Source organism: Anoplopoma fimbria, chromosome 22 (assembly GCF_027596085.1).
Source record: "Anoplopoma fimbria isolate UVic2021 breed Golden Eagle Sablefish chromosome 22, Afim_UVic_2022, whole genome shotgun sequence".
NCBI classification, from domain to species: domain Eukaryota; kingdom Metazoa; phylum Chordata; class Actinopteri; order Perciformes; family Anoplopomatidae; genus Anoplopoma; species Anoplopoma fimbria.
In genome coordinates, this window is record NC_072470.1 from 1,302,534 (window position 1) to 1,365,247 (window position 62,714).

The 62,714-nt window shown below is 41.1% G+C and overlaps 7 protein-coding genes across 9 annotated transcripts in view; 2 read left to right on the top strand and 5 right to left on the bottom strand.

Moving 5' to 3' along the window:
- The first annotated feature begins 1,846 nt into the window (after positions 1–1,846).
- LOC129111528 (high affinity cGMP-specific 3',5'-cyclic phosphodiesterase 9A-like) lies at positions 1,847–3,427 on the top strand. The gene is made up of 5 exons (XM_054623507.1): positions 1,847–2,028; positions 2,111–2,203; positions 2,784–2,851; positions 2,933–3,035; positions 3,153–3,427. The coding sequence occupies exons 1-5, from the start codon at positions 1,906–1,908 to the stop codon at positions 3,297–3,299; spliced, it is 534 nt and encodes a 177-aa protein (XP_054479482.1). The 5' UTR covers positions 1,847–1,905; the 3' UTR covers positions 3,300–3,427.
- Positions 3,428–4,534: 1,107 nt separating this feature from the next.
- LOC129111507 (H(+)/Cl(-) exchange transporter 4) lies at positions 4,535–12,150 on the bottom strand. The gene is made up of 12 exons (XM_054623477.1): positions 11,988–12,150; positions 10,427–10,581; positions 10,217–10,316; positions 9,583–9,770; positions 9,383–9,505; positions 9,105–9,311; positions 8,829–8,909; positions 8,177–8,722; positions 7,893–8,079; positions 7,339–7,737; positions 7,053–7,269; positions 4,535–6,457 (listed from the first exon to the last, which is right to left on the bottom strand). Exons 1-12 carry the CDS (start codon positions 12,001–12,003, stop codon positions 6,367–6,369), a joined length of 2,310 nt encoding a protein of 769 aa, XP_054479452.1. The 5' UTR covers positions 12,004–12,150; the 3' UTR covers positions 4,535–6,366.
- Positions 12,151–15,562: 3,412 nt separating this feature from the next.
- Positions 15,563–22,454, top strand: ephx2 (epoxide hydrolase 2, cytoplasmic). Its single transcript, XM_054623481.1, has 18 exons — positions 15,563–15,737; positions 16,503–16,581; positions 17,379–17,541; positions 17,927–18,117; positions 18,187–18,309; positions 18,387–18,458; positions 19,008–19,103; positions 19,188–19,266; positions 19,374–19,408; positions 19,721–19,747; positions 19,887–19,972; positions 20,056–20,167; positions 20,393–20,467; positions 20,566–20,608; positions 20,776–20,872; positions 21,067–21,136; positions 21,902–21,982; positions 22,071–22,454. The coding sequence occupies exons 1-18, from the start codon at positions 15,634–15,636 to the stop codon at positions 22,215–22,217; spliced, it is 1,680 nt and encodes a 559-aa protein (XP_054479456.1). The 5' UTR covers positions 15,563–15,633; the 3' UTR covers positions 22,218–22,454.
- Positions 22,455–22,550: 96 nt separating this feature from the next.
- Positions 22,551–26,175, bottom strand: plaat1l (phospholipase A and acyltransferase 1-like). The gene is made up of 5 exons (XM_054623506.1): positions 26,087–26,175; positions 24,834–24,963; positions 24,135–24,223; positions 23,886–24,050; positions 22,551–23,430 (listed from the first exon to the last, which is right to left on the bottom strand). The coding sequence occupies exons 1-5, from the start codon at positions 26,093–26,095 to the stop codon at positions 23,365–23,367; spliced, it is 459 nt and encodes a 152-aa protein (XP_054479481.1). The 5' UTR covers positions 26,096–26,175; the 3' UTR covers positions 22,551–23,364.
- Positions 26,176–26,553: 378 nt separating this feature from the next.
- On the bottom strand, positions 26,554–36,045 carry LOC129111513 (zinc finger protein 513). 3 transcript variants are annotated; one of them, XM_054623485.1, is made up of 7 exons: positions 35,942–36,045; positions 35,674–35,812; positions 32,487–32,609; positions 31,409–31,546; positions 30,589–31,062; positions 29,173–29,360; positions 26,554–28,311 (listed from the first exon to the last, which is right to left on the bottom strand). In XM_054623485.1, exons 2-7 carry the CDS (start codon positions 35,711–35,713, stop codon positions 27,703–27,705), a joined length of 1,572 nt encoding a protein of 523 aa, XP_054479460.1. In that variant the 5' UTR covers positions 35,714–35,812; positions 35,942–36,045; the 3' UTR covers positions 26,554–27,702. The 3 variants fall into 3 exon arrangements, with proteins under 3 accessions (XP_054479460.1, XP_054479459.1, XP_054479458.1); XM_054623484.1 differs by having other exon boundaries at positions 35,674–35,857; XM_054623483.1 differs by having other exon boundaries at positions 35,674–36,045.
- Positions 36,046–42,945: 6,900 nt separating this feature from the next.
- On the bottom strand, positions 42,946–48,122 carry dusp27 (dual specificity phosphatase 27). Its single transcript, XM_054623475.1, has 5 exons — positions 47,983–48,122; positions 47,645–47,763; positions 46,314–46,545; positions 45,850–46,067; positions 42,946–45,677 (listed from the first exon to the last, which is right to left on the bottom strand). The coding sequence occupies exons 1-5, from the start codon at positions 48,120–48,122 to the stop codon at positions 42,946–42,948; spliced, it is 3,441 nt and encodes a 1,146-aa protein (XP_054479450.1).
- Positions 48,123–51,986: 3,864 nt separating this feature from the next.
- Positions 51,987–62,714, bottom strand: part of LOC129112001 (growth hormone receptor-like) — a 15,914-nt gene continuing 5,186 nt past the window's right edge. The window contains exons 3-10 of the mRNA XM_054624173.1: positions 58,382–58,520; positions 56,725–56,882; positions 55,542–55,720; positions 54,734–54,887; positions 54,551–54,638; positions 54,080–54,149; positions 52,594–52,676; positions 51,987–52,014 (exon numbers count right to left, since the gene is read on the bottom strand). Coding sequence (XP_054480148.1) covers positions 51,987–52,014; positions 52,594–52,676; positions 54,080–54,149; positions 54,551–54,638; positions 54,734–54,887; positions 55,542–55,720; positions 56,725–56,882; positions 58,382–58,520 — 899 coding nt within the window. The remainder of the gene's footprint in view (positions 52,015–52,593; positions 52,677–54,079; positions 54,150–54,550; positions 54,639–54,733; positions 54,888–55,541; positions 55,721–56,724; positions 56,883–58,381; positions 58,521–62,714) is intronic.

The following is a 62,714-nucleotide window of genomic DNA, read 5'->3' on the forward strand; positions in this document are numbered from 1 at the left end:
GCTTAATAAATCAATATAATGTGAAAGAAAGTATTTTTATATAATTAAATAGAATTATTTGATTTTAGTTCTGACAATGCAAACAAATTCTAATTACTGAAGGATAACGGTTCACAACCTGAGGTCCGGATCCCACAATGGGTCGCAATATGAATCTTATTGGCTCTTATTTTGACACCATTTAATTTTTTTTCTGGATATTTTCAGCAGTTCAGGCCTCTCAAAATCCTTTAAATGCAACTATCTAATGAGAATAAATCTATTTTGTTCAACCTTTAATTTGAAAGGGCCACAGGCTTTATTTTGGTAACCTCCATTGTAGGAACGATCTCAAAGAGATTATTTATCTCGATGAAAACACGAATAAGTTGGATTTCTGAAACATGATGATTGTGATTTCATTCTTTATTTCGTCCATGTTCAGGTGTGGCGAACGCGAAGGAGCTGGACACCATGGAGCACCGGTGAGTGTGTCCATCAAGGTGATTTTATCGAAGTGTCTGAAAAGGGACTCACTGCTGCTTCCTGTCTGCGTCTCCAGGCTGCAACATCTGGAGAGCAAAGTCATCGAAGACATGGGGAAGACTCCGGATGTCGTCTGTGACCTGAAGAGCCAAGTGGAGTCGTTCAAGAAGAAGCTGGAGGTCCGTAGACCTGAACCTACGAGGACCCACTCATAACACACATACATATAAAACATGAATTCAATTAAACAGAGACTAAATGCTTTTAATGTGAAGGAGCAGCATCAAAGATGACAACATGTGTGCATTTCCTGTGGTTGTTTCACAGACTAAATTATTTTATTGTGAAGGAGCAGCATCAGGAACGCGAAACAAAAAGTCCATAAAAATCAGAAAAACTCCTCAAAAATACTAGAAATAAAAAGCAGATCCACTTGATCCTTCAAAATAAAGCAAACACCTTTTTTTTGCAGAATGAGGTGTCAGGCTGCTTAAAGAGGAGCATAAAGTCCATTTATGTCTTCATGCAGGTCCTCCATTGTTAATAAAGTTTTATTGTCCTGTCAGAGTGTGGGTCACCTGAGCTGGATGGGTCTCTTCAAGGACAGCGACCACCAGCTCTCCAAGTTATCCCCCAAACTCAGAAGCTCCCAGCTGAGCACGCAGGAGGAGCGCCAGCAGGTCCGCAGGAAGTTCCTCAACATGAGGTGACCAAAGAGATTTTTATTTTTTATAATCAGGTGTATTAAAGAGGAGGAGAAGGCGTCACTTTGAGTTTTGTGTGTCCCTTCTGAGTTGCCATAGCTCGCTGCAGGTGACAGAAGAAGTGAGGGAGCATCTGAAAACTCCCATTTTTGACAACTGGTGAGTGAAAACACAGTCAAAACAAACACACACACACACACACACTCTCTGCTCACCTGTGTGTGTGTGTGTGTGTGTGTGTGTGTGTGTGTGTGTGTGTGTGTGTGTGTGTGTGTGTGTGTGTGTGTGTGTGTGTGTGTGTGTGTGTGTTGCTCACAGGCAGTGGGAGGAGGCGGAGATGCTGGTGCTCCTCCAGGTGATGTTCACAGACCTGGACTTCCTGACGGCGTTCCACATCCAGCTGGATGTTCTGCAGAACTTCCTGTTCGAGGTCTTCTGCCACTACAACAACATCCCCTTCCACAACTTCAGGCACTGCTTCTGCGTCACCCAGATGGTACGGACATCTTCATCTTCATCACGATGCTGATGAAACTGAGCATCAAACAAGATTATTCTATTATTTAAGATCTACTTTAAACACAAACCCCCCCAAACAATCAATGAATATATAGAGGAAATACAAATATTTGAAAGGAGAAAAAAACATAAATTATATAAATATAATATATAAAGGTCAAAAACATGTGTGGATAATACCAGCTCTCAGTGGTGTCACTGGTTTCTCGTCCTGCAGATGTACGGGCTCATCTGGCTGACTGACCTCCGGAGTAAAATAGCCAGAATCGACCTGTTGATCATGTTGACCTCGGCTCTGTGCCACGACCTCGACCACCCGGGCTACAGCAACGTCTACCAGGTCACCTCCCCGCCGCTCTGCCCTCCTCGCCATCGCCCCGTTGGTTTATCGCTCATCCTTTTGTTTTTTGACTTTCACACAGATCAACGCTCGGACCGACCTGGCTCTTCGCTACAACGACATCTCGCCGCTGGAGAACCACCACTGTGCCGTCGCCTTCGGCATCATGTCCAAGGTACGAAAACCCGATGCTCTCAGAAAGAAACTCTGGTATGATTGGAAAAACGCAGAATACTATTTCCAATTAAAGGGCAAGAAATAGATTAACTATAACTATTGTTTTCAGCAGTAAATATCACAAAAACAGAAACATAAATGAGATCTGTTAATGTTTTATGAGGAATAAAAGGGGATCCAGACAGGATCCCTGTGGGACACCAACAGTAACGACTACCAGTTGTTTCCCTTTAGTGAAATGATTTTAGATCATAGAGACCCTAAAAAAAATTATTTAGAGGTTATATATGTTGCCAGAGGATTTACAGAAGAATACTTTATCTGTTTGGACAATTATACATTATCATTCATGTTTAAATCAATGTGTGTGTACCGTTTTACAAGTGTTCATCAGGAGATCAGTTATTGATTATTATTCTCTTGATGACTAAGTTTTAACTTGTTTTTTATCAATAACAATAATACAATGCCTGTTAATAAATCCCCCCCTTGCAAACAGTCAAACATTAACTAGACTTTCCTGTTTTATATTTGATGTAAAACATTTAAATGTGGTAAATGTGACCTTCTCTTTGCAGCCAGAGTGCAACATCCTGAAGAACCTGAGCAGCGATCAGTACAAAAACATCCGAGGAGGAATGATCAGGTGAGACTTCAGCCGGCAGCCTCGCTCACTTTCCCGCACGCTGATCTGACATTTTTGGTCACCACTCAAATATTGTTTCAGATGCATTCTGGCCACCGACATGGCGAGACACAACGAAATCCTCAACAAGTTCAAAAGCATTCAGCCGGTGTTCAACTTCACCAACAAGGAGCACAAGGAAGTGGTAAAGAGATACACAAAGAGGCTCAGCTTTGGTCTCCAAATAACAGAAATGTTAACCATTCCTGTTAAAACTAAGATCAGACAGGTGTGTAAAAGGACTTATTGTGCTTGATTCCAGCTGATGAAGATCATGGTGAAGGTGAGCGACATCTCCAACGAGGCGAGGCCGATGGCGGTGGCCGAGCCCTGGCTGGACTGTCTGCTGCAGGAGTTCTTCAACCAGGTTCTCTACTCTCCCTTTACTGATCAATACACAAAGAATTAAAGAAACGTTCTTCTACAATACAACCTGTTGTTGTTGTTGTTGTTGTGCAGAGCGACTCAGAGAAACTCAAAGGGCTCCCGGTGACTCCCTTCATGGACCGAGACAAAGTGTCCAAACCGTCCTCTCAGACCAACTTCATCCGGTTCGTCCTCCTGCCGCTCTTCTCGGAGCTCACCAAGCTGTTCCCCTGTCTGGAGGTAAAATAGCTCTCTGCCTTTCAGCTCCTCAGGAAAGAACAGATTCTGATCATTTGAATCAATGGGAAGATGAGCAGAATCTGTTCTTTCTTAAGGAGCTGAAAAATCACGGGTTGATAATACGGGCAAAAGTGAGCAAGCAAACAAGCAAGTAAGTGACCAAGTAAGCAAGGGAGCAAACAAGCAAGCAAGTCAGCAAGTGAGTCAGCAAGTTAGCAAATAAGTAAGCATGTAAGTGAGCAAGTAAGCAAGTAAATAATCAAGTGACCGAGTAAGCAAACAAGTAAGTCAGCAAAAAAGTTAGAAAGCATGTAAGTAAGCAAGTAAGCAAGTGAGCAAGAAAATAAGCAAATAAGTAAGCACGAAAGTGAGCATGTAAGTAAGTCAGTGAGCGAGGAAGCAGGATCCATGTTGAAGAGTGATCATGTGACCTCGGTGTTTGAAGCTGCTGTCGTGTTGTCGCACAGAAACATATTCTGGAGCCGGTGAGACGAGCTCTGGACTATTACTCTGACCTGGAGAAAGCCAGCCAGCAGGAGGAAGAGGAGGAGGAGGGGAGGACCGCAGGAGGAGGAGGAGGAGGAGCGGGAGTCTAGTCCAGAATGCTTCCAATTGAAGGATGATAGCTGACAGACATCTTCTTCAGAATAAAATACTTTATGACTTTTATAATTAGCCCAGATTTCCTGAATATCTTCAGTTTTAAAAAGAAAACATTTTATATATTTTTTGTGTAGTCGGAAGTTTCTTTGTGGTTTTTAATTGTCAACATATTATCTTTTAAATGACCTAAATTTAAATTACACAAAAATGTAGCGGACAATTATTTTGATTGATGTGAATCTGAGACAAGAAGATGAATATTTATAAAACAAAAGTCTTTTACTTTGATTTACTTTATAAATGAAGACGTTGGTATTTGATGTTCATACTTTGTGACTGTCGATAAAGTTTTTCTTTCCGGTTTGCTTTTAAGTTTATGTATCCGAGTGTCTTTTTAATTGTGTTTACTAAATAAAAAACAAGAAAACCCAACTGTGTTTTTTCAACATGATTTATTTTCTGTCACCTCATTTACAATTAAAAAAAAGAAAAAAAGTGCAAATATGTGTTTTCTTTTAGAGTAATGCAATAAATATTTAGAGCTAAACATAAAAAACAAGCAGGGATCAACGTTAGTGTTTTAAATAAAATGAAACAATGACACAATAACTCTATATACACAACCCTTATGATCTCAGTACATTCTCTTGGCATTTAGAGACAAGAAGTTGATCTTCTGCTTCAACAACACAGAGTGTTTTTCTTTAAAGTGAATTCCCCAAAAGTTTCCAGTTTTAATGAACCGTTAGCAACAAATACCACGACACAGAAAAATAAAAACGCTGAACGTGCAGAAGAGGAGTTTTTGTGCAATCTTGCTTTTTTTTTTTTAAGTGCTGGAAATGTGAACGTTTTCCAGAAATGTTAGCGACATTTAGGACTCTTATGACCTATTTAGTTATTATCCTTCACTTCCTGTCTGCAGGTCTCATGAATGAAGGAATATTAACAGCAGAGCTACAGTGTTAGTTCATGTAATTACTTTATAAAGCCTCATAACAAACAGTGGATGTGCATGTTCCTCCTGAAACAATCAGTGTGCAGACCATAAACAGAGCAGCTGTCAGAGGAACCACTGGATTATATCACCATGGTAACAAACACACTGTACTTCCTGCACACTGCTCACATCTGGATGACACGGGATCATCTTCAAGGAACAGCTTAGAAGTGTGGTTGTATGAGGTTTTCTGATCCAGAGTCAGTGTTTTACTACAGTAGATGGACATATTTAGACGTCTATAGAATCATTATCTGTTACATTTAGATTATTTATTTAGAATCGTTATCTTTGCTCTCTTTAAAGCCACCAGACTCCATTGATAAAAACAGTGATTTAACCTCTCAGAAGGATGGAGCTGCTGGTCCATCTGTTAGTGAGTTAGTGGTGTAAAGGGTTAATTCAGATTAACCACAGTGGAAACCTCATAACTCCACGAGTAAACATCCCAACCGCCCCTTTAACGAGGTCTGTAGTGGCACCGATCCACATCAACAGGTCTGCTGTTAAGCTCTCACGTTTTAAGGCTCTTTGAAACCTTTTGACACATTTAATCAACACGAGACTCCAAAGAAACAAACGTCTGACACAGGAACAGTCTCAGTTTGTGCCTTCGGGTCAAAGCGACAGAAACAGGTTTGAACACGAACACATAGATATAAATATGGCAGCAACAAAAACAAACACAAAGAGCAGCAGTCTCCTTCAGATGAGATCAGAGTCACAGATCTGGGTTCAGTTGGTTTCCTCTCACAGACCGTCCCTTTTGTACCACAGCTAACATTAAACCACACAGATTTAAGGATTCCAACATAACATTTCTCTCAATAAACCCATTTCATTTTGTTTTTCAGCGTTCGGTTCATCGTCACAGAGAATGACATCATCAAAAGGTTCCCTTAAAATGTAGTTTTGTGGATTTGAGAGACAGAGAACAGGACATTTTAATTCTGACCAATCAGGTTTCTCTTCTCATTTGTAAGTTAAACACTGTTTTCAAACCTTTTTTTGGCTGAGATGATTCTTCTATTGAGTGATTATAGATTATAGATTATCAGGATCAAATGACAGACACACCTCCTCTCACTGGACCTCAACGCTGTGTTCAGTCTCTGGAGCACTGAAGGAGCCGGAGAGTTGAACGTGATAAAAACATGTGACGGCACGTGTTTCCAGAAAAAGAAGAGCGATCACCTGATCAGCTGATGATTGGTCTTTCCGTTACCTTGACAACACGCGGATGGAGCATCTCTCTCTGTCTCTCGGTCTAATTGAACATGATGGACTCTGGATCCTGGTTCATCATCTGGGCCATGTGTCGCAGAACGTCCTTCTTGGTGATGATGCCCAGAAGACGCCTGAGGAGAAAAGGTCAGAGGTCAGAGGTCACGTCTTTCTACTCGATGCTCATACAAGAAAATAAATGACCTTTATGGGTGTGATGATGTTATCTTTTTTGATATTTAATCAATTAATCATCAGCTGGAGCACAAAAATCATCCCATTTCTCTCATTTTCATTTAATTTCACCAGATGGCGCTGTTACACCTCAAAAGTAAATGATTTTCATAATCAATACAATCATTAAAGTCATAAATCGGATTCTGGATGTGAGGATTTGTTGCTTTTCTCTGTTGAAGAACTGAATATCTTTAGAGTCCAGGAGGTTTGATGGACGTCGTTTTTCTGACATTTTAAAGACTCCTTTGAGCTACAACTGTATTCTGTTATGATTTACATTAAATATTCATCATATTTTACTTTGTTTTATGGATTAAAACATGCATGAAATGCTTTTTGCATTTCAAAATGCAGTTATCACATTTAGAAAAGCTTTTTTTTGTGGTTTATTGAGTCCTTGTTTTTGATATTTTCTAAACTTTTATTCCCTGAAATGTTTTGCTTTTGGACAGATGATTAAAAAACTAAAATGAACGTGAGTGCTGGTCCTACCCGCTCCTGGTGACCAGACACTGGCGGAGGCCCAGCTTGCGGAAGATGTCGACCACGGTCTCCATGGGCGTGTGGTCGGTGACGGTGAACGGGCTGAGGTTCAGGATGCGGCGCAGCTTCAGCGGCTGAGGGTTGCTGGCCGGCAGCTGCGGCGCGTCCTCTGTGAAGTAGACCACGGAGCTGCTCACCACGCCGTCCTGCTTCTGACGGGCGGTTTCTGTCGGGGGGGAGAAGTCCGTTAGAACACCATCAGGCCTCCTTGAAGACTGTGAGGAAGTGAACTTACTGATGGCGAGGGTGAGATCCCGGCGCTGCACGAAGCCGATGAGCCGCTCTGACTCTCTGGACACGACCACCGGGAAGCCGTTGTAGTCGGTGTCTTTGATCAGCGCCTCCACGTCCTCCACCGTGGTGGAGTCCTGCGTGAGGACGGCCAGCGGCGGGTCGTTCCTGCGGGGCCGCATCACGTCGGTGGCCAGCGTGCGGTGGGTGAACTCGTCCCGGACGTCCAGGTACGGGTAGCCGTTGAGCTGGATGTGAGACTCGTAGATGCCCTCCTTCCCGAAGGCGTCCGCCACCCACTTACTGGTGACGGCCGCCGCCATCAGGGGGACGATGTACTCCAGACCGCCGGTGAGCTCGAACATGATGACCACCAGGGAGACGGTCATCCGGGTCACTCCGCCTGACGGGACCAGATAACAGCTGGTTCTTTAAAAGGTTTGCATCTGGTTTATAACATTCTATAATCGTCGTGCTAGACTTTACTCTTTTCCTCATTCTCCCTTTAAAGCTCATCTGTGGACGTCATCACAGTGAACCAGTGAACAGTCTGCTCACCCAGACAGGCGGCGGCGCCCACCATGGCGTAGAGTCCCGGTGTGACACAGTCGGCGCCGGGCCGGCACCAGTTCTTGAAGATGATCCAGTCGTGGTGGTGGTAGGCCATCTGCTCCACGGCGATCCCCACGATGCGGCCTGCGATGGCGCCGACCGCCATGCTGGGAATGAAGAGACCCGACGGGATCTGGAGAGGAAACAGAAGAGTTCATTCAGTATGAAAACATTTGTTTCCTAAATGTTCTCCTCATCATCATCGTCCTCCTCCTCCTCCTCGCACTGACCTTCATGCCGAAGGTGAAGATGGTGATGACGATCTTGAAGACGAGAGCGAGGGCGAGCTGCCAGAGGGCGTTGTAGACCCCCGGTCCCGCGGGCCGGTCCGGGATGTCGTCCACGGGCCGGCTCATGTTGGGGTTGTTGATGTAGTCACACAGCTGAGAGGACTCCAGAGCGCCGCAGTCGTTGAACAGCTCCGAGATGAGCTCGCTGGTGCTGCGGCGGGTGTACGGGTTGGGGAACGCCAGCACGGCGGTGATGCCCGTCACGGCGATGACCTCCAGGACCGGGTACTTCCCCAGCTGGGTGGTCTTCCTCCGCCGGCACCAGGCGATGTTGGCGCGGATGAAGAGGGTCCCCCAGAGGCCTCCGAACACGCCCAGCAGGATGAACGGGACCAGCTCGGCCATGTACCACGGCGTGTGGTACTCCACGTAGAACAGCACCAGGCGGCTGTTTCCAAACGGGTTGATGGAGCGCAGCGTGAAGGCGGCGACCAGCGCGGCGAAGAAGGAACGCCACAGAGTCTTCAGAGGGAAGTAGTAGCTGACCTGCAGGAGAGACGGAGGACGGGACACCTTTAGACACCTGAACCGCTGTGGACCCGGAGGAGGGCTGGACCGGGTCCCTCACAGACTACTGGGGTTTTTAACGAACCTCTTCCAGGCTGAACAGAACTCCTCCGATGGGCGCTCCAAACGCCACCGACACTCCAGCCGCTGCTGCAGCCGATAACACCTGGAAGGTCAAAGGTCAGGGTCAGAAACTTCAGCATCTTAAACTCTCAAAGGTCATTCCTCAACGCCTGGTAGTGAAACCTCTCAACATATATTTAAGTACATATAAAATGTAATTACATTTCTGTAATAAATATTTGAAAAAGATGTTTGAAATGCAAATCTTTTTTTGGGTTTCATCGGTTTGGCGGCGTACCTCTCGGCGCTTGCCCTCGTTCTTGCTGTACTTGGAGAAGAGGCTGCAGAAGAGGTTTCCACAGCAGCAGGCCACGTGGACCAGCGGGCCCTCCTTCCCCAGGCTGAGACCCGACGACACCGCCAGAACCAGGGTGACCGTCTTGATCAGCAGGGTCCATTTCCCCAGGTAGCCCCGGATGATGAAGCCGCTGAGGATCGTCTTGATCTAGAAAGAGAAAACACAAATATTAGAACCTGCTGGAGACGTGTGTGTCTCCTCGTTAGTGTGATTCTCACCTCTGGGATTCCTGAACCGCAGGCGTACGGAGCAAACACTCGCACCAGTGACACCGCCAGGAAGGAGAACAGCAGAGCCCACATGACGTACAGGAAGTAGTTCAACACGTACGCTCCGGCGCCCTGAAAGAGAGTCAGACATACTCAGAAGATATTCAGAATGACTGGACACATGTCTGGAGCTACAAATGTGTTCTGACCTCAGCGTGTCCCGTCATCAGCTCCGCCCACTTCTGCCACTGAGGACACTTGTCCCGGTCGTCGAAGGTGGTCTCGTTGGACGTCCAGCAGCACTGCTCGTGGCTGTACCAGAAGGCCGACAGACACACGCCTTCCTTCAGGTCCGTCATCCAGTCCACCGCCAGGTCGATCACTCCGGCCAGCGTACCTGCAGAACACGGGACACCTCGAGGCCGTGAGAAGGTTTTCTAATATCGGATGATGTTTCATGAGCTTCCAGATCCACTTTCATCCCCCTGTGATGACTGGAAACATCCAAAAGTGAAGCGAAGGAAGGTCTTAAAATGACAGAATGTGCTCTGAAGTTAAACTGAAAGAAACCACTTTGTCTTGAGCTATATATATTTGTTTTGTCTTATACACAAATCCATCCATTAATAGATTAATTTATGTATTTTTATAGCACATGGTGTGGGGAAGTTAAGCTTTTACAGGGAGACGATGTGAGATTACCTTCAGTTCACTCTTAAACGGACAGTTCTGAATGTGGCCAGGGAATAAAGCGCTCGGTGAACAATAAACACAGATTTGACGTGGCTTTTCAGTGGGACCTGTTGGGGGAAACGAGACGAGTCGCTGTCCCTCCTGACTGACCTGAGAGCAGTCCGATGAGCAGCATCACCACCCATCCTGACCAGGCGTCCAGCAGGCTCTTGATCAGCTCCCAGAAGGACTCTTTACTCTTACTGGTGATCTGGGAGACACACGACACAAACAAATGAGTTTGCTTTGACATCAACAGACTACCTCAACATGAGTGTATATATATATATATATATATATATCTAGGAAACCTGGTCAAACCTTGCGGTGGCGGTCCGTGTCTCTGGATTTCTCCCTCAGCCAGTCGATGGTGTGGAAGTCTTCATACGTTCCCACGTCAGGAAAAGGCTCGTCCAGGAAATCCATCAGGTTTCCAGTTCCGTTCATCTCCTCCGTGGGCGTGGAACTGCTGACACCTGGAAGAAGAGGCAGACGGTCAAACTCTGAACATCAGTATCGACTTGTTTAAAGGGATGCACGGTCAAATGACGCCGCGGAGGAGAAGACTTCTGTCTTAAAGTAGCGTTAATGAGTCCAGATGCTGCTGTTATAAACACCTCCACCTCTCTGTGGAGGGGCGGTGTTTCTCCATCAGTCTAACCCCTCCTCCATCATCAGATGTGGACAGAAACTGGAAGATTTGACTCAGTTTATTATTGTTAATTTATTGTATGAAGCAGAAATTAAAGCAGAATGATTTTAAGAAACTAAACGACTCTTTTTATCGAAAACTTTAATTCTACCTGTTAACCTGATTATGTTGTTTGATAAAACCTGATTTTGTCCTTTAATATATTGTAAATACCTAATTATCATTATTCCCTTTGACCTCGTGATAAATTCTTGTCTTTTAAATATAAAATACTTTTAAACCCAGATTGATTCATTTAAAACCACAATAAATCTGCAAATTCTCCCATTTAAGAGGCTGTAAATATGAATATTATTATTGCAGGAAATAAATAAATGCAATAAATACCAGATGAATAAACTGATCTTATTGATCACATGATGCACATTCAGCATTAGCATCCTGCAGCATTAGCATTAGCTTCCTGCAGCATTAGCTTCCTGCAGCATCCTGCAGCATTAGCTTCCTGCAGCATTAGCATTAGCATCCTGCAGCATTAGCTTCCTGCAGCATTAGCATTAGCTTCCTGCAGCATTAGCTTCCTGCAGCATTAGCTTCCTGCGGCATTAGCATCCTGCAGCATTAGCATCCTGCAGCATTAGCTTCCTGCAGCATTAGCATTAGCATCCTGCAGCATTAGCTTCCTGCAGCAGCTTCCTGCAGCATTAGCTTCCTGCAGCATTAGCTTCCTGCAGCATTAGCATTAGCTTCCTGCAGCATTAGCATTAGCTTCCTGTAGCATTAGCTTCCTGCAGCATTAGCTTCCTGCAGCATTAGCTTCCTGCAGCATTAGCATTAGCATCCTGCAGCAGCATTAGCTTCCTGTAGCATTAGCTTCCTGCAGCATTAGCTTCCTGCAGCATTAGCTTCCTGCAGCATTAGCATTCTGCAGCATTAGCATTAGCTTCCTGCAGCATTAGCTTCCTGCAGCATTAGCTTCCTGCAGCATTAGCTTCCTGCAGCATTAGCTTCCTGCAGCATTAGCATTAGCTTCCTGCAGCATTAGCTTCCTGCAGCATTAGCTTCCTGCAGCATTAGCATCCTGCAGCATTAGCTTCCTGCAGCATTAGCTTCCTGCAGCATTAGCATTAGCTTCCTGCAGCATTAGCTTCCTGCAGCATTAGCTTCCTGCAGCATTAGCTTCCCCTAGGCTAGCTGTTAGCTTCGTTAGCTCCTCGCAGACGTCTTTACCGTCTCCGGCCTCCATGTCTCCTGTCACGTGGTCGGCGTCTCTTCAGGGATCGATGAACGTGATCGGCTGAAGGAATAAACAACACGACGTCACAGACCGACTCCCACAATGCACCTGTCCGGCAGCGCGCTGACGTCACAGGGCCGCGTCACAGATCGTCTATTGTCGAGATGGAGGCGGACAAAAGGTTCAGATAAATAACAGATAAATAACAGTATAAATAACAGATAAATAACAGATAAATAACAGATAAATAACAGATAAATAACAGTATAAATGACAGATAAATAACAGATAAATAACAGATAAATAACAGATAAATAATAGATAAATAACAGATAAATAACAGATAAATAACAGATAAATAACAGATAAATAACAGATAAATAACAGATAAATGACAGATAAATAACAGATAAATGATAAATAACAGATAAATAACAGATAAATAACAGATAAATAACAGATAAATAACAGATAAATGACAGTATAAATAACAGATAAATAACAGATAAATAACAGATAAATAACAGATAAATAACAGATAAATAAATAACAGATAAATAACAGATAAATAACAGTATAAATAACAGATAACAGATAAATAACAGATAAATAACAGATAAATAAATAACAGATAAATAACAGATAAATAACAGATAAATAACAGATAAATAACAGATAAATAAATAAATAACAGATAAATAACAGATAAATAACAGATAAATAACAGATAAATAACAGATAAATAACAGATAAATAACAGATAAATAACAGATAAAAATATAAAGATAAATAACAGATAAATAACATATAAATAACAGATAAATAACAGATAAATAACAGATAAATAACAGATAAATAACAGATAAATAGATAAATAACAGATAAATAACAGATAAATAACAGATAATAATAGATAAATAACAGATAAATAAAATAAAACAGATAAATAACAGATAAATAACAGATAAATAACAGTATAAATAAAAGATAAATAACAGTATAAATAACAGATAAATAACAGATAAATAACAGATAAATAACAGATAAATAACAGATAAATAACAGATAAATAACAGATAAATAACAGATAAATAACAGATAAATAACAGATAAATAACAGATAAATAACAGATAAATAACAGATAAATAACAGATAAATAACAGATAAATAACAGATAAATAACAGATAAATACAGATAAATAACAGATAAATAAATAACAGATAAATAACAGATAAATAACAGTATAAATAACAGATAAATAACAGATAAATAACAGATAAATAACAGATAAATAACAGATAAATAAATAAATGACAGATAAATAACAGATAAATAACAGATAAATAACAGATAAATAACAGATAAATAACAGATAAATAACAGATAAATAACAGATAAATAACAGTATAAATAACAGATAAATAACAGATAAATAACAGATAAATAACAGATAAATAACAGTATAAATAACAGATAAATAATAGATAAATAACAATAAATAATAATAAATAATAATAAATAACAATAATAATAATAATAAAATAAAAAAGTAAAATAACAGATATATATAACAGATAAATAACAGATAAATAACAGTATAAATAACAGATAAATAACAGTATGAGTACAGTATAGATAGATAGATATTTTTTTATTTTAGTGTCATGCATAAAAACGTGCATAACCCTCATGGGTTTACAAGACACCAACAGTACAGCTGCAGTGGATCCACATCTCATCAGGTCACATTTGAAGAAACAGTTTGGTCCTAATATCCTGAATATTACAAAGTAACCTGTTCTGAAAAATGAAAGACAGGTCAATCATATTAAACAGAGATTTCAAACCCTTAGCCCATGGATGGCCATGCAAAATGTCCCAATGAAATATCTTTTTTGTCTCTGATCTGACATGTTCACAAGTCTATTCCAAAGTCGAAGCATTTGACATTTATGTCGGATCTTTGGTGATTCCCAACCCATATCCCCAGTAATGGCCAAAACTGATGTTGATTTTTGATCTAATCGCTCTGTGGTGCACAGTGTTGCAACTTGTGTGCTCACCAAAACCCCAAACACCAGAAACATAGTCAGACACAGGACATACACATGAGTTATGTAGTTGTGTATATGTATGAAATCCTAAATCACCACAGTGTTTGACTTTGTTCAGTACAGATCCCAGTGCTCTTCCCTCTGACTGAGCTAGAACATTGACAGCTTCTTTAAATGTCATGTGCTCATCGAGAGTAATCGAGGTGTTTATACTGTTCAGAGTGAGACAGTACTGTTGAACCAAAGCTAAAAACAACTGAACTTCTCTGTAATGATTTGTGTCTAAAATGTACTGTTCGTGTTTTGTCTTGGTTTATCACTAGCCTCCATCTCCAGCACCACTCCACAACAATGTTCAGCATAATCTGCAGATCTTCTTCCTGTTCAGCAAGTAAAACCACATCATCAGCATATAATAATATGCCCACTGTCTGATCATCTCCTTGCTTCACACCAAATTGTTGGGAAACCCATCCAGTTGTGTATTCATTCACTTGAACATGAGCAACAGGTGCTTGATAAAGGGACTTTAAGGCAAAATAAAACTTCCCGTTTACACCAGAATCTAATAACTTATATTCAAGAAGTTCCCTATTAATCCAGTCAAATGCCTTCTGGAAATCAATAAAGCAAACAAACGTCGACCTCTTCTCCTTAATCCTTGCACGTATAATGGAAGTGACTCCATATATATGATCAACACATGCTCTGGCTTTTCTAAATCCATTTTGCTCGTCCGCAAGAAAACCTGTCCTGTCAAGGTGATTTAAAAGTCTGCCATGTAAAAGTGAGGAATATAATTTACATACACAGCTAATAAGGCTTATACCCCTAAAGCTGAGAGGAAGCTTTGGGTCATTTTTTAAGATTGAAGAATAGGTTTAATAACAGCACTTTCAACAGCCTAGGAGACTTCAACAGTAGCTCCAGTAGCTTTTTTCAATTTACATTTACCTATTACCTTTTTTACCTCTTCAAGAGAAAAATTTGCATTCAAAAACATATTACGATTATTAACGTCTGCTTTCATTTCAGATTCCATTACCTCTTTTAAACTTGTTTTTTCCTTTAGGAAGACGTCATCAAATGAATTGTTGCAGCCAGAAAACAGTATAAACCGTATGAACTCTGCCCTGTATTAATAATAATAAAAATAGACACTAATGTGTATTCATGTTTTCTCACTGACTCTTTCCTGTTATATAAATGACATAAATGTTCCTTTCGTGTTCTGTGAGAGGAAACAGAGGAGCCTTTATATTATGTACTCTGTCTTCACTGCCTGGATATGTTTTATATCCACTTAAAGAAAACCACCAGACCTCTAGAGATAAATGATAAATGCTGAGTCACTTTGAAACATTACAGAGGCTCTTTTTGTTGTCAGAACATTCATCGTTATAGTGACTGGATAAAGACCTTCAGGCATTTGACCTTTGCCCTGATTCTGGGTTGACTAGGCGTGTGCACGAGACGTGGGCGGACCTTCCTTTGACAGTTCACAGGACAAAGTCTCCCCTCGTGCACGCGCCTCCTGCAGCAGCAGAGCAAACATTCACATACTGAACACATTGAATGTCAAGATGTCTCAGAAGAAAGCAGTTCTACTCAACTTCTGGGGGGTCACCGTCTCCTGCACACCTCGTGAGGTCTTTCAGAAGCTGGAGGAGTCTCACAAGCTGCCAAGGTGAGGAGAGAGAGAGGTGTTGAGCAACACTGGAGGAGAAACATGTGATTTATTCAGAATTAATGTCATTCAGCCTTAAAACGCTGGAGCTGATGGTTTAGTTTTGTGTTTTTAATAATCTTTATTAGAAATAGTTCTTCAGTCTGAACACAGTTTAGAGAATACTTGGCCAAAAGTTAATGGACACAGGAGTGTTGGTTTATATTACCATGATGTTTATTAGGTCTCCATGATTTACACTTTTCTTTTGTTGATTTACAATAAACACACTTTCTTCTTAAATGATTAGTGATCAATTTTGCATATTTAGGAGCTTAAAATGCAAAATTAATTAAGTTCAGTTCAATAATATTGTGGAACTTCTTCCATGTGAAAAAAAAAGTAGTTTGCAGCCTTTGTTTTGGAGAATTGTTCAGGTTTTTAATTGTTTTTTATTTAACCCCTACATTTCATGTTTTTCTCAGATTCTTATTGAAAATATATATTTTATTATATCTCAGCTAAACAAACAAACTCTGTCTTATATTATAATAAGATTTCTTTATATTGGAACTAAGAAAAACCTGCCACTAATCTATTGATTTATTGCTTATTCTCCTAATTCATTATTTTAAATCTATCTATTTATATTAAATCTTTAAATGTCCACTATGTTTCTGGATGCAGGTTTTTCTATTTTAAATAATAATGGTGTCACCATTGAGTCTCCTTTTACAGAAGTGTTCATGTTCTTTGAAACGTCTTTGATCTCTTTGTGGCTTCCAGTGGTTTCCTGTCCGGCGTGGCGTCCCTGAAGGATGGCGCCATGAGCCGGGCGGAGCGAGGTCAGCTGACACTCTCTCAGGTGGGTGTCAGGTTCCTAGGTGTTTTTCAACTCTTGCCCAACTTGAAATGGCCTGGTACATGAACCCCAAAGGACGCACGGGACAACTCTTTCCAACACAGCTCAATTTTTATTTTATTTTTCCTTATTTGTTTCTTGTTGATGAGTGGTTGGTCTATCAGGTTGAAAACCTTCAAAACACAAAAAGCATAAGTTATCCAAACATGCAAATAAATTTTAAACAATTCTCAGTACCAAAATTCCAAGGCTTACAACAAGTGGACTTTCTGAAACAATCCCAACTAATGACTAAGAGACTGTTGAAATGCAAACAGTATGCAGCATTGGTGTTTTTAAGGAAAGCTCATCAAACATTAACCTAAGTTGAACAATCAACAAAATACACTCAACCAAAAAGCCAAACTCATATGCATGCAGCAAACTGATATGCATGCTGTCTGTATAAATGATTACTAAGCAATCATCACAATAAAAAGTCTTGTTACCGTACCAGTGGCTCCTTTGGTTGTACCACGAGTTGAATCCTTTGTTTGTTGCTCTCTCTGCTGATATGTTTGCTGAGAGACCTTCCATTCACAGGTGTTCCAACTTAAAAGGGTAATGAGCAGCCTGCACTGGCCTGCCGGTGGTGCATTGTGGGACTTGTAGTTTTTAAGGCAAAGTCATGTGAGCTGATATGAGCTGAAATGAATCTTTACCTCAACAGTGGGTGAATCCTTTAGATCCACTGATGCTGACTGCAGATCAGCGCCTCCTTCATCTTTTTAAAACTGTGTTTGTGTGTTTGTGTGTTTTAGATGATCCCGGCCTTCGAGGCGGAGTGTGTGAAGGAGGCCAAGGTCAAGGGTGTGACTCTGCCGTCTGATTGGTCAGCGAGACCTCTGCTGGAGGAGCTCAGAGAGGCCATGATGGAGGTCCAACCGGCCGTACTGAAGACAGCTGCCAGTCTGCGTCAAAGCGGTACAAACATCAGTAGATGTGTTCAGGGACAAGTGTCTTAAAGCTGCATTCTCTCTACTGTCCATCAGGGGGCGACTCCTCTGGTTGTATAGAAGTCTATGAGAAAATGACTCTACTTCTCTCTTGATTTATTCCCTCAGTAAACATTGTAAACATGAGTTTATGGTCTCAATCTCTAGTTTCAAGTCTTCTTCAATACAGCATGATGTTCATTTAGTAAATGATGCTCCATTTAGAGTCAAACAGACCATAAAGCAGGGGATGCTTTAGGGCGGGGCTACACACTGACTGACAGGTCGACACCAGAGAAGTGAAGTTTATTCTTGGCTTCATAAAGGTGTGTTTTCTTATTCCTGGTCTGGTTCCTTTCCATCCATCCCATCAGGGTTACTGACAGCCGTCCTGGCCAATCACTGGCTCGATGACGGCGTTGACGGAGGCGGTCCGGCCCGCCTTCTCTCTCTGCTTGGCGCCCACTTTGACCTTGTCCTCCAGTCCTGTCGTACAGGTCACAAGGTCCCAGAACCCGCCATGTTCAGCTCTGCTCTGCAGCACCTGGGAGTGACATCACAACAGGTAGACTCTTTACGCATAAATTAGTGGTGTCCAGAAGAAAAGCTGAGCATCTGGTTGGTGTGGTTCCAGGCTCTGTGGTTGGATGAGGATGAGGAGGGGGTGAAGGCCGCAAAGGGAGTCGGGATGGACACCATCTTGGTGAAAAACCTGGACGACGCTCTGAACAAACTGGTCAACTTCACTGGAGTTCAGGTGTGGACCAGAGCAGTTATATCTCACACTTCTAACATTAGCCTGCTAGCATTCCCATGTCCATCCTTGTGTTTCAGGCGGTTGGAGCAGACGGTCCTCCTCCACCCTGCAGACCTGATGACGTGGCTCATGGATACGTCACCATCAGGGTAACAAGAACCCGCACTAGCATACTATATAGTACACAGACACAAAAGAAGACAAAATACATCTTTACTTATTCATTCTTTCATCTATTTCTCCACATTTTCAAAGTACTTCTTATTTTATTTAATCTCTCTTATGTTTCCACATTTTTTATTTTACTTATTCATTATTTTTTTTTATTTTTTTTTTTTATTTCCAGATTTATTTTATCTATTTCTCTATATATTTCCACACTTCTAAAATTTGCTTATGTATTCTTTAAATGTTTTCCTCTTTATGTTTCAACATTTTTCTATTTACTTATTCATTATTTTATTTATTCCTTTTTATGTTTCTACATTTTTTTTAATTTACTTATTAATTATTCAAATTATTCCACTTTATATTTCTACATTTATTTTCTATTTATTTTGTTTGCAGATTTATTTTATTTGTTTTGTGACATTCAGCATAATAATTCCTCTGTATTCATATATATATGTGTGTGTGTGTGTGTGTGTGTGTGCGTGTGCGTGTGTGTGTGCGTGTGCGTGTGTGTGTGTGTGTGTCAGCCTGGTGTGAGGACTCACTATGTGGAGATGGGTTCAGGTCCTCCAGTTGTTCTGTGTCACGGCTTCCCTGAGAGCTGGTTCTCCTGGAGGTACCAGGTAACACAACCCCCCCATTAAAACCAGTACAGTGTTCATGCTCACTGGGTTGATGAGTGACCCCCCCCTCTCTCTCTCTGGTAGATCCCAGCCTTGGCAGCAGCAGGGTTCAGGGTGTTGGCTCTGGACATGAAGGGATACGGAGACTCCACAGCGCCTCCAGGTCAACGTCCAATCAAAGAGCTCCTTTTAATTTAATAATGAAACATTTATTACATAAAGCGTTTTATATTGTTTCCTCATTTAAGGTCGTTTCTTTTCCTCTGACAGACATCGAAGAATATTCTCAGGAGCAGCTTTGCAAGGTACAACACACAGTACATGAAATACAAGTATTTAAAGAAACACGAGGAGGATACGTTCTACGTTATCGTTAAGTATGAGAAAACATTTTTCAGGTTAATAAAGATAATAAATTAAATTCTGAGGAAAAAGACTCAGAATTTCAAAGTCGTAAATATACAAGAATATCTTTTTTATAAGTCGTACATTTCTAAGAAAAAAAAAACCCAAAACATTTGCACTCCACTATTTTACAATTTATTTTTTTTACTTTATAATACGCCGTTATAATTAAATACTTATGTTAGAATAATAATACACATGTTTTCCTCCAGGATTTAATCACATTTCTGGACAAAATGGTGAGTATCTAAACTCTGCACACACTCTCTAATGAATGTACAAGTATCACCTTCTAGTATACAATACCATATTGAAGTTTCTATGTGTGTGAAGGTGGTAATCTCTCGTGTACTTGTACTCCATGTTGTCTCTGTGCAGGCGATACCTCAGGTCACCCTGGTGGGTCACGACTGGGGCGGCGCCGTGGTGTGGACCATGGCTCAGTGCTTCCCTGAGAGAGTCAGGTACACACACACACACAGAATACTTTATATATATATATATATATATATATATACTGTAGTATAATGTGTTCTTGTGTGTGCAGGGCTGTAGCATCTCTGAACACCCCTCTGTTCCCCGTGGACCCGTCAGTGAATCCTGAAGAGAAACTCAAGGCTATTCCCATCTTTGATTACCAGATCTACTTCCAGAAACCAGTAAGTCTGCAGCATGTACTTCTACTACATCAGGTATTTATTGTACTTCCTACTACTACATCTAAGAGGTATTTATTGTACTTCCTACTGTACTACATCTAAGAGGTATTTATTGTACTTCCTACTGTACTACATCTAAGAGGTATTTATTGTACTTCCTACTGTACTACATCTCAGAGGTATATAGTGTACATATATATATATATTTGTGTGTGTGTGTTTCAGGGCGTAGCGGAGGCCGAGCTGGAGAAAGACCTGGAGAGAACGTTCAAGATTTTCTTTTTCAGCAGTGATGAAGTGGTGAGCAGACACACACACACACACACACACACACACACACACACACACACACACACACACACGTTTAATGTTTAATGTTTTGTGTGTTTCTCTCTCAGGTGAAGCGTCCGGCTCTCAGCACTGCAGGAGTCTGTGATCGAGGTGAAGAAAGTTCATCAAAAGTTCAGACAGAAAACACCGGAGAACACTGACGAGTCCTGACTCGTGTGTGTGTGTGTGTGTGTGTGTGTGTGTGTGTGTGTGTGTGTGTGTGTGTGTGTGTGTGTGTGTGTGTGTGTGTGACTGCAGGTGGTCTGTTGGTGGGTCAGGTGGTCTGTTGGTGGGTCAGCAGATCCCCCGCAGCTGCATGCTGACGGAGGCCGACCTGCAGTTCTACGTCAGCCAGTACAAAGAGAGAGGCTTCAGGTCAGCTTCCTGTGTGTGTGTGTGTGTGTGTGTGTGTGTGTGTGTGTGTGTGTGTGTGTGTGTGTGTGTGTGTGTGCGTGTGTGTGTGTGGTGTTATTGATAAAGAATATAACCGTCGTTTGTGCAGGAACAGTTGAGAAGCTTTACCTCCAGTGAGTCACTCTTCATTCTTCATGCCTGGTCTTGTTCCTCAGGAGGCCGTTGAACTGGTATCGTAACAGCGAGGCCAACTGGAGGTGGATGTGCTCTCGTCCTACTGGAAAGGTTTCAGAAGAATGCATTCACTAGACATTGAAACTACGGGACGCCATTTAAGTCAATATTAAGTCAATTGAAAAAATTTAAAATAAATGCCTATGAAAAAATCCTGACATAAAGAAATGAATATATAAATACATGGAAATATAAACATATATTTCAAGAAAATAGTGCATTTTTTGGGAACTAAATCATTTTTATTTCTGTGTGAAAATTGGATTTTGAAAATGCTCACAAAAAGATTAGTTTTCTTGTTTTAAGGGCAAATTTCCCTTTTTAAAAATTGAATTAGAAAGAGGACTTTTTTTTGCTATGATCAATAATACCAGCAGGTTAATAACTTTCATCCCCGAGGCTAAAATATATTTATTTAAACATTGTCCAACGAATGTAAATATCTAAAATCTCATTAGAAAGTAGAGGTTGGTTCTTATTTTCTTAGAAAACGTGTGAAGAAACCGACATTTGCATATTTTATTTGTTTTTGGGATATAAATTTAACTGTCTTGACTTATTTTTACATTATATTAATTCAAAAATATCATTAAACAGGAAGTTTTTATCAAGCAAACAGGAGAAAAAGTGCATTTGTTGGGGACTATTTTCAGTGGCGTATTAATCCACGTGTGTGTGTGTGTGTGTGTGTGTGTGTGTGTGTGTGTGTGTGTGTGTGTGTGTGTGTGTGTGTGTGTGTGTGTGTGTGTGTGTGTGTGTGTGTGTGTGTGTGTGTGTGTGTGTGTGTGTGTGTGTGTGTGTGTGTGTGTGTGTTAGCTGCTGATGCCGGCTCTGATGGTGACGGCCGGTAAAGACCAGGTTCTGCTGCCGGCCTTCTCCAAGGGGATGGAGGACCAGGTGAGGAGAAAACAAACTTTAGAAATACAAAAGTGATTATAGATTATTGGAAATGAATCTGACTCCTCCCTCGTTTTACGAACTGCAGATCCCGAACCTGAGCAGAGGACACGTGGAGGACTGTGGACACTGGACTCAGATGGAGAGGCCGGCGGAGACGAACCGCATCCTGATCTCATGGCTCAAAGAAACGCTGAAGAGGGCTGGAGGCGTTACCATGGCACCCAAGCTGTGAGGGGGGGCAGAGTCAGAGAAAACCATGACATTAAAGATTTATGAAATTAATAATAGTCCATCAGAAGAAGAAAAAATCATTCTACATGTTGTATTTTTCTGTTTAAAACGATTAATTTGAATTCATAATGGACATATTTCATCGTTTTCTAATGTTTCTATTCAATAAAACAATAATCAATAAGTCAGATATCTTATTTCAGGGTTACTTATAATAAAAATGACAGTTTGCTCTTAAGGAATGTTGTTGAAGCTCTTCTTCAGGAGGCGTTTTGACAAACAAAATGCAAAAAACACTTTCAGAAAACCCAAAAAGAAGACAGAGGATTCTACGACGGCTTCAAATATCTTTATTCGTAAAGTGGGGATTTGACAAAGCCTTAAAACGCCGCTCTAGCTTTCTGGTATTCTGGTGTTTGTGTGGATCATTTAGTCATTTTTCATGAGAATATGGTTTCCTTTAATGTCACAGATGCATCTGATTGGTCTTAAAATGAAGATAAAGGTTTATGTGAGAGGAGCCAACTTCAACTAAAACAATTTACAAAAAGAAATAACGACAAAACAAAAAATGAAATCATTAGAACAGGAAAACAATTATTATTCAAACGCAAATGAATGAAACCAAAAAGTTTAGCAGGAAGCATTTATCTTTAGTTGAAAACATGTTGGTTAAATATTCAGCATACATATAAAAGTTATACATATAAAATAAAATCCTGAAAACGGACTGAGATGTGAATATGTTTGATTTAAAGCATAAGGTCTACATATTTGGAGAAAAAAATAATAATTTTATGACAATATAAACAGAGATAATCTTGTAAAGTGTGACTTTTTCCTTGAATCTTTTAAAATTAATTTATGTAAAATATTATGAGCTTTTCTCTAAAAAAATACAATTAAATGTCTATTTGTTTCTCAATATATTACAACTTTATGCTTAAAATTGTTAAAAAAAAATATAAATAAAAAAATGTCACATTTAGATGAGCCAAAATGTCTACAATATTAGCATTCAATATTTCAAGAAAAAAAACCATAACAAATATTATATTTTTCCCTTAATCTCATAACCTTCTTCTTGAAATCTGGAGAACAATGTCTCCCTCCTGTGGTCAAACCGAGAAGTGAACAAAAAGCAGGTTTCACAGTTTTTTCTCTTCAAACAGCTTCTTCCAGGCCGGCATGATGTGTTCATAAACTTTCTCTATCTGAAACACACAGACATCAGTTTTATAGAACGGCATGTGGTCAACGCTCGTTAAAACAAAAAGTCCTGCAGAAGTTTAAGTCTCTGGTGTTTCTCAAGGACTTTTTTTTCGAGTTTTGTCAAAATGTTTGTTAAATGTTAGATATAAATTTTCCTCCAAAGCTGCTGCAGTTTCATCTGCATGTTCAGTTGCTCTAAAAACAAAGATCACTATTATATTATTATCTAAAATGGCTCTTCTTGCAAGTTATTTCTATATGAACTGAAGAAAAGTGGACCCAGGAAAGATCCATGTGGAACTCCTGTTTAACAGATTATGAAGCAGAAACATTTCTTTAAGCTTTTACTTGATTTTTCTTTCATATTGCTCATGCAAAATGTTTGGAAAGCTAAAAGGTAAATATGGTTTTATGAATGAAATATGAAAAAGAGGGAAAAAACCCTCCGTCCACCCACCTGCTCCGACTTCTTGACTCCGTATCTGAAGAGCGTCGCCTGGTGCTCGCTGTTATGAAACAGGATGTCGAACGTCACCTCGCGCCCCATCATGTCGTCGATGGCGGGCTTCACCACGGTGTGGAAGTCTCTGGCTGGGAACGAGTGGTCCAGCATGTTGTTGACCTGCAAAGCATTGAAGTTGGATTTCATAACAATAATTCAGGATATGTGATCATATCGTTACCACAAGTTCTTCATGTGCATCACCTTGTAATTGGTCCCCAGCATCTCCAGTGGATCCAGTTTGACCTCTGACCTCAGGGCTCGGCCAAAGCGCGGCAGCTTGGAGTCTGAATCTGAAAAAACAAATAAAAAGTGTTTTTATAAAAATAATAAGAGGAAGAGAATCAACATATATATTTTTTAGAAATAAGAGTTTGTTATTTTTAAATTTATAATTCACCTTTTTAAAAAGGACATAAAACTTGAAGTAAATTAGAAAGAAATTTGGTTTTTTTATGTAAAAAAGATATAGTCCATTCCTTCCTGCCGACATCACAAATAATAAAACCTGCATCGTTAAAGGTTTCCTCGTTGTAAAGTTTCATCCCTGAGGCTGAAATATATTTTTATTACAGCTCAAAACACGTAAATATCTGAAATCTAGTCTTATTTTCTTATAAAACAAGTGAAGAAACCCACCATTGCATATTTTATTTGTCTTCCAGAAACAAGTTTAATTATCTTGATTATAGTGCAGCAACCTGCATTATTTATCTTTATTAAAAAATGTAAAAAAACAGGACCACCTAAAATAATATGAATAAATAACAGAAGAATATACATAAATACAAACACAATTCAACATTTAAATAGAACATATATACTCTGAATATTCCCACTGCTCTGGTGGATATTTGTACTTCTTAAAATACTTTAAAAACAAAGTAAGCAGAGCAGGAAAACCTCGACATGTCAGGTGAGCGACGTAGGGAACGCCGTCCCGTTCTCCGTAGTACACGGTGAAGTGAGAGAAGTACTTGTTCCTGGGATACTCCACGATGTCCCCCGGGAACAGCTTCGGCTGGGAGTGTTTCTGCAGAGAATACAAAAAAGATCTTCAGATTGAGTTAAACTTCAGTGGCGTTCATGGCCGAGGGGGAAAGTAGTAGTAAAATGTAAAGTTGCACACATTCAGAGAAAGCTGAAAAACACGTGACCATGTGGGCTCTGCTTATTATAACTATTTTTAATGTTTTTTATTTAACCACAACAAAAACAGAAGTCCCCCTGAGCAAGAAGCCACAAAGTGAGAAGCTCTTTCATGAACACTCATTTTGTATTCCATCGTTTGGTACATTTCCTCCTTTTTCTATTATTGTTTTTAAATATTATTTAATTGATTTATTTCACAATACTGCAAAACACAACTTTGTTAGAAAGAGATTAAAAAAAAAATCCCTGAATATCTGCACATGAAAGTGTGACGTTAAAGCGATCAAATGTTGTTTTAGAGAAATGAATCAGTTTTTTTGGGAGACATTTAAAGTAAAACTGTATTAGAGAACATTTTTTAGAAACAGTTTCTATATTTCATGTATTATTTTTACTTACTTTGATTTCAAGACTTCTTTTAAATGCCTCGTTCAAGTGCAGCATGTAAATATTTTATATTTGCACATATTAAATTCTAAAAGCATTATTCACATTTCTGCACAAAACTACTACTTCCATATTATCGAAATATATTTGTTTAATATCTTAATTGTAATATTTTCTCTTCTGAATTCATGATTCTAAACATGTTTTGTCCTTTTATTTTCTCTAATTATGTTTATTGTTACGCAACAAAAAAAATAAAATAAAATTGCTTGTTCGTGAAAAAACTGGATTATAGTTCTGAATTCTTTTAAATTTTATGGATTTTTTGGTAATAAATGCTTCACATCTTTCTTTATGTGTCTTAACGGATCATTTGTTGCTTTTTCTGATGCTTTAAAAAGCTAAAACGACAAATTAAAAGTTGTATTTTTCACATCTTGCCAACCAAAAAAAGTTCTGAATATCGTCTGATAGACAGATAATTAGTTATTAGAGAGATTAGCTATTAATAAAGCTTTAAAATGTGAAAAATAAGAATTCAAAGACAGCTTTCTGCAATAATTCTGTAGAGATAATCAGTGAAATAAAAGATGTAATGGTTTAAAAGCGGTACTCACCAGCCCCATGGGTTCAGGTGTTCACTGGAGCTCCTCTTCAGTCGCTTCTGAAACAACCAAAGTAAAACACAACACACACAGAAACCCATCTGCTTTACATACAGACTGATCCGGGGTCTGCCACCGTCACAGTACACTGAGCCTTCATCACTCCTCTTCATCCTCAGAACACTCTTCTCTGGGCGTGTGAGGCAGGTGTTTCCTAAACAGAGTACCAAAAGAGGAAGTAGCCTCTGTCACACGTGTTTACTTGAGATATGAAGGCTCAGTGGACAAGAAACCTTAAGGAGCTTTTGATAAAGTCTGGCTAGCTGTTTCCACCCGCTTCCAGTCATTATGCTAAGCTAGGCTAATCCTAACTGTAAGCTTATAAACACTTAATTACACCTGTAGAAACAGTTTTAGGTAGAAATGGACTGAAAGACTTCTGTATGAAATAAAGACCAGTTTTTAAATGTTTGATGGAACATTTCACAGTTTAATAAACATAAGTTCTTTCATTTATTTCTAAGCGTCCCTGAATTGTTGATGTCTGAGAGATAAACAGGCAGATTTTTATGCTAATAAATCCTCTCTGAAAATGAAATCAAAGGCTTAATGATCTGGATTTGACAAAAAAAGGCATCAGATTCCTCCTGAACAGCAGCGTCTCATTCAGACAGCAGCGCTCCTGTGCATTTCCATTTTTAAATCTCTCATCTTCCAGGATGAACAGTCTGTAAATAAAAGCGTGATTTGAAATAAAAGCATAATTTATAAGCCTTTTGATCATGTTTGCTTCACTTTCAACATTCTGGAGAAATTACACGAAAACGAGGACTCATTTTCAAACATTATGAATCTTTTTAAATGTTATTAGGGCCACTCGTTAAAAAAAACTAAAAGATAATTTGGTGTTAAGAGTTAGAATACTTAAAGAGAAAAAAGGCCACGATGTTATGACAATAAAGTAATAATTTGAAGAGAAAAAGGTTATTATTTTATGAGAATAAGGCCACAATGTTATGAGAATAAAACCAGAATGTTAAGGTAAAAAGTACAAAATATAATGTTTTATTCTCATTATCTCAGCTCCTGTTTTTTCCTGAGTGGCCCTAAAACAACGCCTCACTAACATTTTACAGCAGATAAACATTCTGTTTCTCTGTATTTCTTCCATCACCCCAGAATAAACCTGCACAGGAATCCCACCAAACACCTGAAGAGTCCAATCTTTACAGCATTAAAAGAAAACAAACAGATTAACTTAAAGCTTGTGAAAAAATGATCCATCCACATTTTAAAAATATAGATCATCTGTCAGAGGACAAAGAAAAGAAGCATTTGAAAATCAGCAGATCAGTTTGGCTGGTAGAAGAAGTCACATGGTGACAGATGAGATGTCTGTGGACTGAAGAGTGATCACTGCTTCAAAGTGTGTGTGATGTGACACACACACACACACACATTAATGCCCCTTATCTCACAAAGTCAAGGCAGCGTCACAGTCGTTCAGTCCGTCAAAAGGCACCCGAGTTTGTCTCCAACCTGAGCTGGAAGTTCACCAGTGTATACTACACACATCAACACACACACACTCTCTCTCACACTCACACACACACACACACACACACACACTAGCTGTGCTCCTGACCCTGGCCCTCCTGAGAGTCTGGGCCCCAGCTGAGGCCGTTGGTGGGGGCGTGTTTGTCCCAGCTGTCCGTGTTGTGCCCGTGTTTCCTCTGGTGGCGTTTGTAGTTGTCCCAGTGGCCCGTGGTGTAGTCGCACTCGGCGCAGGCGTACGGCTTCTCGCCCGTGTGCCGCAGCATGTGCCTCTTCAGGTTCATGCTCTGGTTGCAGGAGTAGCCGCACACGCCGCAGTGGAAGGGCTTGGCGCCCGAGTGGATGCGCTCGTGGCGCCGCAGGTTGGCGAGGTTCCCGCAGGCGTAGCTGCAGGACGGGCACTGGTAGGGTTTCTCGCCTGTGTGCACGCGCAGGTGGCGCTTCAGGTTGTCGAGGTGCGAGGAGGTGTAGGGGCAGTGAGGGCAGCGGTGGGGTTTCTCCTCGGAGTGGGTGTGGGCGTGGCGAGCCAGGTGGTTGGGGTAGTGGGACAGGAAGGGGCAGTGAGGGCAGCGGTACAGCTTGGCGCCGCGCTGACCCCGCCGGGAGCCCCGAGACACTGGCGGGCTGAGCGGAGACCCGGATCCATCTTGAGAGGGGAGGTCCAACGAGCAGCGACGACACACCTAAAGATAAACACAGAGAGAACCCTCTTTAACCCTCTGAACCCCAAAATAAGGTTTTCTTTTATCACATCCAGAAGCTGTAAAAAACATCATTATCCTCTGATTTTCATCTTCCCGACGGTCCTTGAACACATCATGTGTAACCAGAAAAGCCGCCAAATCGAAGCTTAAAATTGTGATATTTCATCAAAAACATATTATTCTAAATGTCTAATTTGAAATCTCTTCCACAAATAAACCGTTTGTTTTAACCAGATTCTGTAAAAAAACATTAAATTCTGAGCTCTTCAGTGAAACTATGAAGTCATGATTGATTCATCTGAGACCAACAGTCATGTGACAACAAATCTGTGAAACTTTGACTGAACTTCATGCTGAACACAGAGCAGAGAGGAGAGGCTGTAAAATGTAAGTAGCTTAATATATATAGCACGTAGAGCCTCCATGTTTTTTTCTAACATTGGTAACACTTGTAGACACTTGACACATGTTGGATATATAGATTTAATTGTTTTCCATTTTTTATAAGAGAAAGTATCAAATAAATTCATCTTTTTTATGATTCATGTCATTGTAACTGTGTTTAAAGACATGTTTGAGTTATCTCTACTTCTAGTCATGATTTTTCTGTTTCCACAGAGGAGCAGGACTTTTATTTTGTAGTGAAAATAAAGAACACAGAGTGTAAAATGTGAGAGGAGCCTCTTTTCTCACGGTGCTTTCAGGGCGGCTCTCACACAACACACTGATTGCATCATGACTACGATCATAAATTGGGAACTTGAAGCTGTGATGTAGAAGTTTGTGGAGACAACAACCTCACAAAGAGATCAGTGATGAGATGTTAGGGAGAAAACGTACCTGTCCCGCGTCTCCCTCCCCGTCCCCTTTGTCCCCCTCCAGGTCGGCCTCCTCCAGGGTGAGGCCACACATCCGGCAGCAGAGGGGGAAGAGGAGGACGGGGAGGGGGGCAGAGGGAGAGCCGAGGCCGCCCAACGTCTGGAAGTAACCCGAGTCCTGGGACACTCTCAGGGTCAGGTCTGATACCACTGCACGGAGGAGAGAGGGCCGCTTATTTAGTGAGTCTGGTGACAAGTTCTACTTTCAGTTAACCATTAAAAACACGATAAACCTCTCTAAGAATAGACAGAAAAGTGTTTACTGATTATAAGGAAGGTATCTTCCATCTCAAACTCAAACTTCCTCCTTTTACTTCTTCTTATACACTCATCTGCAAATAAATAAAATGTCCCTTCTAGTTCTCATTTCCTGAGCCGGCCCCTCGTTGGTGAATCCCTTTCAGTTTATCTCACTTACTCTGGATGATTATCAGATAAACAGTAACGATGAAGTGTTCTCTTCTTCGCTCTTCTGGTGCAGCTGAACTCATCAGATCGATGAGCAGTGAACCAGGGAGAACTTCTCTTCCTCATTTTTTAAACTCAAATTCAGTTTCGACTCGTTGGTTCCTCTTTTCTGCTCTGTGCTCCCAAGTTTAAATAATTAAGTGACGAGAGGAGGGAGATCTACGATTAATAAAAAGTCCTACTGTTTGTTTACTCCTTAACAAAATAAATAAATCAGAGCATGGAAGTGGAGAGTGAAAACAAATTGTCCTCTTATTAGCTTCTCTTTATTATCTTTAATAACTAACCAAACTCAGCTGCAGCCACGAGGTGTTACATATATTTTTGGGCTTTTTAAAATGAAATTATTCTTGCAAACATCGCTTCTTTCATCAAAACTAAACGCTCTTAATTAAAATGAAAACTCATCCATAGCTTCCCCACAACAAACAAACAAACAGTAATGTCTGATTTATTACTGATAATAAAAAGGCCTTTCTGCTGTAATAATCACTTGAATCTATTATTTTATTAATGATTAATCATTTAGTTCTGGTTGCAGCTTCTCTAATGTTGAGGATTTCCTGTTTTTCTGACTTGTATCTTTGTAAACTGAATATTTTTCGACTGTTTTGACTGTTGATCAGACGAAAAGAAACATCTAAATATAATATATATACATTTATTTGATTTTTGATCATCTATTAATCGTAGGTTTTCATACAAAAATTATAGGAAGTTCAGTTTTTAGCCTCTTAAAATTCAGATTTTCTGCTTTTCTCTGTTTTAAGATGTGAAGCTTAAAAAAGCTTAAAAAACCCCAACATATTCACTTTAATATGATATTAAACTGATGGCCTGCGAATCGATCAATAATGAGGGTAATCATTAACAGCAGCCTTAACTCCTTCACTTCACAGGTGTTCGTTACCTTCCTCACTTGCAGTGTTTCCTCTTTTCCTCCTCCCTCGCCTCTTCTCTTTCTCCCTCCTCTGCGGCCTCTCCTGCGTGTGCATGCGCTGGTGCCTCTGCAGGTTGCCGAGGGAGCTGCAGGCGTAGCTGCACAGGTGGCAGCGGTACGGTTTCTCCCCGGTGTGGGTGCGGGCGTGGCGCTGCAGGTTGACCAGCTGCGCCGAGGCGTAGGGGCAGGCGGGGCAGCGGTACGGCTTGTGGCCGTCGTGGGTCCTCATGTGGCGCTTCAGGTGGTTGGAGTAGCGCGAGGTGAAGGTGCACAGCGAGCAGGAGAACACTTTGGGAGGGGGGTCGCCGCTCTTATTCCTGTCCGAGTCATCGGCGCCGTTTCCGTCAGCCTCCATCGATCCCTCCACCTGAGAAGAGGCTTCATGCTGGAAGCCTTCCTCACAGGTGAGGCAGTAAAGCTCCGCCCCCAGGTCCAGGCCCACACCTGGAATGACATTTTATATGAGCCACTCTTATAGAATCACTCAAACCCATGAGATAAATCTTAAGAGGAGATCCCAAAGTTATAAAAAAAATGTGTTTAAAAATGCACAACACACCAGGAATATTTACAGCGTTTAAATTGTGCAGCCATAACAACATAAAGTTGCATTTAAATATTTAATTATGTGTGAAAAAATCATATAACTTAAATGTAGAACGATAGTGTGAAGCAGAAGAAGAACAGCGTTTACATGCACAGAATATTCCACTACTATCAGAGATGCATGTATTTTATCATGTAAATGGTTAATGCATGGTTCATTTGGTGTATTTGGTAAAACATTTACCCAGATCTAGACTCACTCCCAGAGCCGTGTCTCCCAGCAGTCGGCCACATCGTCTACAGGAGAGGAAAGCTGGGAAGGTGGAGTCTGTTGGTGCTGAGGGGTCGTCGTCATCAACGCTCAGAGAGAACACCGTCAAACCTGAAGAAGAGGAGACGTATTCAACCTCTGTGCTTTAATGAAGCGACATAAACAACTATACTGTCTCATCCTCAATCTGAGGGCTTCATGATGTTGTGTTCTTGGTAGTATTTCCTGTTTGTTTACCTTTAAATAAATATGTTTCTTGTCAGAAGGTTTAACTTTTAATATTTCTTTTTTGACATCTGCCATCTCTGCGGTGAAAAAGCATCATTTTTAATCTAATAATCATCAGTAATTATAATCAATTCCAACCTGGAAGCAGTTCTTTTAAGTTTAATAATAATAAAAAAATATATATAATATTAATTTAAATAGCACATTTCATACAGACGATATAGCTACAAGGTTCTGCACATTTAAAAAATAAAAATGAAATAAATGAAAACAGAAAAGCTTACTTTTACAGAGCATGCTTCTTTTTAGCAGTTTACATTTAAAAAAGATCTTAACTGTCACTGTCTTCTTTGGCTAGAGACGAAACTAAAAACTGGTTTAAAATAAGAATGAGACATTGTTTTTGTCCTGATATTTTTTTATATATATATATATATATATATATATGTGTGTGTGTCGCTGGATAAATATGTATTTATGTTCTATTCTAATTCTTGGCAGCAAAACACCTTACATGAGCTACGTAACTAGATTATATTTAGACTAAGAATTAACTAATTTACAGCTTAAATGAAACAATAAAAAGCTTTTCTTTTACAGTCAGGTGTCTTTAAACCGTGCAGAGAATTACCTCTAAACCCTGAGCTTTTATTTTGACGGTTTGTCTCGTAGAGAAGTCAAAACCTCCCAGTACTTGTTATCTAATAACTATTACTTAATGTTTAATCCAGTGTGTGTGTGTGTGTGTGTGTGTGTGTGTGTGTGTGTGTGTGTGTGTGTGTGTGTGTGTGTGTGTGTGTGTGTGTGTGTGTGTTTCACTGACCTGACTCTCGATCCAGCCCCATGATGTCGGAGTCTCCAAACTCTAGCTCGCTGCCCAGCAGGAAGTCGCTCTCCAGAACCAAACAGTCCGGATCGCACAGCACCACCCCATCCTCCGACTCCACTGAACACAAACGGTTGTCATGGTCACTAACAGAAAAACATACTCCAAACACCGACAAAAACATTTATCATACTACAGCAGAAAGCAGTTCATTTAAATGTTCTTAAAAATAAAAGTGAGTGTTGTACACCCAAAACAAAACAAAAATATTAATGGTTTTTAACACAAAACTAAAATATGAATGTTTAAAAAGGACAGGAGGAAGAGAGAAAAGCAAAGAAGATAAGATAAGATAAGATAAGATAATCCTTTATTAGTCCCGCAGCGGGGAAATTTGCAGAAGGAGTAAGAGCAGGTGAAGAGGAAGCGAGGAAGTCAGTGAGGATGAGATAAGTGCAGAGGAGGAAGAGGAAGGCTGAGGGAGTCAGGAAAAAGGAGGAGGAGCTAGAAGACAAGATAAGAAACAGAAGATTTAATCCACTTCTTCATGTTAGTTATTTAAGTTCTGTTGATAATGAGTGAATTAATTCATTAGGAGTCAAATGATTCTTCCACATTTGGACATTTCCTCAGTCTTAGGACTGAAAATGAATGCATCGGAAGCAACTTTGTGTTATTTTTGGTCAGACATTAAGTTATTTATATTCTTGTAAACACGGTGATTTATGGGAAGGGAGATAAAGACCCTGAGCACAGACAACGGACATCAAGAGATAAGATTAAGAGTTTTCCCAGAACAGATGAAGGTGATGTGAGGACACACATGTTAAAGAGGAAGAACACGATAGAGAGAAGTCAAACAGGAAGCGGTGAGAGAAAGAAAGGAAGGACGACAGGAAGGAGAGGGAGGTCGGAGGTCAGAGGTGAGTCTGAGAAGAGGAAGTGGAGACAGGAGGCAGAGAGGAGGAAGGGAGGAAGTGGATAACACACAAACACATCTACTGAAAGGACAACACGTCTGCAACAGTCTTCCTCTCTGAGAGACAATGAGGAAGTCTGCAACGTCAACATGTTAGACCGGTCGGGCGACATTTAATCGTCTCTTTCCTTCTCTTCCCCGGGCTGAACTTTAAAATGTATGATTAAATATATACTAAAGTTAAGCTGCAGTTAAAGCACCAGATACAGACTCAAACATCTGGAAGACAACAGTTCAAACACGAGATACAGACTCAAACATCTGGAAGACAACAGTTCAAACACTAGATACAGACTCAAACATCTGGAAGACAACAGTTCAAACACGAGATACAGACTCAAACATCTGGAAGACAACAGTTCAAACACTAGATACAGACTCAAACATCTGGAAGACAACAGTTCAAACACTAGATACAGACTCAAACATCTGGAAGACAACAGTTCAAACACGAGATTCAACTCAGACTCAAACATCTAGGAAGACTCAAACACACAGTTTAAACACTAGATACAGACTCAAACATCTGGAAGACAACAGTTCAAACACTAGATACAGACTCAAACATCTGGAAGACAACAGTTCAAACACGAGATACAGACTCAAACATCTGGAAGACAACAGTTAAAGGACTAGATTTAGACCTAAACATCTGGAGGACATCATTTAAAACACTAGATTTAGACCTAAACATCTGGAGGACATCAGTTATAACTCTAGATAGGGACCTAAACATCTGGAGGACACATTTATAACTCTAGATAGAGACCTAAACATCTGGAGGACACAGTTAGACCTAAACATCTGGAGGACACAGTTAGACCTAAACATCTGGAGGACACAGTTAAAGGACTATAGTTAGACCTAAACATCTGGAGGACACAGTTATAACTCTATATTTAGACCTAAACATCTGGAGGACAGTTTAAACACTAGATTTAGACCTAAACATCTGGAGGACACACAGTTTAAACACTAGATTTAGACCTAAACATCTGGAGGACACAGTTAAAACTCTATATTTAGACCTAAACATCTGGAGGACACAGTTAAAGGACTACAGGTAGACCTAAACATCTGGAGGACACAGTTAAAGGACTACAGGTAGACCTAAACATCTGGAGGACACAGTTATAACTCTAGATAGAGACCTAAACATCTGGAGGACACAGTTATAACTCTAGATAGAGACCTAAACATCTGGAGGACACAGTTATAACTCTAGATAGAGACCTAAACATCTGGAGGACACAGTTATAACTCTAGATAGAGACCTAAACATCTGGAGGACACAGTTATAACACTAGATAGAGACCTAAACATCTGGAGGACACAGTTAAAGGACTACAGGTAGACCTAAACATCTGGAGGACACAGTTATAACTCTAGATAGAGACCTAAACATCTGGAGGACACAGTTATAACTCTAGATAGAGACCTAAACATCTGGAGGACACAGTTATAACACTAGATAGAGACCTAAACATCTGGAGGACACAGTTAGACCTAAACATCTGGAGGACACAGTTAAAGGACTACAGTTAGACCTAAACATCTGGAGGACACATAACTCTGACACAGACCTAAACATCTGGAGGACACAGACCTAAACATCTGGAGGACTCAGTTTAAGGTAGACATAAACATCTGGAGGACACAGTTAGACATAAACATCTGGAGGACACAGTTAGACATAAACATCTGGAGGACTCAGTTAAACAAGGACTACAGTTAGACCTAAACATCTGGAGGACACAGTTATAACTCTAGATAGAGACCTAAACATCTGGAGGACACAGTTATAACTCTAGATAGAGACCTAAACATCTGGAGGACACAGTTAGAACAGTTAAAGGACTAGATAGAGAGCTAAACATCTGGAGGACAGACACAGTTAGACCTAAACATCTGGAGGACACAGTTAAAGGACTACAGTTAGACATAAACATCTGGAGGACATCATGTATAACTCTAGACACAGACCTAAACATCTGGAGGACTCAGTTAAAGGACTATAGTTAGACCTAAACATCTGGAGGACACCGTTAGACCTAACATCTGGAGGACTCAGTTAAAGGACATAGACATAAACATCTGGAGGACACAGACATAAACATCTGGAGGACACAGTTAAAGGACTACACTTGGACATAAACATCTGGAGGAGGACACAGTTAAAGAGACATAAACATCTGGAGGACTCACGTTTCACCGGCTGCGGGTTGGCCTGCTTCCTCCTCGGCATGCTGTCCTCTCTGTCCCGGTCTGACCCGGTCTGTTTGCTCTCAGGTCTGCTAGCTGAACGTCATCCTCTTCCTCTTCTTCCTCCTCCTCCTCCTCCTCCCTGTTGTTGTTCCGCCATCTTGTTAGCCACCTAGCATGGACTTAGCTTCACCATCAAACCCCCGCCTTTATGTATCTATAACAAACACATTTACATAAAACTACAAGTCAGAGGAGAAGGTGGACGTACCTGCGATGACGTCACCACCGAACAACAACAAAAAAACACGTCACGAGCCGCGCGTGAGACGAGGCTTCTGCTGGCGAACGCGCCGCGCCGCCGACGGAGAGGAGGCTCCGTGACGTCACTGACAGCAGCGGAGCGGCCTGGGATTTGTAGTCCGGATGTGTGTTTTTGTAGTCCGGATGTGTGTCGTTCTGCGCAAATACTCAACCTGGAGACTTTTCTGTTTCTGTTTTATTAATGCAATGATTTAGTTTTATTTTTTATTTATTTAATGTAAAATGCTAATATTTAAGTATAATATTTAAATAATATAAAACTATACATATGTATATATATATATATATATATATATATATATATATATATATATATATATATATATATATATATATGTATATATATACATATATATATATATGTATATATATACATATGTATAGTTTTATATTATTTAAATATTATACTTAAATATTAGCATTTTACATTAAATAAATAAAAACTAAAACTAAATCATTGCCTTAATAAAACGTATATATATATATATATACATATATATATATATATAAATATATATATATATATATCATACATATATATACATATATATATATACATATATATAGTTATAAAAAAAAAATATATATATAAGATAAGATAATCCTTTATTAGTACGCAGCGGGGAAATTTGCAGGCTTACAGCAGCATAGGGTAAAGTGCACACAAGAGACATAGTAAAAGAAAGACAAGATAAAAATAAAAATGAAATAAAAAAACAAGTATTATAAATAAGCAATAAAAAAACAGTAGAAAATTAACAATAACTGAAATATTTCATTATTTCAGCAATATTCAGTATTGCACATGTGTCATGTAATATTAATCTACAATGTAGAAAAAAATAAAAATAAAAATAAAGAAAAACCATTGAATGAGAAGGTGTGTCCAAACGTTTGACTGGTACTGTAGATATATATATATATATATATATATATATATATATATATATATATATATATATATATATAGATTAATTACTTAGCCAGTTTATTCTTAAAAAAATGTTGCTAGGATTTATTTCTATGTAGGATTTATTTTTGTAGAACAGATTATGTTATAATTTAATATTTTTTAAATGGTATTGTTCTTGTAATACAATAATCATATCATTATACTCTGTGATTTTCTCTCTCGGGATTAATAAACGTCTATCGTATTTTATCTCATCTTATCTCATCTTATCTTAACTTGAACTTTCTCACAGTGTATGTGATGTGAAAAATGCTACAGCTACAAAAATCTGAAGTGAATTCAAGCTGCTGGAGGACACTTTGATGACACTGTTGCTACAATAAACAATAATAAACTTTTTATTTAGCACTTTTCACTGGCACAATTGGCAAAAAAATTACATTACAGGATGGCGTACCACAAGGCTCTATCCTGGGTCTACTACTTTTCTCGAAGTTTTACCACTAAACATCATCATCTTCAAGCACAATAAGACAAAAAGCCAAAATAGACAATATTTAGTGTTTGATCACGCGTCCATCAGGGCCTCGAACTCATCGATCCTCTGTCGGGTGTTTCCTCTCCGGATCTTCCTGAAGGACACAGTTTTGTACTTTGACGACTGATGGCTGCCGTCCGCCTCGCTCTTCGAATTGAGAGAGTTTTGACTTTCCTCTTCTTTGTCCTCTATGTCCTCCTTCACTTCCATCTCAGGGATTCCTTTGCTGGATGAGTCCGAGGTCGGACTCATCTCTTTGTTTCCTCCTCCGGGCTGTAACGGCGACTCAGAATCTGCATCCATCAACAACACCGTCTCCTCCGACCTGCAACCTGAAGGACAATTAAAATACATTTTAAAGGTTAAAGCACGATATGAGGGGATTTAATTGTCTCTGTGGAGCTTTATTTTTTATTTGCATTGTTTCCTTCAGGCGGCAGAGTGATCATCTCTGTGGAATGTTAATTTGATTTTAATGAATGAATTAACTCTCTGGCATGAATCTCCACTGGGAGTAATTGTTTCCAGCAAATCAAAGCTGCAGTTATGTAAGATCCCGTCTACACTGCAAACTCTAAAACACAAGTTTACAAGTTACTGCCGCATATTTAAACACTAACAGCAACAGACAAGTGAAAGTTTAGGAGTTAATGAAAGCAGTCTGGGAAATAGTGTTGCTGAAATTAAAGTGCACATTAAAATTAATCCTAAATTGCATTTTGCTTAATTACTAAAGTTTGTCACTTCTTGACTTGACAATTATAATTGAAAATAATGAACATATTGAGCAAACTATTCAGCAGAATTTAAAGATCCCAAATCGTTATGTTGAAACTTAAAGGTAAAAAACTCAAATTGTATAATTAAATATATATTTCTTATAAAGCCATTCATTTTTGACATTTTGTATTTTCCTCTTTAAAGGGGAGCTCTCTGTGTTAGTGGTGGAGCCACTGTTAATGATCATAAATACAGGAGTACTTTGAGTCCAGATTGTGGTTACCTGTGTGTAGCTCAGGTGTACTATCCTGGATGTCACCTGCAGGTTCACCTGGACGTCCAGAAGCAGGAAGTGATGTCAGCGGCGTTCCTTCAAGTGTCTCCTGCTCCTCAGAACTCCTTGTTTCCTCCTCTATCCGATCCAGAGGAGCGTCGACAGACTTTGTGTCGCTCACAGTCTGTGTTCCCTCCATCTCTTTGTCGCTGCTCGCTGATGTGGGATGAATGTCCCCGTTGAGGTTTTTGGCAGCGGCCGAGCTCTTCTCTTCTTCTGTGGTGTCTCGGCCGGCTTCATTTCCTGTCTCTGCACCAGCATGACTCAGCGTTTCAGGACATTCAGAGGCTCGTAGAGGAGATGAAGGGGATGCTTTCTGGGGAACTGTTTGATTGAGCTGGTTTGATGGCACGACGTCTGGTTCCTCCACCTCTTCTTCTTCTTCTTCTTCTTCTTCTACATTTTCTAGTCTGTCTACCAAGGCCTCCATCTCTTCTTCTTCTTTTTCTACATTTTCTACTCCGGCAACCAAGGCCTCCATCTTAACTTCTTCTACATTTTCTAATTTCTCTACAAAGGCCTCCTTCTCTTCTTCTTTTTCATCAATCTGTTGTTGTTCTTCTTTCTTCACCTCCTTTTCTCCTGCATCCTCCATCTTTTCTTCTTCTTCTTCTTCTACATTTTCTAGTCCATCCACCAAGGCCTCCATCTTTTCTTCTTCTTCTTTCTCTGCCTCCTTTTCTCCTGCATCCTCCATTATTTCTTCTTTTTTCTCTACTACACTTTCTAGTCGGTCCACCAAGGCCTCCATCTCTTCTTCTTTCTTAACCTCCTTTTCTCCTGGTTCCTCCATCTCTTCTTCTTCTTCTACATTTTCTAATTTGTTTACAAAGGCCTCCATCTCTTCTTCTTTTTCATCAATCTGTTGTTGTTCTTCTTTCTTCACCTCCTTTTCTCCTGCATCCTCCATCTTTGCTTCTTCTTCTACACTTTCTAGTCGGTCCACCAAGGCCTCCATCTTTTCTTCTTCTTCTTCTTCTTCTTTTTCTACATTTTCTAGTCGGTCCACCAAGGCCTCCATCTCTTCCTCTTTTCCATCAATATGTTCTTCTTCTTTCTTAACCTCCTTTTCTCCTGGTTCCTCCATCTCTTCTTCTTCTTCTACATTTTCTACTCTGTCCACCAAGGCCTCCATCGTTTCTTTTTCTTCTTCTTCTTCTTCTACATTTTCTAATTTCTCTACAAAGGCCTCCATCTCTTCTTCTTTTTCATCAATCTGTTGTTTTTCTTCTTTCTCCACCTCCTTTTCTCCTGTATCCTCCATCTTTTCTTCTTCTTCTACATTTTTTTGTCTGTCTACCAAAGCTGCCATATTTTCTTCTTCTTCTTTCTCTGCCTCCTTTTCTTCTAGTTCCTCCATCTTAACTTCTTCTTCTACATTTTCTAATTTGTCTACAAAGGCCTCCAGCTCTTCTTTGCCACTAATCTTTTGTTTTTCTTTCTCCACCTCCTTTTCTCCTGTATCTTCTGTCTCTTCTTCTTCTTCATCATGATGTCCTTCATGTCCTTTTATCTCTGTCCCACTGTCTTGTCCCTTTCCTTCTTTTTTTCCTCATCTTCCTCGTTTTCTTTCTCTGATCGGTCCTCTTCTCCTTCCTCCTCCATAACCTCCTCTTTATCCATCTTTACCTCCTCTACCTCCCTCTGTCCTTCAACTTCATCTTCATCATGGCTGTTCTTGGTCCGTTCATCTCTACTTCGATCTCTCATATCCTCCTCCTCCTCCTCCTCCTCCTCCTCCTCTTCTTCTTCTTCTTCCTTGTGAGTCTCTAACTCTTTCCTTCCATCTTTTGCTTCCTCCGTCCTTGGCTCCTTGTCTTCTTCTCCTACGACGTCCTCCTGAGTTTCTTCATTTTCCGGTTCTTCATTCTCCACTTCTTCATCTTCGTCTCCCTCCTTCTCCTTTCCTTCCTCCTCAATCTTGTCCTCCTCCCTTCCTCCTTCCTCTGGCTCTCTTTGAGTCTTTGCTTCATCCTTTCCATCTCCTTGCTCTTCTTCTGCTTCCTTTTCTAACACCTGCTCTTCCTCTCTTGCCTCTCTCTCGTCGTCTTCATCCTTTCCGTTTTCCTCCATGTTTGGCTTTCCCTCTCCTTCAATCTTCTCATCTTCCTCCCCTTTTCTTGTCCCCTCTTCCTCCTCTTCTTCCTGCTTTTCTATTTCATCATCTCCATCATCTTTCTCCTCTTCTTCCTCTCCTTGTTGCAAATTTCCATCCTCGTCCTCCTCTTCCTCTCTGCTGTCATCTTTTTCCTTCCAGTCTTGAACATGCTGCTCTCCTCCTTCCTTTCCCTCCTTCTCCTCCTCGTCTTCCTCCATTGTCCCCTCCTCCCTTGTCATTTCTTCTTCTTCTACCTCTTTGCCAGCTGCTTCTGGAGCTCCGTCCTCCTCTCCTGGTGCAGCCTGGACACAGTTGTCCTCTGATTGGACGTCAGACAGCATGGTGTCCTCCAGAGACAGAATATCTCCAAACAGCCCGACGGCCTGAATGACCCGAGCCACGATGGAGTCCTCCTCCAGGTCCAGACTGTCCAGAACGTCTCCGGCCGTCCACCAGCTCGCCATGACGCAGGAAACGAGAGAAAAGGACGTCCAGCAGTGGAGGGAATAAACCTGCGTTTGTCCCGTTATGAAAGCATTCACACTGAAGGATTGATTTAATGCTGATTGGCAGAAAACACGCGCACGTCATTTCTCAATCCTCAGGGCCATGTTTACAGACTAATACTTTAATCCTTCAGGTGTAATCTCTCTCTTTCTCTGATTTACTTCTTCAAGATAACCACAATTCTTTTATTTTCTTATTTTTTAATGTGGTGGGAGAAGTATTCAGATCAATACTTCAGAAGGAAAAAAAAGTAAAGTTTAGCATTAAAGTACTATAATTCTGAGGTACTTTATGAAGCAGTAAATATCATACTTTTTAATGCAATACATTTAAAACACTAATGCATCAATAATCATGATCTAATAATATATTATTCTGCATAATGAAGCTAATACTTTTGTACCTTTACTTCGTAAGATTTAGAAAGCAGGACTTGTGTGACAGAGTATTTCTACACTGTGGTATTAATACTTTTACTGCAGTTAAATATCTGCTTAAAGTATCATAAGTTAAATTACTCATAAGTCCTACAAACATTCAGTCTTACTACTTTAAAATAAAGTAAATAAAGTAACTTTCAATGTATTAAAAAATGATGTGTTATAATACATTTTAAAGTTTTTCTTTCCTTTTTTAATTCATATTTAATATTAATCTTACAGACACAGTATGCACACATATAAACTGTGTGTAAGATCTGCTGTAAGTGTCTCATTATATATTTCTTCCTCTGCAGAAAACTCTTCTTTCAGCTCAACATTCCCACAGCGGTTGATCCTTGTGAGGAATGTAAAGCTGCTCAATAAGCTGCAGTGTTACAGTCTCACATGAATTTATTATGTCATCATTTATCATCCTCACTAACAAAGAGGTGTTGATTAGGAGAGAAATACAATAAATAGTGGCTTATAAAATATATGTTTTATGATTTATTCTGAATGATTGATTTATGATTTATGATTGTCTATAAATCTTTATCTTAAAATATATCTGTAGCACTACCCTCAGTGTCCCATAGATGGTGATATAACTCAGATTTAAGAGTGATGAGTGATCAGCACACATCCGCAAACATAAATATACTTCTCTCATAATCATCTGACCAAAGTTAGCAGAATTACGAGTAATTTTTTTCCAGTCAATGCTCCTCTTGTCTTGTTATACAAGAAATAAATGACAAAAAAACCAAACAGATATTATATAAAAGCAGGAATAACAGTCTCATTGGTCTCATATGGTTATGTGATGGAATGTTAAGGTAATAAACCCAGTAATCATCTGTAACTTTTTGTAAAATTGAATTAAATCTTATGATTAAATAAAATATTTATAATCAGATAATTAAATTAGTTATTCAAATAAGAATTACATAAAAAAAGTGGTCATTTTTCAGAACATTTATTGCAGCAATAAAATAATGTAACAAATGAATTGTTCTTTTCAGTAGTTTCACGACATCTTTTATGAAAATATGTATTAAATGTGTTTTACAATCAGTTTTACATTCAACGATGGTGCAACCAAAACCTTAATTATTCATTAACAATAAAATAAACTAATAACACAGACTGCAAATACGTTTTGATGCAAAGGCAAAGTGCATATTTTCCTGGCTGATAGTGATTTTAACAGGTTTTACTTTTGTTCAAATATAGAAATCCACAAAAACAACAACACTTACTTTTAAAGTTATTAGTTGATCTTGAAAAATAATTAAAACAAAAGTGTTTCCAATACATTTTTGGTGTTTTGCAACATATTATTTCCTTTTGGGAAGCAAATTCCTCAGATTTAAAGTCCACGATGAGTTCATATCTTTGAGCTCTTATTTTGTAAATCTTCTAAGATTCACTTCTGCTCTGTGATTTCGCTTCCTGCTGCGCCCTCCAAGCCGTGAGCACCTCGTCGTCTTCGGCCTCGGCGGCGGCCCGAGCTCTGGCCCTCTGCCTGGTCTGGGCGATGAAGGTGGCGATGTCATCCTCCTCATCCTCCTCATGGCTGCTTGCTTCCTCCCTCCTACTCCTCCCTTCGGTCTCGCTGCTTACGTACCGCGAATGGTGGGCGAACTTCCTCTTGGCGGCGACGTCGTGGTAGCTCTCCGTGCCCACTTCACTCTCGCCGTAAGCGCCGTACGACCTCCTGTAGCCGTTGGACGCCGTGAACCCGTTGAAAGTGTCTTCTGCACTTGATGGAGTCTCATGGAGCCGTGATCTGTATCTGGAGGAAACACCGTGAGCCTCCTCGTCCTCCTCGTCAGCGGCGTAGGACGCCCTGCGGCTGGAGAAGTCGAACTCGGAGGCGGAGGCGTCGAGGTCGTCGTAGGGATCCTCCAACGGGCCGGCGTCCATTCCGGAGGCCGGTTTCCTCGGAGGAGGCCGGACGCTTGTCAGCCAGTCGTCCACGCTGGTGTTCTTGTCTTTCTCCAGCGCCGGGTTGAGGTTCAGACACCCGGAGAGGCCGAACGACCTCACCGGTTTCTCCTTTTTCGTTGCTTCCTCCAGAAACTCCTCCTCTCTCTTCTTTCTCTCCTCCTCCTTGTCTTCGTCCTCCTTCGGTTTCTTCTTCTTGTACAGCGTGCTGCGCTTGTTGTCCTCAAATATCTTCTTCTTCTCATAGGTGGCCATCTTGCCCCTCATCTCCGACTTGATCTCCTTGTCCATGGCGTCCAGTTTGCCCATGTCGACCTGGTCTTGGAAGAGGCTGAACAGAGGGACGCTGGTGGTGGTGATCTTGTTCTTCTTGGATCCCAGAGCAGAGCTTCTCCCGGTGAGACCGGAGATGTTGCTCGACCCGCCACCAGAGAGGACAGACGGCGCCGCGCCTCGACCCTGTGACAGCGCGCTGGAATAGGAGGCGCCGCTGAGCAGGGAGGCTTTGTCGTCTTCCACGCCGCGGCCTGAAATCAGGCTGCCGGCGCCGCTGAAGCTGAAATCCGATCCGGCGCGCGACGGAGGAGGCAGGCTCATCTCGGTCTGCTTCTGCTTGATCGTTTCTGAGACGACGTTGGCGATCCAGTTTTGGATGCTGGCCAGATTGACCATTGGTTCTCCTCCGGGACCCTGGACCGTAGGAACCGGGAGGATTGGAGGAACCGATGCCATGGGATTAATGGATCTTGTACTGCGAGCTTGTGAAACCGAGGATATGACGGATGACCTGCCGCTGAGCATGGACATGTTGTCGTCGTTGGCGACGCTCTGCGGGCCCGTGACTCCGGCTCCGGCCCAGAAGGCAGAGAGCGGTATCGTGCCGCCGCTGACACAGCTCTCGTTCTCCCATCCACACATGGACTGACTCTCCTCCAGGTTTTTCTTGGAGCGCTCCAGGATCTCCTCACGTCTCTGCCGCCGCTTCAGCGTCGCAGAGTCCGCACCGCGACTCATCTCCAAGATCTCATCCGTGTTCTCCTCCCCGAGGCGCTTCTGCTGCCTCATCTTCCACGACTGATACGCCGTCAGGTTGACGTCTTGAAAGGCCGGCGTCTTGGCCTCTCCCTCGCCGTCATCTCCCTCTCCATCTCCCACGGAGCTTTTCTCCCCGTCCTCTCGATCCTTCTTGTTCCAGCCAAACTGGATCCTCTTGACGCGCCAGCGCTCCAATGGCGTCATCTTCTCCTTGTTCTTCTGGCAGAAGTTGTACATGGAGCTGTTGTCGGAGAGGAGGCTCTCCACCTCATCATCGATCTTCTTCTTCGCTCCTTCTCCACCTTCTGAGGCGGTGCTCTCGCTGCCGTCCTCGTCGTCTTTCTTGCGGTAGCGAGCGGCGGCTTGTTCCTCGATTTCCCTCAGCCGCTGCTTCCAGAGGTCGGAGTAGCTCGTGCAGCTGGAGGTGGACATCGCGTCGGAGGCTGGACGTCTGCCGCGCCGCTTCAACCGCTCCTTCATGGCGCGTACATCCTCGCTGGTGACGCTCTCCACATCGGCGGGGCACTTTGGTCGTCCCTCGCTGACGGATTCCACGTCCTCGCCATCGCTGTTCAGCTGCGCCTCCCACCAGTCGTCGTCCTTGTATTTCTCGTTCCTCCTCTGCCACTCACGGATCATGCTGTCCAGGCCATCCTCGTCCTCTCCGTCCTCCCCGTCCTCCGTCTCCGGCAGGACGATCTCCTCTTGGGTCGGTCTCTGGTCGTTCGGCACGTTCATCGCTCCGGTGAATCCGTTCCTGAGCGCGGCGGCGGCTGCAGATGAGGCGACGCTGCTCATCACACTCTCTCCGTCCTCCTCCTCCTCCATCACGATGGAGTGCGCTTTCACCCCGATCATACTCTGCTCTTCGTCTTTATCCGTATCGTCGTCGTCTTCATCTCCGCCGTCGCCGAAGATGTGTCTGCGAGCACGTGCATCGATGACGGAGCACTGGCTGAGCGTTTCGTCGTCGTCGTCACGCTCCTCCATCAGGGTCTCGTTGAGGTTTCGCAGCTGCTTCAGGAAGCCCTCGTTGGGGTTGATGGCGCGCTTTTTCCTCATGGAGGTCAGGGCCTCCATGATGGTCATGTGCTGGAAGATCATCAGGTAGGACGCCACCAGGACGGCGGAGCGGCTGACGCCCATCATGGACACGACGAGAACCTTTCCTGCAAGGAAACAAACCGATGTTTAGCAGCTGGAAGTGAATTCAAAAAAATGTTTTTGATCGTATCTGCTGAGATGAATGTGTTGTGGATTAAACTCTAATGTGAAGTCAGAGACGACGACGTAAATGCTTTGATATCGAGTCCCACAATAAAGTAATATGTAATATCTCACCCTTGTGTGTCAGCAGAGCGTCGTCCAGGAACTCAGCGGTGGGCCTGAAGTGCGGCGAGATGTCGGCGTCGGGGAAGTCGTCCACCTCGATGCCCATGTAGCGGAGGTTCATGCTGGCGTAGAAGGACTCGCCCGTGTACACCCCCGTGCCGTGGGCCGCGTTGAGGACGTGGGTGATGCCCATTCGCTTCAGGCGAGCCTTGTTCACCGCCACGGATCTGAAACCAGAAGAATATTTAAAAACCATGATGTGTGTTTCCTGCAGAAAGTTTCAGCACTTTGAGGAGGAATCAGCCGTGTGGACCAGCATCAGTTAAGGTCCACTCAACCATAACAAATGGTGTTCTAGATCTTGTCTTGTAGACATCCAACTTTTCCATTTGAATTCAAAACCACGGAGTGAATTCAATCCTCTGAAAGCTGCAGAACAAACCAGTAAGGGGACATTCAGTAACCGGACTCACTTCTCTGCGATGAAGATGCCGGGCCACACCTCGTCCACGGGGTTGGAGGGGGCCTCCATGCGGTCCTGCACCATGGCCCTCTGGATGTCCAGCACACAGGGCGTGTTGTAGGGGCTGCGGTCGTCTATCATGTCCTTGACCCGGTTGTACAGGTCCTCCACCATCAGCTGCTCCGCTGTCTCCAGCATGGACTCGGGGACGGACATCTCCGACACGCTGCGAGGCGGCAGCTCTGAGATGGAAAGAACCAGATGTGTGACCTTTGACCTTTGATAAAAGCTCTAAGGCAGAGGGATGCAATAGTCATAATAACACTGAGACACCTGAAAGACTTGACTTTCAAATTGAGCGTAAAAGTTCATTCTTGAACTTGAAATTCCTCCAATCAGAAACAAGCTGGTGATGACACTCACTCTGCACATGCTCAGTAGGATTCTCTGTTCTTTCCCAAGCAACTTCTTGGATGTGCAGTATTTCTCTTCTGGTGTCTAAAGTTAACATTAACTTCAATCCCTTTATCTCTCTGAATACAGGAGATTGTATCAAACTAGTTCACTAAATTTAAATGTGAAATATGAGTTCAAACAATTACAGATATTGACAGAATATGACTTACATTACATTTAATATTATAGTCTAATATATTGATAGTATTATCACTTAGTGGACATATATATGTTTCTTTTATGAAAAGATGACAGTTATGAATGAGACTCCAGAGGCATGCATATTAAACACACAGCCCTCTGCGTTAATGCGTCCTCGCTGCAGATGAAACATGCATCGTCCATTAAAGCCGTGAAGCCTCTCCACAACGTGTCCTACGAGCTAATGTCCTCAATCAGAGCGCCTCGGCTCCTCCGGCCTGCTAACGAGACGACGACCGGCCGGAACTGAAGAGCGCTCCACTGAATTAGACGTGTTGGATGTGGACTTAGAAATCAGAAATCATTTAAACCAGGACCCTGATCGGTTTATTCATCGTTATTGTCTCTGTTTCCTTCCAGTGGATTCAAAACGTTTAAAAAACAGGAAACTAACGGAGCAGCTCCAGAACTCAGTTTAATGGACATCATGTGTCTGGTCAGATTCATTATCTTGTTAAGATGAATTTAGCAAATTTGAAATCATATTTTATCTGATTAAACTATTAGGAGGCTTCTTATTCAACTCAACCCTCCTCCTCCTCCTCCTCCTCCACAAAACATAAGCTGATATGATATGTTATGAATTATCAGCATTGTGGCCCAAAGTAAAGACATGATTCTGACATTTTACATAATGGAAGAAACATTGTATTTTTTAGTTTAAGCTCCTTGCAGCCGTCTCACCCTCGTTGATGATCTTCTTGGCGGCGATGGCTGACGACAGGTGGATGGGCTCCATGAAGATGCTGGCGGCGTCGGAGCCGGAGATCATGGAGAACCTGGACTCTGAAGCCATGGAGAAGCTGATGGAGGAGGAAGAAGAGGCTTTTTATGATTACATTTTCTACACAAATCAAACATCACTTTTATTTTTTAAACGTTTATTGCAAGAATCTTTATAATTGTATGCATATTTTTGCTTGAAAGAACTTAAAGTGATAATACAAGGAAACAAAAAGTTTCCTGCTAAATGAGACAGAGGTCTGGTGTTCTGTCAGACCTCAGGTGTTCTCCTCTCCTACCTGGGAGACGGACAGCGGAGGTAATGAGACTGGATCCCTCTGACGCTCTCCTCCTCCTCCTGCTGCTTCTCCTCCTTCTCCTCCTCACCACCAGGAACCTTCTGGTCCTGGTGTTCTCCGCTCTCATTGGTCGATGCCATGGCAACCAAGATCCCTTCTGCAATCGATAAGAAGGACACTTTGGTTTTGCAGCAATGGGATGAAGTTTCTGGATTTAAATTAAATTCACTTCAGACAAAAACTAAATATTCTTATTTATGAGTTCTCTAAATGATGATCACAGCTGCTCCATAAACACATCAAAAAAGCAGTAAATGTATATTCATACTATAATACTACTGCAGTTATTTATTAGATCATTTGCATGTTTTACATTTTGCATGTGCTGACATTTAGGCAAGAAAGAAACACATTTATCACATGAGAAAGAAAATCTGAATTCATGACAATCACAATAAATCTATTAAAAAATCTAAAAAACTAAAACAAAGAGATAGAAAAAGATAAAGCATAAAGAGAAAGGAGAGGAGAGGTCGGCGTCTGATTCAAAACTCTAACATGGATGTGTGACATAATGTGAAATGAATCATACTCAAAGAGATGTGTGAATATCTAAAGATGAAGGAATATCTAGAAAATAGAAATAAAATAGAAATATCAAGATGAAGAACGTATTTATTTATTTAGTATGTATTTGATATTATATTTATAGCTGTTTCCCTCATGGTGACATGTAGCATTACTTTTATTTATAACAATAACATTCTTGTTTTTCTTGTTAAAATAATCACATCTTGTGTTCCCTATAATAAATAACTATTGAGGTGTATGCTTCTCCCTGAACTGTGATATATATATATTATGTGTGTGTACTTTTTTAAGCTGTTGTACCCTGAGAGTGAAGTGTATCTGTGGACGTGAGCAGAGCGTGAGGAGGATCTATTTTTATCTGAGCGACAGCTGCCTGAGTCAGACAGACCTCTGAGAGAAAAACACTCCAAAGTTTGGAACAGAAAGAACCAGAAGAAGAAGAAGAAGAAGAAGAAGAGGAAGAGGAGGAAGAAGAAAGGACGACTTAAAATGAAACACCACCATTCTGTGTGTGTGTGTGTGTGTGTGTGTGTGTGTGTGTGTGTGTGTGTGTGTGTGTTCTTACCTCGGCCGGTCTGAAGCAGCTCCTCTGAAGCCGATGACGTCCAGACTCACACTAAAGTTAGAGAGACTCCTCACCCTCACCTCCTCCCACCTCCTCCCCCCCAGCAGGCCTGCAGAGCCCCGACACCCGACACCCAGTACATGTACTGCTCACAGTACTTCTGGTACTCACAGTACTTGTACTAGAGTGTGTATTATTGTGAAATATGTTTTAATATTCTGTTGTTAATCCTTCTGTCCTTCCTTATTTCCTCTTTCTTCTCTCCATCCTTCCATGTGTCCTTACTTCCTTACTTCTGTCCTTGTTTCTGTCCCCCCCTTTACTTCCTCCCCCAATTTATCAATTATTGATCCATTATGAATATTCATTTTTGACTACTTTTGTTGTTTTCCTCCTGTCCTTCCCTTTTGCTCTTTGTTCCCTTCCTTCTTCCTCCATTTCTTTTGTCCTTCCTTCCCCGATTCCTTTTCCTTCTCTCTGTCCTCCCACCTGTCCTTGTTTTCCTTCCCCCTTACTTCCTCCCCCATTTTATCAATTATTTATTTATAATGTATATTACTTTTTTACTCTTATGGTTGTTATCCTTCTCTATTTCCTTATTTTTCCTTTCTTCTTCCCACATTGGTCATGTCCTTCGCTATTTCCTTTTCCTTCTCTCCATCCTCCCATCTGTACTTCCTTCCTTCCTTCTGTTCTTGCTTCCTTCCCCTATCCCCTTATCCATTGTTTTATTCCATTATTTATCCGTAAACTGTATTTTATTCCTTCTATTCTTCTTCGTCTGTCTTCTTGTTTTTCTTTTCTAAGCTTGAAGTATTACAGTTTGCTCTAAAAGTGTCAGAAAACCGTCTATTACAAGTTGAATTATTTAAATGTCTTGATTTGTCCGTCCAAAAGTCCCAGAATACAAAAAAAATGAATATTCAGTTTACTGAAAGTAACTAATATTCACATTTGAGACTTCAGTTTTTCACTTTAGTTTTAAATAAGTTATGGGAAAGTGCTGATACATTTCCTGATAATTTATTTATAGTCCATCTGTCTTTATTTCTGAGGAAGAGTATTCTGTCTTTATATATAATTATTATTATTATTATTATTATTATAACTGTGATCTAAAGATTGTATCTATTATTCAAAGTCCTCTTTAATTGTACATTTTGTACAATTCTTCTGATCTTGAACGCAGCTCCTGTGTTTATCTAAAGTCAGCTGACCATTAGCTCTATTTATAACCTCAGAATGCAGCTAATTCAAGTCACAGGGCACACACACACACACACACACACACACACACACACACACACACACACACACACACACACACACACACACACACACACACACACACACACAATAGTAACCTTGTGTATTTGTTATAAAACTTCAGTGGCGTTTAACTGAGCAGCTTTTCACCGTCTATAAATATCTTTAACGTGTCATTTTACGTTTATATTATATATATAATATATATATATATATATATATATATATATATTATATATATATATATATATACACACACACACACACACACACACACACACACACACACACACACACATATATACACAAATATATAATGCGTATTGTTCCTTTAGTTTCCTCTTAGTTTTGGGGTAAATATCTTCTTTTATCTGCAAACATCATCTTTGTGTTTCAGTCTGTAAATGTGAAGTTTAGGAACCAAAACCTGGTTAAGAAAGATGGTTAATAAACACTTCGCTGTGTGCGAGTGTGTGTGTGTGTGTGTGTGTGTTTTATATAAATGATGAACCGTGCACACCTTTAAGCTGCCTTTATCACTTTTTATTGCATTTAATCCGAACTGGTTTTAGTGGTTTTGTCACAATAAAAGGTGAAAAAGTGACCAACACTGAGCGGGTTTCTATACAGCAGCACACATGTGCACATAAATATATAAATACATACATTTATATATTTATATAGAGAGAGTCATTAACCATTTTCCTCACATGAAAGCTTTTCCAGTTGTGTGGGAGGAAACAAACAGCTCTGTGATTAAAAAAAAAGGCACAAGAATAGATAAACAGCACGACGACGTCGAACACCAGAGAGAAACACGATGACGAGTGTTTTATGGTTTCTGTCAGGGCCGGCTACCTCAATAATAGTCATTAATAGTTAGTAAAAGTTAATAATAGTCAAAAATATAGTCAAAAATATAGTCAAAAATATAGTCAATAATAGTGAATAATTGTCATAGTCAATAATTGTCATAAATAGTCAGTAATAGTGAATAATATTCAAAAATATTGCCGATAATAGTAAATAAAAGTCAGTAATAGCACCTCAGGGTGACTTGAGGAATCAGAGGTTGCTCTTCATTAAACAGATAGTTTGTTGTTGTTGTTGTTGTTGTTGTTGTTGTAGAAAGAAAGAAAACCTGAGCAGCATGAATGTAAAACACAAAATGCTTTTTGTAATAGAGTTAAATATGTTTACATTAAACATATAACAACAGAGTTATGATAAAATAATATCAACGTGGAGGTTCAGCTGATATCTGGAATATTAGAGTTTGATGAATGAAATAATCGTAGTGTTTATTCTGTCCGGGAGAAGCAGCATGTTTTAATACTCTGTTTATTTATCTATTTAAAGGTGCACGTGGAAACCTTGCTCTCTCTTTAAGTTTCATATGGCGAAGTCCAGCTTCTTCTGGACAAAATGTAGTTTGATCACCTGAAAGTAGGAGGAGCTTATCTCTCCATCTGCACCTGAACACAATGCTGCTCTTTGCACCAGAACAGTGTTTCTTAGAGTCCGTGTGTGTTTTCAGTGCAGAGATTCAAAAGGTTCACTTCCTGTTTCACAGTCTTTGTGTTCAGCTCTTGTTGTCAACGGCGACGGGCAGCAGAGGCAACGCCGCCTCGCTCCTCTCCGCCTCGCCGCCATCTTTCCTCTCGTTTGTCCTGGCTTGGCAATCAGCCAGTTTCTTCTTCTTCTTCTTCTTCTTCTCCTCCTCCTTCTCACCTGCGTCTGTATCGAGGCCCGGAGGAGGCGGGACCTCGCGGCAGTACGCCGGCGGCAGGCAGGGCACCAGGTGCACCTCGCCGCTCTCGTTCATGAGCTGGACGCAGGTGTAGAAGTCCTGAGGCGGGCGGTGTGGTGGGAGGGGAGCGGGGGAGGCGTTGGGGAGATCGGGGCGTCCCATCACGCTGTACTCCGTCCCCGGCAGAGACACGATCTCCGGCCTCGACCACGGAGGAGGAGCCTCCATCGACGGGGAGAAGGCCTGAGGAGGCGAGGAGCAGTAAGGCGACACGCTCTGCACGTACGACGGCAGCTGCTGGGTCACGAGCCAACGGCGGGCTTCATCGGGCGTCACGTGACACGGAACCATCAGGGCCTCTCGCTCTCGGTCCGTCGGGTCGCCGGCGACGCTGCAGTCCTTCGGCGTCGTCAGGAAGACGTCGCCGGAGCTCACCTGGTCCCAAACCTCCTCTGAGTAACTCGGAGGGCTGTAGCTGTGGAAGTCACTGAAGTGACGGTTGATCTCCTCCAAGTTACCCTTCTGAGGGGGGAGAGAGGGAAAACAGAGGGGGGAGAGAATGGGGAGAGAAGGAGGGAGAGGAGGAGGAAGAGGAGAAAGAGAGGGAGAAGATAGGAGGAAGAGAGGGAGAACAGAGGGGAGAGAGAAGGAAGAGAGGAGGAAGATAGGGAGAGGAAGAGAGGGGGGAAGAGAGGAGGAAGAGAGGAGGAAGAGAGGGAGAAGAGAGGAGGAAGAGAGGAGGAAGAGAGGAGAAAGAGAGGGAGAACAGAGGGGGAAGAGAGAGGAAGAGAGGAGGAAGAGAGGAGGAAGAGAGGGAGGAGAGAGAGGAGAGAGGAAGAGAGGAGGAAGAGAGGGAGAAGAGAGGAGGAAGATAGGAGGAAGAGAGGAGGAAGAGAGAGAGGGAGAACAGAGGGGAGAGAGAAGGAAGAGGAGGAAGAGAGGGGGAAGAGAGGGAGGAGAAGAGAGGAGGAAGAGAGGAGGAAGAGAGGAGGAAGAGAGGGAGAAGAGAGAGGAGAGAGGAAGAGAGGAGGAAGAGAGGAGGAAGAGAGGGAGAGGGGAGAAGATAGGAGGAAGAGAGAAGAGAGAGAGGAAGAGAGGGGGAAGAGAGGAAGAGAGAAGGAGAGAGAGGAAGAGAGGGGAAGAGGAGGAAGAGAGGAGGAAGAGAGGGGAAGAGAGGGAGGAAGAGGAGGAGGAAGAGAGGGGAAGAGAGGGAGAAGAGAGGGAGGAGAGAGAGGAAGAGGAAGAGAGGAGGAAGAGAGGGAGAAGAGAGGAGGAAGATAGGAGGAAGAGAGGGAGAAGAGAGGAGGAAGAGAGGGGGAAGAGAGAGGAAGAGAGGAGAAAGAGAGGGAGAAGATAGGAAGAAGAGGAGGAAGAGAGGAGAAAGAGCGGGAGAAGAGAGGGGAGAGGAAGAGAGGAGGAAGATAGGAGGAAGAGAGGGAGAACAGAGGGGGAAGAGAGGAGGAAGAGAGGAGGAAGAGAGGGAGAAGATAGGAGGAAGATAGGAGGAAGAGAGGAGGAAGAGAGGGGAAGAGAGGGAGAAGAGAGGAGGAAGAGAGGAGGAAGAGAGGGAAAGAGAGGGAGAAGATAGGGGAAGATAGGAGGAAGAGAGGAGAAGAGAGGAGGAAGAGAGGGAGAACAGAGAGGGAAGAGAGGAGGAAGAGAGGGAGAAGAGAGGAGGAAGAGAGGAGGAAGAGAGGAGAAAGAGAGGGAGAAGAGAGGGGGAAGAGAGGGGAGAAGAGAGGAGAAAGAGAGGGAGAACAGAGGGGGAGATGGTTTTAGGTTTGAACTTTAATTCTAAAATATTACTTAAGAAAAGATGGAGAGAAGTGTGTGTGTGTGTGTGTGTGTGTGTGTGTGTGTGTGTGTGTGTGTGTGTGTGTGTGTGTGTGTGTGTGTGTGTGTGTGTGTGTGTGTGTGTGTGTTACCTTCAGGAGCAGCGGGTCAATGCCGATGATCCTCGGCTTTGGAATCGGAGGCAGGAAGTAGTCTTTTATTCTGAAGGAGAAGAACAAAAAGTACTATCAACAAAACACTAATACTGTCAAAAATACAGTTCAGGTTCATATAAAAAAAATATCAAGTATTAAAACTGTGACTGCTGTTGATTTGATCATTAGATTATTTTTACCAGTGTGGAGCTCATTTTAAGAAACACACTTTAATATTAAGTAATAAAGTAATAATGTTTTGTTTACATATTTATGCTCATCTGAATCTGATTTGTGTTTTATTTAGATTTTTGATTTATTCTTATTTTTATTTTTATTTGTGTATAAACTCGGATTAAATCTTTTATTTGTGGCCTCATTTACCGTTTCTAAATCAATAAACACAAATAAACTGCACATTATCATTAATAAAACGGTTTAAATGTAAATATGAAAAGTGTTCCTCACCTCTTTCCCTGTGGAATGACACCAAACAGGATCACCAGCAGAGTCACCACGGCGACGGCCGTCACCAGAACCAGAACCACCACTTTACCTTCCACACACAATAAAAAGGTCAATAAATTTGACTTTGACTTCATTGTCTTAATGACAGAGCGTCACTGTTGCCATGGAAAGCAGGGGGCATACCTGCCGGCGGCCTGGCGGGGAGGCTCATGGGCAGAGGAGCACTCCATTCACTCCACAGGCCGTAGTTGTGGGACCGGCAGCGGACCCGGACCACGTAGTCCCCGACGGGGAGGCCCAGCAGCTCCACCCGGGGCTCCCGGAGAGGATGCTTCACCTGAGGAGGAAGAGGGGGGTCACACTGAGCTTCATCATCGCTCAGCAGCCAATCAAATACCCTCATAGCATTTTAATATTTTAATTAAACCAAATAACATCAATAAGAGTGATAATTAACAAACCAACACATCTAAAGCCTTAAATGAAAGCATAAAAACCCTTAAATATAGTATCATTTATTTATTAAACTGAACTTTAATGTTTACATCTTCATAGATCCGGTCTTTTAATATATTTGGTAAATCTTAAGTGTTTTTTCTCCCAATTTAACACTTTAAGTTGATAATAAAGAGATCATTAAGGAAGTCTGAAGGGTTTTAACAGGTAAAAAAAACCCAAAAGACATCAATAAGAGTCATAATTAACAAACCAACATATGTAAACCCTTTCATTAAAGCATAAAAACCCTTAAATATATTATATTTAATTGATTAAACTCAACTTTAATGTTTGCATCTTCCAAATGAAGGTCTTTTCAATACATTTTAGGTGTTTATTGCTCACTATTATGACACGTTCTGTTGCATATTCACATTAAATAATAATAAAGTAACCAACTAACTTAATAATATTATACTTTATGAGACATTATGAGTGAATCATTTATTAATAATTAAAGAGGATAAACTGACACAGGGATCAGATTCTCTACCTTCCAGTTGTCGGGCTCGGTGACGCGTCGGTACTGCAGCTCGTACACCAGCGTGATCCATCCGTACTGGAGGTCAGAGGGCACCGGGTAGGTCCAGGTCAGCACGGCGCTGTGGCCCATCTCGTCCCCGCCGGCGTCCATCAGCTCGTAGGTCAGATTCACCGGAGCCTCGGTCTGAACTGGAACCAGACGATAGAAAAATAAAAGGTTTGTAATGTTTCTGCAGAGTGAGAAGAATCCCTCTGGACAGAGATGATTTATGGATCTAGTCATGTCACTGAATCATCACATGCATGATGGAAATGTTTCAAACCGAGCAGGTTGTGATACCAGAATGAATCATACATTATTCACGCTGCTATTTCCCTTTTATAACCATTTATTATTCATTCTACACATGTTTGCATTTAAAGTTATGTATTTTTTAAACAATAAACAGAAGTGATGCTTTGATGTAAAGCTTTTTACTCCTAAAAACTATTTTTGTTTGATAAATGGAAGTTATATATGAATGTTGACCAATAATAAACATTCTCTGTATTTTTGTGCTTTAATATGATTATAATTTAAATATCTTCTTGAACATATGAGAAACAACCTTTGAGCCACACAGCAGCAGCCTGTTAGTGTCTCTGCAGCCGTGGGTTCAATTCCCTGCAGGGCCGTGAACAGAAGATCACATGGACAAACATGTTCGCTCACACACACCAACACACACACACACACACACACACACACACACACACACACACACACACACACACACACACACACACACACACACACACACACACACTTCTGTGCTCTTTCACATGTGTGACACACAGCAGGAGGTGGACTGATGGGAGTCCACATCTGCAGCATCTGCATGACATCACACCAGGAATCAGATGAAGTGCTGCTGTTTTTTTTATGCAGAAAGAGCTGAGTTTACCGGCTTTTCAACGCCTCCCTTAAATGCATCACTCAATGAAAGAAAAACCCTGTAAATGTTGAATTTAAGTGGGAAAAATTAATGTTTGGATTGTCATCTGATGTAGAAAAAGTATTTTATACGTTTGTAGTACTGTTATGTTCATTCATGTATGCATACTTAGATCCTTCCTGCTAAATATCAAACAACAGAACCAACAGGAGCACGGTTGAATGGATCTACCTTCTCATATTTGAACTTTGTCCTCACCTATCTCTGCCACGTCCAGGCAGTGCTCCTGGGAAGTGTAGTTCCCGTGGGCGGTGACGGCGGTGGCGTTCAGGCAGTAGATCTTCCATATGGAGGTGTGGCTGCTGTCGAAGTGGCAGCTGAAGGGGCCGGCACTCACGTAGTCGGGACACTCGTGTCTGGGTCCTTTACTGTGAACACGGAGACTTCCTGTTAGGAAACGACGTCTACGACTACAGTTTAAAACTACAGTTTTGTGCTTTTATTTTGCACATTCCCCAGATTTCACTGTTTATGTACACAGTTATAGTTCCTGTAAATTTAGTCTCAATAAAGCATATTATGGTTTAAATACTTTGGACAATACTAAGTTATAATCTTTTATTCTTTTCCTTTTTTCCCTGGTTGTTTTGGGGCCTCTTCCTTTCACATAATCCTAGATTTACACTTTTATTTGGGCTTTTTACTGTGAACATGGGTGGTTCCTTTTAGAAAATGAGATCTATTACTCCAATTTTAAAGTCTTTGGATTATCAAAATACCTTTGTTAGCATGCATGGTTGCTTTTGTGTCAAAACTCCAGTTTTGTGCTTTTATTTTGCACATTCCACAGAACTATTTGTAGCTTTCACTGTGTCTATATAGACTGTTATATTTCCTGAAAATGTAACCTCAATTCTTCACATTATGGATAAACACTGGGGCAAACACAAAATTTTAATCTGTTGTTCTTTTCTATTTATTCCCGGTTGTTTTGGGCCTTTTCCTTTCTCATAATCCCAGATTTACATCCCCGCCTGCAGCAGAGCGAGACAACAATCGATGGCGCTGTGAGAGCTGATGCCACGTCAAATCTGTCCTGATTACTGAGAGCGGTGCTCTGCCGTGTGGGTCGGCAGGCTTCAGGCCGAGGCCACGTGAGGGCGCGTTCATATCGACGGGTTAAAAGCTTCTGGCAGAGGTGAAGCACGACGAATCAAACGGGATTTAAACGACCCAGAAGCTCTCAGCTACTTTTCATCTGAGGCCGGTTCCTCCTGGTCTGATCTCCTTCTTCTTAATGCTTTGTTCCTCTCCTCTTTCAACAACATAGAACAAACACTCAGATACTCAAATGTAAGGCAAAGACATTAATTAAACATTTTGATTATCTATTTCAAGTTTGAGTGGTTTTACAAGGAAAAAACAAGCCATTAGATGACGTTGAAATGGATAAAATTAGAAAATAATCTGCAGGTTAATTATGAAATAGTTCAAATAATCATAACAGGAATGCCAAAACACTTGAGCATTACAAACTAAGATGGTAAAGATCGTAATTCGTAATTTTTCTTTACAAAAAGCAAAGTAAAACACCACAGATAAAAATACTACGTTAAAGTAAAAGTCCTGTCGTCAAAACGTGTCTTAAGTGAAAGTACAGAAGTATTAAATCTTCTCAGTGAAAGTCATTAAAAGTGTTTTAACGGTTAAGCTGCCATGGTGGTAATGCGATACGACTACAAACTGTGCTAGTACTACTGCATAGTTTTAGGTACTCCATGTCAAGTTTATTTATATGTTTATCATGTCAGCTGTCAAATGAATGTAGAGGCATAAAATAAATGTAAAGAATAAAGTACTAGTACCTCCCACCTGTACCTGCGTGCAGTACTGTGTGTGTGTGCCGTGTACGTACTCTATGGAGTAGCTGAGGACGTAGCTGACCCGCTCTCCCTCCGTCAGGTTGTCCAGAGGATGCCACCAGCAGCTGAAGTCCTCCATGTTGGGCGAGCGGCAGTGGTAGATGTGAGGCCTCGTCGCCACGGCAACCTCCTCTGTGAGGAAGAAGAGGAGGAGGAGGAGGAGGATGGCGACAGGTGTTTTATTGTTTTTTACAGGTGAGACAGTTAAAAAATACAAAACTTCTACAGCAGAAACAAGTTTATGTGTTTTTATAAGTGGCTTTTGTGAATTATCTTCTCACGATAAATGTGATGATTTACTGAATAAAGAAGAAGGAATTCCTTTAAACTTATTTTACAGGATAACTGAAAAACTTTCACACAAATCAACAGATTGTGGACTCAGATGAGTTTCCTCACAGAAGAATTTGATCACCAACCGACCAAAACAAAGGTTCCTCCTCCCGTCACAAGCTTTGAATGAAGTCTGCACACACTTGTTGACCTCATATCTAATGCTAAGCTAACACAGCTTCAGTGTTCACGTTGGTGATTTATTATATTTTATTATAATCAAGAACGACTGTCATCTTTTCTCTTATTTCACTTCCACAAATCCCTTCTTCCATCTGTTTCTGCCACACACACACACACACACACAGACACAGACACACACACACACACACACACACACACACACACACACACACACACACACACACACAACACACAGACACACAGACGCACTCTCTCTCTCTCTCTCAGTGATCTAATCCTTCTCTGTCTGTTGGTCCCATGACAGTGATTTAGAGCGGCAGCGGAAAATTGATCGGCATTTGAAAGCAGCATGAAGTCAGAGGAGTCCGGCGCTCTGCAGACTAACATGCTCATCAAGTGGAAGTGAGACTGATCTCAGAACACTTATGGACCCAACTGAAGGGTTTTAGAAGATTATTACCGTTTATTTTAGTTCACAAGTTATGGGATTCATTTGATTTTTATTGTCTTTCCAGTTTCATTTCCCTGCAACTGAATTTGTAAGAACAATTTTGCAAATCCAAATAGACAGTTGAGATAAAAAATGAGAAAATCTAAATTTGAAAACAACTTACCGCAATTATTTTCCTAGTTGGATGAAATTAAAGTGAACAATAAATGTCTTTGTGTTTGAATTGATTTTTCTTGTCTTTCCAGTTTAATTTCATCCCTGAGACATTTTTGTAAATCCAAAAAGAAAGCCATGAAAAAACAAATCAACATTGGAGAAAACAAGCTAATTCTGGAGCTTTCAACCACATCACATGGTCATGTAGTTTGCTCCGTTGTCATGGAACTGTGTAGTTCAAACTTTACTTTTGTTACACTTCGGGGTGTAATCAGCCAAAAGTTCCTCTTCCCTACGAGGACGTTCTGTCCCGTCTGTCATGTCAAACAGAGAACGTTGAGAGAACTGAAGCAGCGGTTCTTCATCACAGATCAGAGCAGCGGGAGGCGAGCAGTAATCCATGAGAGAATGCATGGATCTGCAGCCCAACAAAGGCCCGTTGTGTTGGCTCTAAGGAGCTCAGGGAGCCGCGCTGCAGGCTCCTTCTCACAAACAACATTCACTTCTCAGAAATAAAGAAAAGAAGGACGCACGCTGGGCGCCAACAAAGCTGGACCGACTCATACCTGCAGCAAATTTGATTGGCTGGAGGTAGATGGATTTACTGCAGGTGCTGAGCAGCGTCTGAAACATCAGGTTTATCTTAACGGGGAACCAAGTGGGTTTAACAGCAGGAGCATGGATTCTTAGAATAATCGTTCTGTTTCATTTCATGAAAATCATCTTGTAAAGACTTTAGACGGATAATCCATCAGCACTGATAAATTGTCTTTATGTCTGCGTCATTTTAAGCTTCCAGTGTGGGTAGTTTTACAATGATAAACTCCATGGATTACTGGAGGGGTCTACGAGGCACAGGAGACCAACGGGTCAGGGGGCCACAAAGAGATACAGAGAGAACACAAAGACACACAAAACAACCACAAAGACACACAAACAGACACAAAATAACCACAAAAGCATGCAAAAGGACTACAAAGAGACACAAAACAACCATAAAAGGAATGCAAAAGGACTACAAAGAGGTGCAAAACGCCCACAAAGACGTGTAAAAAGACTAAAGATAGAAAAAACGACAACAAAAAGCTTGCAAACCAACCACAAAGATAAGCACAACAACTACAAAGAGACAAAATAAATCGAACCACATGTGAGTGTGTGAACACCAGCTGCACCGTCTGACCACGTTGTTAAAAAGAACCACCTTCACATTCTGAGAAGTGGGCAGGATCAGGATGATAACAACACCAGCTGTAGAGCTCTGTGATCCAACGCCACAAACAAAAATATCCTCATCCATCCAACACATCTGGACACAGCTGGGATAACACATGTTTAACAGCATATATAAAGAGACATGTATTTTAAAGAGTCTCTGAGGAGCCAACATAACACGTTTTATTCTGAAAATCCCCAACATTGATCCATCTGTAGAGCCGTTAACTCTGGTAAAGTGAGGCTGACATCGCCTTCTAAAACGTCACATCTGGAAATGTTTCTGGATAAGATGGATACTGCAGATTTAATTTCCTGTGAGCTTCAGAACTGATCTGTGCATTCTTTATTTCAGAAGCCATATGGTTTAAAATCTGTTTTTATGGGATATGAGGTGGTTTCTCTGTTTGTGCTGCAGCTTTGTGGCGTGCAGAGTTTGGAGTATAAAATAATGTAATATAATAAGTCTAGTCCCACTGACTAAACGGAAGGCGATTACACAAAGAAGAGCTCATTCTTTGTAACGTCTGTCAAAGACAGATTTATTTTATTTTTTATAAATATTGCAGCTCCTGTGATTTGAAAATTGCTTTAAGCCATTTGGCGTCTTTGTTTGAATTTTGATGATTTTTGCGGCCCTAGTTTGTAGTTATTCCTATGATTATCCATGACCCAGAGTTCAGACCAGGAAGCAGAAGCAGAGTCGCAGTCTTTCACACTTCTCTGCGCTTCCTTTGGAGCAGTTACCCACCCAGTTACCCACCCAGTTACCACCCAGTTACCCACCCAGTTACCACCCAGTTACCACCCAGTTACCACCCAGTTACCACCCAGTTACCCACCCAGTTACCACCCAGTTACCCACCCAAAACCCTATAGAGACTGTGTCTGCCCCACGGCCACTTCAATTATTTAAAGTCAACAGAAGAGGAGTTATACAAAATAACTTAATAAAAGTTAAGGCAACCAATGCAACAGTGCATCAAAACAGGACAGTTAAATGTGGACTCTTAAATATCAGATCTCTGTCATCTAAGGGTGTACTTGTAAATGATTTAATATCAGATAATGGCTGTGTCATAGCCTTAATGAATTTAGTTTTTAATACTTATTCCTGAGGCACAGGCCGAGGAGGTGGAGTGGCAGCTATCTTTGACTCGAGCCTATTAATAAACCCTAAACCTAAATTAAATGACAACTCATTTGAAAGCCTTGTTCTTAGTCTTTCAAACCCGAGCGGGAAAGCATTAAAGTCAGTTGTATTTGTTATAGTGTACCGTGCACCAGGTGCGTATTCTGAATTCCTATCTGAATTCTCAGAGTTTTTATCAAGTTTAGTCCTTAAGACAGATAAAGTTATTATTGTAGGGGATTTTAATATTCATGTGGATGTGTATAATGATAGCCTTAGTACTGCGTTTGGTTCATTATTAGATTCTATTGGCTTCTGTCAGTGTGTACATAAACCGACTCACTGTTTTAACCATACCCTCGACCTTGTTCTGGTTTATGGTATTGAAATAGAAAATGTAATTGTCTCTCAACAGAACTCTCTTTTATCGGACCATTTTCTAATAACCTTTGAATTTTTTCTACCAGAGTGTACGCCATTAGGCAAAAGTTTCTACACTAGATGTCTATCTGATGATGCTGTAGCTAAATTTAAAGAAGCGATTTCTTCAGGGTTTTATTCAGTACCATTGCTCAATATAACAGAGGACTCCTACGCTAGCTTTAGTCCGTCTCAGATTGACCATCTTGTTGATAGTGCTGCATGCTCACTGAATGACACTGGACTCTATAGCTCCTCTAAAAAAGAAGCTAATAAAAGAAAGGAGGTTTGCTCCATGGTATAATCCTCAAACCCGCGATTTAAAGCAAATATCGCGAAAACTTGAAAGGATATGGCGTTCCACCAATGTGGATGAAGCGCGGTTAGTCTGGCGAGACAGTCTTAAAATATATAAGAAGGCACTCCGTAATGCTAGAGCAGCCTATTACTCAGCATTAATAGATTTAAATAAGAA

Bases quoted from the DNA above. Each gene is read 5' to 3' on its own strand.
- LOC129111528 (XM_054623507.1), top strand. From the start codon at position 1,906: ATGTACGGGCTCATCTGGCTGACTGACCTCCGGAGTAAAATAGCCAGA. The intron at 2,029-2,110 runs GTCACCTCCCCG...ACTTTCACACAG, and splicing joins GCTACAGCAACGTCTACCAG to ATCAACGCTCGGACCGACCT. The intron at 3,036-3,152 runs GTAAAGAGATAC...GCTTGATTCCAG, and splicing joins ACAAGGAGCACAAGGAAGTG to CTGATGAAGATCATGGTGAA.
- LOC129111507 (XM_054623477.1), bottom strand. The intron at 9,312-9,382 runs GTGAGAATCACA...TTCTCTTTCTAG, and splicing joins GCGGTTCAGGAATCCCAGAG to ATCAAGACGATCCTCAGCGG. The intron at 7,270-7,338 runs GTAAGTTCACTT...CCCCCCCGACAG, and splicing joins GGATCTCACCCTCGCCATCA to AAACCGCCCGTCAGAAGCAG.
- ephx2 (XM_054623481.1), top strand. From the start codon at position 15,634: ATGTCTCAGAAGAAAGCAGTTCTACTCAACTTCTGGGGGGTCACCGTC. The intron at 18,310-18,386 runs GTGTGGACCAGA...CTTGTGTTTCAG, and splicing joins TCAACTTCACTGGAGTTCAG to GCGGTTGGAGCAGACGGTCC. The intron at 21,137-21,901 runs GTTTCAGAAGAA...TGTGTGTGTTAG, and splicing joins GCTCTCGTCCTACTGGAAAG to CTGCTGATGCCGGCTCTGAT.
- plaat1l (XM_054623506.1), bottom strand. The intron at 24,051-24,134 runs GTGATGCACATG...AATGCTTTGCAG, and splicing joins TGCTGGGGACCAATTACAAG to GTCAACAACATGCTGGACCA. The intron at 23,431-23,885 runs GTGGGTGGACGG...TGTGTGTTTCAG, and splicing joins GAGTCAAGAAGTCGGAGCAG to ATAGAGAAAGTTTATGAACA.
- LOC129111513 (XM_054623485.1), bottom strand. From the start codon at position 35,713: ATGCCGAGGAGGAAGCAGGCCAACCCGCAGCCGGTGAAAC. The intron at 31,547-32,486 runs GTCAGTGAAACA...CCTCTTCTTCAG, and splicing joins GGGGCTGGATCGAGAGTCAG to GTTTGACGGTGTTCTCTCTG. The intron at 29,361-30,588 runs GTAACGAACACC...TCCTCCGTGCAG, and splicing joins AAACACTGCAAGTGAGGAAG to TGGTATCAGACCTGACCCTG.
- dusp27 (XM_054623475.1), bottom strand. From the start codon at position 48,122: ATGGCATCGACCAATGAGAGCGGAGAACACCAGGACCAGAAGGTTCCT. The intron at 46,068-46,313 runs GTGAGTCCGGTT...TTCTGGTTTCAG, and splicing joins GGCATCTTCATCGCAGAGAA to ATCCGTGGCGGTGAACAAGG. The intron at 45,678-45,849 runs GTGAGATATTAC...GTTTCCTTGCAG, and splicing joins CGCTCTGCTGACACACAAGG to GAAAGGTTCTCGTCGTGTCC.